This window comes from Lygodium microphyllum, chromosome 19 (assembly GCF_053477565.2).
Source record: "Lygodium microphyllum isolate KBCC chromosome 19, Lygodium_microphyllum_v1.1.10, whole genome shotgun sequence".
NCBI classification, from domain to species: domain Eukaryota; kingdom Viridiplantae; phylum Streptophyta; class Polypodiopsida; order Schizaeales; family Lygodiaceae; genus Lygodium; species Lygodium microphyllum.
Genome location: NC_141153.1, coordinates 44,471,629 through 44,543,717, shown reverse-complemented (window position 1 = coordinate 44,543,717; position 72,089 = coordinate 44,471,629). Strand labels below are relative to the sequence as shown.

The window sequence follows — 72,089 nt, the reverse complement described above, 5'->3', positions numbered from 1 at the left end:
CTCTAGAAATATCACCCTACATACTCAATGACTTGCTTAGGCTACTTATGCATTTTCTCCTCATGTAAGACAACATCATGGTTGCAGATGACCTTCCAATTCTACGGATCCCATAGGCAATAGCTCATCTCATCTACGTACCCATAACCAAGAAAGATATATTTTATAGACCTAGGATCCAACTTATTGCATTTGTCCTTGGGAACATGGCAAAAAGCCTCACAACCAAGACATGCAAAGCATATGATGAAGGTTTGCTAAACCATACCTCCTCTACAACCTAATAGTCAAGAGTAGTACATGGGGATCAATTAATAAAATGTATGGTAGTAGTAACTGCCTCTACCCAAAAGTACTATAGAAAACCTACCTAGCTAAGCATAATGCAAACTCTCTCTTAAATCATCTTGTTCATGCACTCAACCATTCCATTCTAGGGTGGATTATACGTGGTAGCCAACTAACACTTAATGCCCCCCTCATCACAAAACTACTCAAAGTCTTTAGATACATGCTCTTTCCCATTGTAAGGTCATAGGAATTTCAACCTATACCTAGACTAGTTCTCAACAAAAGTAAGTCAGGAAACCTACCTAGCTAAGCATAATGCAAACTCTCTCTTAAATCATCTTGTTAATGCACTCAACCATTCCATTCTAGGGTGGATTATACGTGGTAGCCAACTAACACTTAATGCCCCCCTCATCACAAAACTACTCAAAGTCTTTAGATACATGCTCTTTCCCATTGTAAGGTCATAGGCATTTCAACTTATACCTAGACTAGTTCTCAACAAAAGTAAGTCACCGTTGAAACATAGCCAAGACTTTTGACTTCTACTTTATGAAATATGCCTAAACATTATATGAGTAATCATCAATGAAAATAATGAAATACTTTGCACCACCTAATGACTTTCAGAGCATAGGTCCACAAACATCAAAATCAAATGAGAGCCAGAGGCTCACCGATGCGCATACTGCCACATTTCTTATGTGAACTACGTGTTTTCTTGCCATAGAGACAATGATCACAAGAATCAAAACATGTATAGTCAAGGGCAGAAGATACTACAAACAAGTAAGCATTTTCATTTCCTTTAATGGCATGTGTCCAAGGCGAGATGCTATAATGAGATATGTGGTACTACAACCACTGCAAAGTCATGGTCAATAGACCCATATATAAGTAAGGGATAAAGAGTGTCAAACTTGGCATCTCATGCCAACACAAGATTTTCACGAGTAATCTTCCATAAGGAATCACCAAAAGATACAAAGCAACTTACATCATCCAATTGTCCAACAAAGAGTAGGCTTTTGGTCAAAACCAAAACATGGGATACATTATGCAAGGTAAAGATAATGTTTAAAGCAAACTGCGTTTGCACATCTCCAACACCAACAATATCTAATGCCCAAGTCATTACCCAATTTAACATATCATGTCATGTGCAATAGGAGTGAAACCACTCTCGATGAGGGGTAACATGAAATGAAGCCCCTTAATCAATCAACCAACACTAAGCATAGGTGGACGAGGCATCAATCAATTGCGAAACATCAAGAGAGAAGAAGGTGCAAGTATGTAATCATTATCAGAATCTATCTACACTACATTAATCTCTTCAATCTTGATACTAAACTTGTTGGGGACAACATTGTGATCATCATTCTTTTCATGCACTTTTCCCCTTTCATTTTCCATGCGTTGTCATTACGCATTTTATGGCACTATGGCCGAATATGACTGTGCTTCCCACAATAATGACAAGTCAATTCAGACTTATGGCCAAGGGACTTATTGTGAGACTGATCACACAACTTAGAACAAGACTTCTAAGAGTCTCTCCCATGGCAGTCATTACGGCTCTTAGCATTACTGCCTCTGACTGTCAAAGCATGAGAGCTACAAGAAGCATCGACATTCTTTCTATTAACTTCTTCATTCAATAATGCACCCTCCACATCTTGCAATTTTAGCCCATCAATAGGCATATTTGCACACATAGTAGTACAGAATGTGTCCCATGATTCAGGCAATATAACCAACAAGAACAAGGATGGAAGATTCTCCTTAAATCCAATCCTTGCGAGTGAATACAAGTGGTTGAAAATAGAATGAAACTCATTTAAGTGGGTCGATATGGAAGTCTCCTCTATACCAAGGTCCATGAGTTGCTTCAACCAATACATCTAAGAAGCCAGGCTCTGCTTATCATAAACTTCACGAATCTTCTCCATAAGTGCCATGTAGTCTACCCTTCATAGACAACATTGTAAACAACCTACTTAGAGAGTGACAAAATGATTATAGATTTACATAACTCATGCAGTTCAACCCCTTTACACCCATGTGTCTCAATGGCTTAATCTGCAATTTTTGCATCAAAAAGTGTCATATATGTGCCTTCCAATAGCTATAATTGGCGCCATCCAATTTTTCCATATTAAAGATAGTACTATCATTTGATCCACCAACCATCAAATGAAAGCACATTACAAGAAGAAGAGCCACTGAAAATGACTACAAATCAGCCCCAAACCATAGACAAGTCAAAGTCTATATGAAGAAAACACTGAACTATAGGGTTTTTCACTAACTGCTAGTAATAAACTGCCAAGTCAAAGCATCTACCCTTATAAATTATGCATAAACATGCAATCACAACAGTATTGTAATAAATGCAGCAATAAATCTAAGACCAACTATGGGAAATCAAGAAAGAAGAGCCTAGCTCCCACTATTAAGTATATCCAGGAAAGAATGGGATATGTAAGATCAACTATTAGTGAAGATGCATACAACTAGTATCAAGATCTACCAAACTCAATGTGATGGAGAGAGATACATCCAATGGGCATAAACATCATGCATGTAGTAGGTCTCAAGAATAACTAAAGAGAATTGTTGAATGCAAACTGACTCAGCAAGAATAACGAAGCTTAATATAGTGTACAAGTGTGTGGGTACTGTCAGTGTAGGGAATGCACATGCAACATAGGCACATGCACGTTTACACCCAACACCTTAAACTATGCACGTATGAAAAATAGGGTTAAATAGGGGATGGATTTACAATGACTTTAATACAAATTGTTGTGAACAATGACAAGAGGCAAAGCAAGAAGGCAAGCAATGATGACTTGTACACCTCTGTGAAAGAGGATTATACATGGGGTGGAACAAAGACTCTAATACCAACTATTGGAGGAGTAAGAGGAAACTTAAATCCCTACTATTCAAGATTATAAAATAATACAAGATAAGTATGCCACCCTAAATTTGACTAAGATAAGGTGGTAAAAGCCCACAGGAAATAACTTCTCAAGGAGGGAAAAAGTTAAAGTGGTCCATACTGTGCCCATAGATCGACACCATAAGGCATTCGGTCATATTCTTTAGAATTTGGGTTGTGTACTAGGCAAGAATTTCATAACCACAACAAATATCTAGATGGTTAACGTGGAAATTGTGTCAAAATTTTGACTACTAGAAATTTCCCACTTGGTCTCTTGGTGTGCATGTTCAAATCATCCAATCCATCATAATGGCATACATTCAGTTATTTATTTCACTCTAATGTGAAAAGAGACAAATATTGTTGCATTTATGTGTATGGCTATGGTCATATTATGGAGGACTAAAACTCACAATGAGTAGCTTAAATTGATGGCTTTTGCTAAATTATGTTCTCCCACTCATCACTTGGAACAAGACAAACATTGACAAATTTGTTTATGGCCATGGAGATATTAGAAGGAAAAACACTCACCAAAAGGGACTTAATTGATGGCTTTTGCTAATCAAGTTCTAGCAAGGTCCATGGTGATTGAATATCATGAGCATTCATTACTATGTGCTGGTAAGAAAAGATAATGCACTTTTATAATTTCTAAGATTACAACAATCTTGGTCTATCATGCTTACTGCAATGCAGTACACAAATATTGTTTACAATCTCTAATCATTCGATAGTCACTCATTGGGAAGTTGTTTTTAGTAACTTTGAGGGCAAAATACATAGCTCCCTTTTTCCACATAACTTATTGCAAATTGGAGAGAGATTCTTATACATCTCAAATGGCCTCCACAACAAAAACAAGAAATTAATTGCACTTGAAAAGTGCTCATTAGAGTAGAGTCTAATGCAACAATGGTTACGCAAGAGCCCAAGAGAGGTTATCACAAAAAAGGGCACCAATACCATACAATGTGTGCACAAAATCAAAGAGCTTTTGATGCTCTTTCTATAACTTCCTCTAGATAATTAATACAAGTTTGTTTATTGGAATTTGTAGCACGCTTTGATAACTAGCATGACTCATTGTCAACCATTTCACAAGCTAAAGCAATCGATCACCATATCATTCTCCTACTTGGATTCAAAAGCATGCCAATACTTAAAAGGCATATTGTCAAATCATTGACATGGTGGAGGAAAAGTCTTGGACTAGTAAACATAAACTCTCTCAAATTAGGAATGTTCTCTTGGAACTAAATGGTTAATGCATTGCGTGTGTAGTTTTCTAGCAATAGATGCCTAGCAAATTCCATTTGTGCATGTTACCAGACATCTGATTAAAAGAACGCTTCCATATACTCTCTAGGGTTTCCATGTTGCTTGAAGCTTGCTAAAAGAATTCTTAGACTATTTTAGCACTCAATTTTTCCCACTTTTAGAAAAAACTTATTGATGTTTGAAATGTTTTCCTTTGGCTTTGATGCCAGGAGGCATATTCCACGGTGGATTCCGTGAGGTTTTGCGGTGGATTCCGTAAAATTTTATTACCGGGGCTCATACACAAAGTGGATTCTTTGTGCGAAAATTCGATGGGGACGCCTATCCTTTTCGGGCGTTTTGTTAATTTTATGTGTACATGGGTGATTCCATAACGGGTGATTTCGCAAAATACATATTTAAATTAATAAACGTTTATGAGTTTAGAGTGCGCACTCGTAATAAATTAAGGTTAGGATTGATTTCTAACCAATTTATTTATATAGCTAAAGACTGCTAGGTATTCACTTTTGTCGGTTTAATTGTATTATTTTTCTAACAATTGTGAATGCTTCAGTTGATGTGTAGAGCGAGCAGCGGTGGCATTGGGAAGCATTGGAGGATAGCGTGTATTCAAATTATCATCAAGTTTTGATGGGCGCGTATCTTAGGCATGGCGCCTATATTTTGTCGCGCTTATTTATTAAAGCGCTTGATATTTATTTATTATTTTTGTATGTGCATGGACGCACGATTTAAATACTTATATTGGACATTGTATTTAGGTACCGCCTAACTTCTTGGGCACTCATTAGCTTTAATTCTTTATTGGCACAAAAGCAAAAGCATGCTATTTTGTAAATTAGGCTATTATTTGAGCTTGAAGATGAATAATATATTAAATACATGCTTTGTGGAGCGCTCACATAAGGCATGGGGGAAAATTGCACCCAATTGGTCTCTTATCCATGTTGTGCAAGCTTTTTTCATTGGTTTTTGTGTAAAAAGTAGAGTTCTTTTGTTCTTGGGGACCTTCTAACGCTCACTACGCACGCATACGGTGTCCGATCTGTGCATCACTGGTATCAGAGCAAGGCTAAGATCGAGAGCTTCTAATCGCTTACCATCTTGTGAGAAGGTGGAGCTCCTGGAACGATGGAGCTCTATAGTCAGTTTCGTCGCAAACGATCGATACCAACGTGTTCCTGGCAGTCAAGAATCCCCTTCTGCACCCTGTAATCGTGAGAGACCAGTCTCTGTAGGCGGAGGACCACGCGGATGCTTCCTTCATCAAGTCGTGATACAGATAAGAAAAACTTTTCTCCATAGCTTGAAAGCTTACAAAGCTTAAAGGGTTAAGTCATAAGCTTCAAAGAAGAAGCTTATTAAAAAGCTTATTTAACGAAATTGTAAAACGGCGGCAGCAGCATATACTGATCGACGTCAAATCGACCGTCAACATACTCTTGTCCAGGAAAATCACGCAGAGTCAATAAAGCTTTAAGCTTTAAGTTTTCCAAGTTCTCCAACTCAATAAAGTCACAAAAGTCATCTTCAACCATTACCATAGTGGCATTTCGTACTCAGAAGCACATTGCTCTCTGGAAGTCCCTGTTCACACTTGCAGTCTTGCTGAACCAGTTTCAACAAGAACAGAAGTTCACACGCAGACTATACGCAGTTTATACGCAACACTATTCTTTTGGAAGACAGTTGTGACAACGAATACCGCAATCGTAAAGAAGAGATACTACAAAAGCCAAACAAAATATACAAGTCTTGTAAACCCGCGGATGAGCTACGCTCATCCCGCTAATAAGATTTCGAGAGTGTGAGGTCTTTTGGAATTTTGCAAGAGGATCGATCAAAACATGGACGATCTTATGGGGCTGAAGGAGATTTATTGGTACTACTTCGGATACTTTGCCAGGTATGCCAAATCCCCATTCTTTATTAACAATGAAATGTTTTGTGCACGGTAAAGAAAAGACTATTTTACATGATGATGGGAGCACACATGACTTTATTTTTGTAAAGTTAGTCAAAGAATTGAATTTACAAACTGTTTCTACACATTATCGCATCAAGGCTACATTCCTAGGTATGAGATATAATGGAACACAAGAGGTGCATAATTTAGAAATTAAAATTGGTGATTATACTGAACGAATAAAGTTCTTAGTTATACCTTTGCAGTCTAGTGACATTATCTTAGGAATGCCTTGGCATCATCAATACAATCCTGACATAGATTATTCTACACATTCAATTAAAAATTATTTTCAAGGAAAACAAATCACATTGCATGGTATGCACGCTTCTAATAATTTGCTTACACATACTCAGACTAAACGTGCATTACGTAAAAGTGGCAAATCCTATTTAATATGGGTGAATGAAATTCAAGCTAAAGAAAAACAGATGCATCCTAGATATACACAATTTCTTGCCCAAGTTCAAGATTATTTTGCTACTGATTTACCACCTGGATTACCACCTTCACGTCTTGAAAATCATAAGATAAATTTAATTCCTAGAACACAACCACCATGTAAAGCACCATATAGACATAACCAAATTAAACAGAAAGAAATTCAAAATCAAATAGAGAAATTACTTAACAAAGGATTAATTAGACCTAGTAGTTCTCAATTTAGTGCACATGTCTTATTAGTGAAAAAGAAAAATAATACTTATCGCATGTGCATTGATTATCGTACCCTAAATAAAATTACTGTTAAGAATAGATATCTAATTCCTAGGGTAGATGATCTTATGGATAAACTACAAGGATCTGCTATATTCAGTAAGATAGATCTTAAATCTGGATATCATCAAGTAAGATTGGATAAATCTGATATATTCAAAACTGCATTTAGAACACAATTTGGACACTATGAATTTCTGGTCATGCCTTTCGGTTTAACTAATACACCAGCCACATTCAGTCACATGATGAATCGCATATTTTTGAAACATCAGCATTGTGTCATAGTTTTCTTTGATGACATATTAGTATTCAGTAAAAATGAGAATGAGCATTATGAACATTTGTCTTTAGTTTTTAAGTTGTTAAAAGACAATCAATTATATGCTAATCCCGAAAAGAGTGAATTCTTCCAAACAGAAATTGAATATCTAGGGCATATTATTTCATTAGAAGGAATTAAAGTCGACCCTAAAAATATAGAAGCAATTTTAAATTGGCCCATACCCAAAAATATGCATGAATTACGTTATTTTCTAGGTCTTGCTAGTTTTTACAGAAAGTTTGTGAGGAATTTCTCATTACTTGCATTATCTTTGACAAAACTTTTAAAGAAGGGTATTGTGTATAATTGGTCTAACAATCAACAAAAGTCCTTTGATTTGTTGAAACATGCTTTAACTCCTGCTCCTGTATTACAACTATTTGACTTCAATAGATCATTCTTTTTAGTAGTTACTGATGCTAGTGAATCTGGAATAGGAGCAGTCCTTATCCAAGATAATCATCCCATAGCCTACTCTAGTTGCAAACTTAAACCATCTGAACTTAAATATTCTATATATGACAAAGAATTGTTAGCTGTAGTACAAGCCTTACGTCAATGGAAACATTATTTAATGGGATCTGAACTTATGATTAAAACTGACCAACAAAGCATTAGACATCTTCTTAGTCAACCACAAATATCTGACCGACACATTAAATGGGCTACTTTTATTCAAAGTTTTCATCCCCTTATACAATATCAACTTGGAAAAGAGAATGTTGTAGCTAATGCTTTGAGTAGAAGACCGACAATTCACAATATTTCTGTGATATCATTCGATTCCCTTATCCCTATGAAAGATACTTATCATCAGGATCCTACTTTTCAAGCTCATTTAAATAAACTAGTTGCAAATAATTGGATTCCTATTGATTCATTGTCTTACAATAATGGATTTATGTTTTATGAAAAAAGATTATGTGACTGTTCCATTTCGATCATTTGTTTTGCATGAAATTCATTGTCCTCCATATCAAGGTCATAGAGGAATTATATCTACTTTGCGTACATTGATTGAAGATTTTTATTGGACACATATGAACATTGATGTATCTAACTTTGTATCTAAATGTTTAATTTATCAACGAGTTAAAAGACACCATGGTAAACAATATGGTTTACTAATGCCATTATCTATTCCATCACGACCATGGAAACAGATTTCAATGGATTTTATCACTGGTTTACCTAACACTAAGGCTAATCATGATATAATTTGGACTGTTGTAGACAGGTTTAGCAAACAAGCATATTTCATTCCATGCAAGAAAATTTTAACTGCATCTCAAGCTGCTCAATTGTTTTTAAAAACTGTTTTCACTAACCATGGTTTACCAAAAGTTATTATTTCTAATCGTGATTCTAGATTTTGTAATAATTTTTGGATTACTTTGTTTGTTAACTTAGGAACAAAGATTGATTTTTCATCTACATTTCATCCTAAAACAAACGGTCAAACAGAAGCTACTAACAGTACTATTTTAGATCTTTTGCGTGCTTATACCATTTCAAAACCACACACATAGGATACACATCTACATTTACTTCAATTTACATATAATAATACACCACATACAACTACAAAGAAAGCACCATTTGAAGTTATTTATGGATATCGATTGTCTACATCTGTTGCATCATTATCAAACAAAATTCAGACTGTTGATGATATTGCTAACATGCATGCTACTATTTTTTATGAAGTTAAAGATATGATTGCCAAAGCTCAGCAATCATATACAAAACAAGCAAACAAAAAAAGACAAGCTATGAATTTTAAAGTTGATGATTATGTTTGGTTACGAATTGAAAAACGACGATTACAAAGTGTAGATAAACACCCTGTTGAATTAGCACCTAGATTTTATGGACCATTCAAGATCATACACAAAATCAATGATAATGCATTTAAACTAGAACTACCACAACATTGAAAAATCCACAACACCTTCCATATTAATTTATTACGATCTTTTAGAGGCCAACTACCTGTACACCCTGTCTATGAAAACCCTCCTTTGCTAGATAATGAAACTAAAATACTTGAGCCTGAAACTATTGTAAATACTGACTTTATGACCACTAGAACTGGCCGTAGATATTCTAGATATTTGGTCAAGTTTAAAAATCATCTTGTTGAAGAGGCCCAATGGATGCACGCTAGAGACCTAAATGATTTCCCCACATTGCTAGCTCCACATTGAGCTAATAGCAATTGAGGTCAATTGCTATCCCACCCCGGGGGTATGATGCCAGGAGGCATATTCCACGGTGGATTCCGTGAGGTTTTGCGATGGATTCCGTTAAATTTTATTACCAGGGCTCATACACAAAGTGGATTCTTTGTGTGAAAAGTCGATGGGAATACCTATCATTTCGAACATTTTGTTAATTTTTTATGTACATAGGTGATTCCATAGCGGGTGATTCCGCAAAATACATATTTAAATTAATAAACGTTTATGAGTTTAGAGTGCGCACTCGTAATAAATTAAGGTTAGGATTGATTTCTAACCAATTTATTTATATAGCTAAAGACTGCTAGGTATTCACTTTTGTCGGTTTAATTGTATTATTTTTCTAACAATTATGAATGCTTCAGTTAATGTGTAGAGCGAGCAGCGATGACATTGAAAAGTATTGGAGGATAGCGTGTATTCAAATTATCATCAAGTTTTGATGGACACGTATCTTAGGTATGACACTTATATTTTGTCGCGCTTATTTATTAAAGCGCTTGATATTTATTAATTATTTTTGCATGCGCATGAACGCACGATTTAAATACTTGTATTGGACATTGTATTTGGGTACCACCTGACTTCTTGGACGCCCATTAGCTTTAGTTCTTTATTGGCACAAAAACAAACTCAAAAGCAAAAGCGTACTATTTTATAAATTGGGCTATTATTTAAGCTCAAAGATGAATAATATATTAAATACATGCTTTGTGGAGCGCTCACACAAGGCATGGGAAAAGATTACACCCAATTGATCTCTTGTTCATGTCGTGCAAGCTTTCTTCGTTGATTTTTGTGTAAAAAGTAGTTCTTTTGTTCTTGGGGACCTTCTGACGCTCACTACGCGCGTATACGACGTCCAATCTGTGCACCAGCCTTGATATCCTACTATGCTTTAAATGGGTACTACTTTAGGAAATGTGAATTGTATGAAGATTTGATAAGATATTTTAGAACGCCACAAATATTTATTATATTCACACTAAACATGATACCTCTTACACATTTGTATAATTCATATATATCATTTTGCCCAAAAAAGAATAGCGTGAAAGAGAGAGGCAAAATCAATAATGTGAATATATGAACATTAACATATTGTGCCCAACACTATGTCCACAATTGTTGGGAGATCAGGAGGATGAGTCCATTGAGACTGAGTTCATTGGGGTTTGAAATTGGGAAAGGGCTTCACAAGGTCCACGAGTCCCCTGCCTCAAAACACCTCCACATCTATCTACAAGACCTTGAATGGCCTCTAAAACGCTACCTTCTAACTTCCACCCAAATCCTCGCCACCTCTCTACCCACCTCCAAATCCCATAGCACCTCCAATACCCTAGTCACCCTACACTTTCAATCTTCTCAGCTTTGCAACCTCTCAAACCACCTCCACCTCCAAATGCCTCCTTATAACCTGCAAAGCACCTTCAATATCCAATAACATCTCCAATGGCATCTCTAACCCCCACACTGAATGTATACATGTGTAACATGAGATAATTCAGGTATACTGTGGAAAATTTTCTCTCCACGACTCACAATTTACTCCTAGCCTTTAGTCAATGCAGAATTCAGTCCTAGTTTTTTTATCCATTCGTTCAAATGCAACAGAAGACATGCCCTTTTGTTTGAGAGTAAATTGGTTACAATCATTGTGTCTAGAGCATTTCACACCATGATTTTCTTTTGCATTTACTGTAAAAGGGTTCCTTTGCATGTTACTGTATTCAGATGCAAAACTGGTGCTGCAATAGTAAATTGCACAGTTCAACATCTTTTGGTTCTATTAGTTATAATTCTTTCATTCTACATAGAAATATTTCAGTCACTGCCCTTTCATTCCCGGCTCGAATAATGTATCACTTTGTTATTACGAGTGTTACTTGTTAAACATCTGCACACCTTGCTCTCCTTGTGGGGCATGCAATCAAGGGGTTCTACAAAAGCATGTAACAATGTTCCCATCAAATACACGATCTGCAGCTTCGTTGTCTATACAAGCATGCTTTAGATCATGTATCCTTTGTTTTGTTATACCATAGAATCATTGCAGACAGTAGTATTAGCAGAACTTTTACACACCTTTAATCAGAGCTTTGAACTTTCGAAAAGCAGCAACAAAGCTTTGACAACTTCTCATACATTTTAAACCACAGTGAAGAGTTTACTGACCAAAATTGTAAGCCACCAGTTCAGATCCTTTACAGAAGAACAGAGGAATCTAAAAGTGGAATAATTACCATATAGCTTCTGAAATGTACCTAGCTTTGCTATATGTTACTTTGCATGATCACAGACCAAATGTGGACTGACACACTGCTCTTCCAAGTTTATTTCTTTACTTGGAAATCTAGACGAAAGCCTCTAGCTTCAAGCAACAGCCATTGCCTAGTACAACACTCAAAATATATGTGCTTTTCTCCAGTCAGGCAAACCACTTACAGCTGGTAAAAACTTAAGAGCTTGAATGAACCAACTGCAGAATCAGGACAGTTTCATCATTTTAGGTGTCATCTAATGCAGTTTTGGAAATGCTGGCTTCCAATTCATCCAGCTCATCTGGATCCAGCTCATCATCATCATCAAAAATCTCTTCCTCCTCTTCTGCTGTCAAAATCACCTTTTGCTGTGATGTACTAGGACCAGCTCCCACCTGCAAACCAAAAAGAATAAAAAAGAATCTCTCTCTCTCTCTCTCTCTCTCTCTCACACACACACACACACACACACAAAAACAAAAGGATATTGCATTAAAGAATAGAAATCACGAAGTGGTACAACTGGAGTGTAACAGGTGATCTCCAGGCAAGGAGCAACCCCCTCTCTGAGAACCACACGACCAGAAATGATTAAACTTACTTGCCACAGTAACAATCCTCCAGCATGGCCCACATGACCAGGTATACCCTCCCCCCCCCCCCCCCACAGATTTTGTATAGTTCACAGAGGCTTGCCCAATGAGGAGTGCCCTGAACTTGCAGAATGGAAGAGGAGAAAATTTTCAAAGAAAGTTAACAAAGTTTTGGGTACCTTGCCCACTTTGAAGCCACCAAAATGGAACGATGCATTTTTCATTTAATGTAAGTGTGGGGTCTGAAGCAATTGGAGTAGTTCTGCAAAAGGATGGAGGATACACAAGGCCAGTGTACAACTGGGAAGCAGCATTATTCTAAGTTGGAAAAGATAATGTTGGCAGTGATCCTTGGAGTCCAGATATTCAAGACTTATCTTCTTCCTCAGTCTTTTACTATTTGACAAATGCACCTCACCAGTGTTACCTTAAATAGGCAACCAAACATGCATATGACTAGGAGATTTGCCAACTAGATTCTCAAACTAGAGGTAGTTTGGGCCCATTGAAGATGGCCAACTTATCAAGGAGTTTGACGAAGAAGAGAAACAGTCCAAGAACCAGGAGAAGAGGACCGAAAAAGAACACTTTGTGGAAGAACTGGGGGGGGGGGGGGGGGGCGACTATATCTTCACATTGGATGGCCTATAATCAAGCAGACTATGCAGCTTTACTATTTGGTTTGAAGGTGTGGCGTAAGATTGTTCAAGGAGATGCTCTCTTAATCATATGATAGCTGAAGAGGATCTGGCAGATGAGGAATGCTCTACACTTCAAGGTTGGTTTTCAGAAATAAAAGAAGCTTTTCAAAGTTCTAATCAAGAGCAAATAAAGGATACTATCAGGAGGACGTGAGATTTTGAGATGCTTTAATCTTGTTGATAACATTCAATTAAGTTATAAATCAAATGTGCAAGGTTGTTTAAGCACATGTGATGCACATGGCAGTTATTTCATGGTAACATGCCAAGGACCTTGAGGATGCAGTGGGTGTCAAAGGTATAAGTTGTGATAAGTTATGCCAACCAGGCTTTGGTGGTCAGTTGGTATCAAATGTGACCCTAGAACAGTGGTTTGACCAATAAGTGTCACTGGTGACACTAGCAACTAGTATTAATTAATTAATTAATGCCAATCTAAGAATCAATCTCTTCAAGTTGCAAATGGCCTAGCCAATTAAATTATGGATGGGCACATTTAATTTTGGGTAGGGTCAGAAGGGCTGAATTTAATTTTCAGAATTATTTAATTTCAAAAATTAATTAAATAGCTGGATAATGCTGAAAAATGGATTTAGAAGGCTCTACCACTTGGCAAAAATGCCCATGAAAACTAAGAAAAGGTTTTTGAGGGGCTGGGTCTCAGCCGTTCAATTAGTTTTCAGCTTGGGGGGGAGAGAGAGAAAGCTACTGGTCCATTTGTTTTTAATCAGAGAATAGCAATTTGCTGTAGAAGACAACTGTGGGGGCCTCAACAGAGGACAACAGGGAGTAGCCTTCCAAGGGCTGGCAACAGCATTGTTGATCAAGTGACAACATTTTGGAGGTGCCTGCCAATAGGTGACTACATTAAATGCAAGTTCGAGCAAGCAGCAGGCAGAGTCTATGGTTTTCTCACAAAGAAAATCAGATTTCTCTCTCATCTTGGCTTTCTCTCACCTTCTCCAACCCATTCTCAGCATTTCTTAGCCATTTCGAGATCTCCGCCAAATTTGGTGGAAGCATACAGATCTCTATTGTAAACCCTAAATTTTTGTAAGAATTAGGGTTTGACAGCCACCTCAAGACCCGTGCCGACTGGTGAAGGCATTGTATACTGAATTCAGCACCTGAAATTTGTATAATTGACACGGAATTCAGATGCTAGCCGATTCATTATAATTTGGGGCAGCATTTGGCTAGTTGGAGGTTCCATTCATACAAGTCCTAGGTGAAAAATCAAGGGGCAATTGGCCCGAATTGATTGCTGATTGCTGTCATTACGTTCTTAATCAAGGAATTACCACCCTTTCCAAGAAGGAAGGCTAGTTTCACAGTTCCATTGCAGGGATATTAGCAATTCCCTTGACTTGGTGGGCTTGAGGCACTTGATTGAAGGTTAGAAGCTTTGCTCTGGTGCAGAAATTGTATTCGACTAAGCATTACTGCAAGAATGTCTCCAGATAGTGAGTGGGGGATCAAGTAGGGATGATGCCTCTCAATTTGAAAATTCACAATGTTAGGAAAAATGCAATGCCTAATCTTAGACAAGGCACACAACATGAACAACAAGCTAATAATGTTGGTTTAGACCAAAATGTGGGTCCTTCTAGGCCTTTAGAAGCTGACAACCAACAAGAGCAAGAAGAATTTGATCACCATTTTAAAGATCAGCTGATGACAAAAACTAAAGTGTTTATGCAATCGGCAAATTATCCTCAATTCATGTACTTTTTAAACCCCTTACAAGAGGGCAATATAGGCAAGAAGAGAAAAATCTTCTTTAAGGGCTTTGGGACAGTCAAATGCACCAAAGAAAGAGCCAATACAATAGCGTGATGTTCCAAACATGGATAGTCAGCATAAGCAAACGATGCAAGTGGGGCAATTGATGTATATGCAAGGCCAACTTGGAAGTGCCAATCCAATGCTTTTTGGTCAGCAAGGCATGCATGCAATGATGGGGCAACCACGATACTTTGGTGGTGCCACTAGTTTCCATACTATGGTGGGCTTGGGACCGCATATGAGGATCTATGGCATAACTCCTTATGGTATGCAACAACCATTGCGTGATGTGCAAGGCCTAGTATATCTTGGTATGGCTAATAATATACATAATCCTATGTGTAGCTAGCAAAAGTCTAAAAAGAGAAAGGCCAAGTGTGTGGCCACCATCGCGTACGGTGAGATGGAAAAGTGTTCCTAGAATATATAGTGGACGTCCTAGGAATGGATGCGTAAAGTGCAATATGTGAGTCACTAGCAGACCAATCAATCAATCCTTTGGGAGTAGTGAAGGAGATAGGTTGCTGAGACATATCCAATAGCCACTAAGGCAAATGAAGTAGACTGTGCAACAACGGGATGCATAGCCCCATTGGACTGGCCAGCCAGAATGGAGGCAGTTGCAGTAGTCTGTTGTGGTTTTCTAGGAGGAAGACCTTGGGCATTGGTATGACACTCCTTATCCACATGGCCCGACCTCTCACAATGTGTGCAAAATCTATTTTTCTTAGAAATTCACTACCAAAAGAGTCGTGTTTCTTTGTTTCCGTCGGAAGAAGTGGTGTCACCCTTGTTTTGTCTTGCCTTTACATCTTGTGAGTTCTTGCTACTATGTTGGTTTTCCCTCCCAAAGAAGATGCAACCAACCCTTGCCCCTTTGAATGGATGTGTATGGACTTAATCATTCAACCTCGCATAACGCAAGAACTGACACTCGAACTGGTAGAAGGTCGGTAATCTAAGTAGTGAGATAATATTTTGGATAAAATGGAAGTATTTGTCAAGCAACTTGTTCAAGAAGAACGTAACCTGATCATCATCTGACTTTGGAAAGCCAATAGTAGCAAACTCAACAAGAAACCGTCGATATTCGGCCAACTTGACTTTCAAATCATCCCCTTTATGGAAAACTCCTAAAGCTTAAAATTGAGATTGATACGTCAAGTGCAATCTCGAGCCGCATACCAATCAATGAGATAACTTCAATGCTCAGATGAAAGGGAAAAATGTTGTAATTGAGAGTGGAACTCCAGAAGCAACCCCTGCACTAACTCAAAATTGTATGTAGCATTGTGAGCTTCCCATTGACGGATATAATCAGGGTGAGCTAATCGAGGGTTCATGGCTTGGTACCAACGATAAGGTACTGAAGTCCCTCGGATTCGAGCACTTGTTACATGAAGTTCGACCAAGTGGTGAAATTCGATCCGTTAAAACGAGTCTTATCTGAAGGCATTCTTGGCCGTTGCAACAAGAGTGGTAGAACTTGGAGATGGAAAAGGTATGTAATGGGGGTAGGGTGAATAGGGAGGATGGGGAGATGGAATGGAGTACACTTGGAAAGTAATTCTAGAAAATGCCCTTGATGGATTTCATGTCTAGTTTGGTTCTCTATTCTCTACAGGTATATGCACAAAGGCATCACAACCAAAGACACATAAATGGTCATATGAAGCAGGTTTACCAGACCAAACCTCTTCAAGAATGCCATTTTCCAATGCACGATTGGGAGAGCAATTGCATACATGAACTGTTGTTTTAAGAGCCTCTCCCCAAAACTGCTACAAGAGATTAGTTGTGGACAGCACGCATCTGACTCTCTCACAAAGTATGCAATTAAATCTTTCAGCCACACCATTTGATGTAGGATTATAAGGGGCTGCATACTCACCCCCATTATCTATTCTTAGGGCTTTCAACTTAAGCTCTTTCTGTGTGGTAACAAAAGCATAAAACTTTTTAAAAGCATCCAACGCTTCCTTTTTGCTCTTAAGTACATACACCTATGAATTTCTACTAAAACCATCAATGAAAGTAACAAAGCAACATACACCCCCATATGAATTAACAAGCATAGTGCACACATAAGAGTGTACTAAGTCAAGAGCATTAGACTTCTTAACGACACCAAAGTAATAAGGAGACTTCACTTGTTTTCCATATAAGCAATCACTACAAAATTCCAGACTAGAGCCTTTTACATCAAATTTCCCTAAAGAGAAGAGAACCTAAAGGCCTTTCTGGCTCATATGACCAAGTCTTTTGTGCCAAAGCTCCATCTGTGAATGGACTTCAACCACAGCCAAGAACTTGCCAAGTAGTGCTTTACAATGTAAGTAATATAAAGTCCCCCTTTTACTGCCTTTAACAATCAACATAGAGCCCTTATAGACCTTCCAAGATCCACCACCAAAGATAGTAAAATACCCTTTTGCATCAAGTTGCCCAACTGATAATAGACTTTTCTTTATGCCAAGTACAAATTTGACATCCTGCAAAATCAGCTCCTCGCCATTTTCAAGAGCCAAGTGAATGGTGTCAATATCCTCTATCTCACATGCATAGTTATTACCCAAGTAAACCTTGCCTAGGCAACCTGCAGTGTATTCAAAAAATTGTTAGCAATCATGTTTGTCATGCCTTGTCATCTCCTGCCTGTGAGCCTCAGTCTGAGTCAGATGAGGACTTTAGGAGCTCTGACTTGTCTATCACTTGTTTTGACGGAGGAGGTAGCTCATTCTAGAGCACTCAGTTTATTGCATCTCAGTGCATTTTCTCCTCCAGTCGGGATTTTATGTGCATTTCCCGGGGCAGTTTCTGCATTCTTCAGCTTGCCTCACCTGCCGGACATTGTCCACCCTTTCCGGGATTTTTCTGAGCATTCCTGGCATTTTTACCAGCATTAAATGCTGGTCGGATCAGCATTAAATGCTGGTCGGACATATTTATGGCCTCAAATTTCAGGTCGGCCAGTTTTTGGGTTTTTTAGCTATTTATAGCCATTTCCCACTTGGCAGTCAGTTGTATTATCATCTTCCCTCCTCCTTTGGCAGGTGCACACTCCGACTCCGTCATCTTCCTCCGTCTTCGGTGCTGACATCATCATCAGCCTGATCTGGTGCCCTCACTGACGCTTCGGGCTGCGTGCAGGGGCTGATCAGTCCATTTCAGTGTATTCAGCATTCATTTCAGTCAGTGCAGATTTTCTTCCTTCATTTTCTGCTGTCTCTCTCTCCTCCTCTGTGTTCGTGTTCTTCTTCCGTTGCGCACTCTCACATGGTATCATCGCCTGACTGAGAGCACGGAGGACCTAACCTTGTGGAGAGATACCTCACCCCTCTTCTGCTGCTGTCGCCTCATCTCCAACTGCCCAGGCGGCCCCTCCAGGTGGCCATTCTTCTTGCGTTTGCTGCAGACGACTACTCCCAAGGCTGCCACGTCATCAAACGACCCCTCCTGCTTGCGTTTACCATCAGGCGGCCCCTCCTTCAGCTGGGCAACACATCATCAGGCTGCGTTTTCCTGATATGGTGGTCGTTTCCACTCTTGGCGGCTCATCTCCTGCTGGCAACCCACTCCCACGCTGCGTTTTGGTGCTGGCGGTTTCTGTTCTGGTGATCTTCATTAGATAACCTTGCGTTTTGCAGCTCCAAGTGTTTGTAGGCTATCACAGCCTGTGTTTTGGTGGTTGGTGACCAGACTGCTGGTCCTACTTCGGCTTCGGCAAAGTTTTCTTTGGTGTTTGGTGTTTTGCAGATTGGAAGATGTCTTCTCATCAGTTTACGGGCTTTGATGGCTCATATGACGAGCTTTTGTCTCGACACTCATCTGAACGGAGGCGTGATTTTTATCACGAGGACCGTCGTCCGGAGTCTATTCCTCTTTCCCGTCCCCCTTCTATTCATGTATCTCGGCGATCCCCTTCTAGTGGGCCGAAGATGCAGCCTTTGGTACCCCCTGTACAGGTACCCGTACTTCCTCAGCTGCCCAAAGAGGACCGGTTGGATGGCTCCAACTTTTCTCTATGGTCCTGCAAGGTGGAGTGTATCTTGGACTCCTTTGATCTTTGGAAGCTTGTTTCTGTTCCTATTCCCCGGCCTAAGGTGGATCCTGCAGATGGGACATCTATGGATCATGCAACCTTATGGGATCGGCTTAATTCTAGAGCCAGATCTTTCCTCTTTCTGAGTTTGCAGGATTCTGTCCTTGTTCATGTTCACAGGTTGAAGACTGCAGCAGACGTGTGGAGAAAGCTCGCGTCTCTCTATCAACAGAAGACGTTTGCCCACCGGATATCTCTCGAAAAGAAGTTGCGGATGCTCGTTATTGATGATAATCCTTCCATGAAGGACCACATCACCAAATTACAGGATATGAGGGATGAGCTTGCATCCCTCGGTCGGACGATATCTTCTGAAGACATGGCTATGATTCTTTTGACTTAGCTGCCATCGCCTCGGTTTGATGTCTTCTACACCAGCCTTCTTACATCGAGGACCCGTGAGAAGCTTCTATGGGAGGAGCTATCCCCGCTTGTCTTGGAGCATGCCGAGCGACTCAGAGAGGTCAGTGCTAGTGGATCCGACTCCACTAGAGCCTTTGTTGCAGGTTCGGGAGGACAGAAGAAGAAGAAGACAAAGTCAAAGGCTAAGAAGAAGGACAATTCTTCAGGCTCTGACTCAGATTCAGAGAGACCGAAGTGCCCACATTGTGGGAAAGGGACACATCCCGAGGAGAAATGCTGGAAGAAGTACCCTCACCTTCGTCCGGGAGCGAAGGGTGGATCTCCATCGGAGCCTTTTTCTACCTCTACACCAGCTGTTACCCATGAGTCAGTGTTCCTTCATATCCATGCTTTGGAGGAGGATCCTTCTTCCGTGGCTACAGTGTCTTCTGCGCAGCCTTGGTTAGTGGACAGTGGTGCTTCGAGTCATATGACTCCCCGAGGTGATTTGTTACAGGATCTCCGTCCATTAGAGGGTTCAGTCACTGTTGGTGACATTTTATCGGTGCCTATTAGTGGTGTTGGCACATTGCCTTTGTTTACCGACCGACCTTCGAGCTCCTTTTCACTGGCCCTACATGTTCCGGATTTGGGCCTTCCCCTCCTCTCAGTTTATGGCCTTACGAGGCTTGGCACACGAGTGATCTTCACCGAGCATGCCGTTGTTATTGAGGATTCTCTTACAGGAGCTGTCTTATCTACAGGTTGGCAGGAGCGCGGGCTTTACAGGCTCCATTCCCCTTCTTTGATGCACGGTCCTCCGAGGCAGTCTATTGCTACACCCGTTCCCGCTTGTGCACCTTCTATTCCACAGGTTTCTTCCCATCCCCCACCTTCTTCTCCGGTGGTTCCCTCGTACCTCCCATCCCTTTTAGAGAGGGACGATCTCGGTGATGCGGCTGTGGATTCCCTGGCCCCTAGTGTTTTAGAGGGGGATTCCCAGGATCGTGAGGAGCTCCTTCAGCAGCAGTCTACATCGACGGACTTCATTGACCTTGGCATTCCTCTTGCCACCCCAGGATCCGTTTCTCCCTTGGCCTTCAGCCACATCTAGGATCTGAGAGGGGGTGTTAGCAGTCATGTTTGTCATGCCTTGTCATCTCTTGCCTGTGAGCCTCAGTCTGAGTCAAATGAGGACTTTAGGAGCTCTGACTTGTCTATCACTTGTTTTGACGGAGGAGGTAGCTCATTCTAGAGCACTCAGTTTATTGCATGTCAGTGCATTTTCTCCTCCAGTCGGGATTTTATGTGCATTTCCCGGGGCAGTTTCTGCATTCTTCAACTTGCCTCACCTGCCGGACATTGTCCACCCTTTCCGGGATTTTTTTGAGCATTCCTGGCATTTTTACCAGCATTAAATGCTGGTCAGACATATTTATGGCCTCAAATTTCAGGTCGGCCAGTTTTTGGGTTTTTTGGCTATTTATAGCCATTTCCCACTTGGCAGTCAGTTGTATTATCATCTTCCCTCCTCCTTTGGCAGGTGCACACTCCGACTCCGTCATCTTCCTCCGTCTTCGGTGCTGCCATCATCATCAGCCTGATCTGGTGCCCTCACTGACGCTTCGGTCTGCGTGCAGGGGCTGATCAGTCCATTTCAGTGTATTCAGCATTCATTTCAGTCAGTGCAGATTTTCTTCCTTCATTTTCTACTGTCTCTCTCTCCTCCTCTGTGTTCGTGTTCTTCTTCTGTTGCGCACTCTCACAAAAATGACTCCAAAGAGGGGGTAACATAAAAAGAGGCCCGCTGTCCACTATCCATGATTGTGACAGCCCATCATGAGCTGAAAGTAAGACATCAATTACCTCCTTTTTGGTGATGTGCATATCACCTCTTGCTGCCATAATATCTGCATCATTACATGAGGCTACAACAAGTATCTCTTTAGTGTCAGAAAGCTCTTCAATCACTAGATGTGACATTTGCCTTTGCAACTTCTTTTGAGGAAGAGCCGTCATCATCTTTCGTATCATCCTTCTTTATCTTACCCTCCTATTTCTTTCTTTCTTGCTCTTTCTTTAAGTACCGGCAATCAGGCTTTCTATGCCCTTTACGCCCACACTAATAGAATGTGACATTCTGTTGTTTGCGCTTGCTTTTTCTTCTGCTTTTCCCTTTACTGGCTGCATTACCCCTCTTTTCAGACCTGCCTCTCACATGGTAAGATGAGCCACTGCTTTCACCACTAGACTTTCTTCTGATTTCTTCATTAAGGATTGAACCTCTTACACCATCAAAAGTCAAAGCAAAATTGTTGCCAAGTGACACAACCAAAGATTCCTAGCTATCAAGCAGAGTCATCAATAAGAAAATAACTTTCAATTTATCATCAAAAGCTGCCAAACCAGAGTCTTGCAACTGACTCAAAACCCGTGTGAAAGCACTCAAATGCTCAGATACTAGCTTAGACTCATCCAACTCCATGTCCACAAGTTTACGCATAAGATGCACTTGATTCACAGGAGTTGTATTTTCATAAGTGTCCTTAAGCTTTTTCCATATAGCATAACCTGTATCAAGACACTTGATGTCTGTAAGAACATCATCAGACACTGCCATCTTCATGTATGCAATGGCCTTCTTATTAAGTCTAGCCCAATCCACATCTGTCATAGTTGTAGGCTTAATCTCCAAGAGAGCATCTTCACAGTCCTTGAGAAACAAAATGCCTTGCATCCTATCCTTCCACAAGTCAAAGCCAGTGCCATCAAACCTCTTGATTTCAAAGAGCGATTTAGTGTCACTGCTTCTAGAAGCATTTGCAGCCATTTTTCAGCAATAAACCAGAAATTCCATGCTGCAATTTATGACAGCAAAAAATGAGTTGAATATTCAGCTGATTTCAGCCCAATTTTTCAGCAAATAATAGCAAGATTCAGTCCAAGTACATGTATAGCAGTAGAACGAATGACTTTCAGCAGTATGACTGCAATTTCAGCATACATTAAATGCATCAATCACTGCCACGTAACTCCCACTTCAGCAATATCACCAAAAAATACATCTGCAACAACCCCAGATCTGTAAATGATCACTAAGACTCCTGCAACATGAATAATCCGCAATACATCAATTCAATGGGAGTTGTCCAACATGTGTACTGCATAAATATGTGCCCATATCAACTTTTGATACACAAAACACCAAGAAATCTTTGCAATTTCTCCAAAAATCGTACAAGTGGGAGATAAAAATGCTCAAACCACTTTGCTTATGGCAACAAGATTGCTTCAGAAATATTCCCAAAATGCATTTCACACATCAACTTTGCCAAAATCCACATATTTCAGTAAAAGCCCCAAAATTTCATTGAACGATTTGCCCCGACTACATTAATGCACGTGTCCGAAAGCATAAAACAAGCAAAATTAGTAAATTTTCACAAAATTTTGCAAAAGCCCCAAATTTCTCGGGTCCAATTGTGCACCAATGTCAGCCAATCTCACTCAACATAACAAAATTTCACCCAAATTTTACGGGTTCAATGTTGAGAAATTTCACTCAAATGAGTAAAATTTCAATAAATTTGGCGAAATCCCCAATTCAAACGCGCACAATGTCTGCAATTTCCGACGCAAATGCCTCAATTTTGCATGAGCAGCACTCAATCTAAAAAGCCCCAAGTTTTTTGGGCATAAATATCCACAAATCTGAACTCTATGCTTATGCGCGTGAACCCCCGTCAGGCCAAGGGAAAATTCAATAAGAATTTTGAAGAAAAACGAATTTGTAACCTTAAGGAAAAATGACGTGACGAGGTCCGTTGACCTGCCTCCTGACTCGCGTCTATTCTAACTCACGCCTGTCCTTCGGCCCGTCACGCAAGTTGCACCCGTCTAACGGCCCGTTGATCTAGTTGCACGCTCATTGGCACCCGCTGGTCTTCTAGTCTTGTCACACACTCATTGGCGCTCGCCGGTCTTCTAGTCAACCTAGTCGCTTTTACTCCTCAACTCCGTCTGGTCGCCCGCTGGTGCAACTAATGCACGCATCCTGTGCTGGTCGAATGCACGTGACCTGTGCCTAGTCACCTTGCTTCTCAACTCCATCTGTTGCACACGGTCCTAGTCTGCCTCACGTGTCGAGTGATGTTTGTAGACTGATGTCAGTCCAATGAACTAACACTCTTGGGAAGTGTGAGCACTGTAACCTAGCTCTGATACCAATTTGAAGGGGAGAGAGTGCAATGGAGTGTGGGATCAAGGCGTGAGCTGCAAAGCAAAGCTGAGAGTTAAAGGGAGTGAACGTAGAGATAGGTGTACCATTTCGTGATGGTACACAACGAATAAAAGAATGTATTTATCTGTTAGGGTACAAGGTACAATAAGGGTGTGTTCACACCCGCAAGGCTATTTACACGAAGACGAAGGGACTTTACAACCCAACACCCACCATACATACGAGAGGTATGTATAGCGGATCCAAATGTGATCAAGGATGGATTGTGTATAAACATGGTAACTACCTATGGAATCCATGATGGAGAGATAGGAATACGGGGAGCAGTGGATGGAAATCTCGGCATAGGAGTAACCCAAGGAATGTGTGATGACAGTCCACAAGCAGAGGATGGATATCCCTACATTTAAGAGGTCGTATGAAGGGTTTGTGATGAGTGTCTGAGGGTAGTGAGGGGGATGCCTATCACAACCGTCTCAAACTGGGAGGATGGGATAAAGTGGGGATAAGTGGAAGGTACAGTGTTAAAGAGTGGCATTCTCTCTAACGATGCACCAAGAGCTAGAGTGAATGGAGGGTAGGTAGATGGTGGGAGGGAGAATGAGAAGGTGTTAGGAGCAAAGATGAAAGATCCAACCCCTAGTATGCTTTGAGCAAAAGTGAAATGTAATCCAAGATATTGGAATGAATATGTAAGTAGATCAGAATGTGGAGAAGATAGTGGTGGAATGGCAGGGAATTGAGAAGTATAGTTTACTTGCTCAAATGAAACAAATGAGAGATATACCTGATTAAGGGTATCTGCTTTGAGAGCCTCCTCTATTAAAGTTACATACTGAAAACCACCTAGCTTCTGCACACCAAAAGAAGAAACACAGAAGGTTTTAACTCGTACGACGCAAAAGAGTTATACAAACCTGACATAAGGCCTAGCTGAGATAAAGAAGATAGATCACCAAACGTGCCGAATCAGTCCCTCCAAGATTAAAGAGCTCACCAATCAGTCCAAACAAAGTAATAGCACTCGTTGGAGGAGTGTAAACCGAACTATACATGATGCGAAGGTGTCTTTACCTCTTTCTTGAGGCCATAATGCCTTCTCAAGGCCTCCAATGATAGAGAAGCCTAATAAGGCGTCATAGGATCCGAAGAAGGTGTCTAACACATTATGAGTAAGAATCAAGTCGCATGAGTCTCGCACAAAGACTAGCCTCCACAACCACCGCACGATACTCTTTAGAAGAGCACCGGCTCTAATACCATGTGAAGATATGCTAGGGTTTGCACCGAGAAAACACAACATGTACGACCAAGACTGAAACACAAAGACTCAAACAAAAGTAAAACGTAAACCCTAAACGCAATATGCAAAACGCAAAACTCAAACAGAAAGAGAAGAAGCTCTCAAGTGAATGAATGTTGTAAATGAATGTAAGAGTATACAGAATACCCAAGGGCAGAGCAATGCAATGTGGGAGAGTGACATCCACCGAAGACAAGTCTCAAGTGCGATGACCACCAATCAGAGTGTCGAAGTGCGAAAAATACCAAGCACTAGTCACTAGATCGTCAGGGAACTAAGGCAACAACAAGAGAGGTGTTTGCTGATGTAAATGGCCTACTGAATAGCAAAAACGCAAGTATTGCAGCAATCACTTGGTGGGACAGATGGCAACAACCTGTCGCTTGGCACCAAATGCTGAAAACACAGGTTGATCAAGTGATATGATAACGCAACAAATGGAGATCTTCAAACAGCAAGGAAATGGCTGAAAAAAGGCCACCTATAGTTGGATAGTGATAAGCTGCAGTCGATGATGGCTAGACAGCAGATGATAGGTGGCTAATGGCTGAAATTTGCATGGTAGAGTGAGAAACTTGCACAAAAGAATAAGGCTGTGAGAAACCTGCACAAAAGAATAAGGCTGAATGGTGGGCAACTTGTCTATTTATAGATGTTGAAGGGTGCCCCAAAAAATTAGGGTTTTTGGGGGACCACTAAAACTCTCTCAAACCGTGCACCAAATTTGCATTTTTCATTGATTAAGCGTGTTTTAGGATTTTCTAAAAATGCTAATCAGCTGTAAAGCGTGTTTTAGCTCAACACATGGTATGGGCAAACTCGTCTAGAAAAGAAGATAAAATCCCAAAACCAATAGAAAATATAGAAGGTTATGGTTGCATGAAAAGCTTGAAACTCTGATGGAGGAAAACCCTTCATAAAAATATATGTAAAATCATCTTCTAAGCAACCAACCCAATCACCATCAATGAATCCATGCATAATAAGTGAAGAAATAGCCTTGAAGAAAAAGCTTGAATTCTTGGTGTCTTTGATACCTATGAAGACACTCTTCATTACAAAAAAAGGTCGTTAATGATCATGTTTGATTGGGAAGATGAATATTGTGTCTATGATGCAAGGAGGCCTCCTCAATGGTGGAAAATTGGGAAGTCAAAGGCGGATAAAGTACACCAATAGATGACAGCAAATGGCTAATGTTTATAATGCTGCACTTTGTATAGCATTGATCTAAATAATAAGCAAATCATCAAAATATGAAATTAAAATCAGCAAATCTGAAATATGTTGCCTTGAAGGCACGTGTGATAAGAGGATCACTTGAAAGAGCATGATCAACAAGGAATCAAGATTTCAGCACGCTATTGGTCATATGAATCAAGATAACAAAGTTCTAAAGTAAGAGTGCTAGTCAATACAATGGAAGAAGGTACCTGATGATCATAAACTACACATTGAGGGCCATCAAAGATAACTCAAAAGCCAAAAGTGGCAAAGGCTAAGATGGAAAGAAGATTCTTCTTAATGCTTGGCACATAAACGAACATCTTGTAATGGCATGGAAGTGCTTAAAACAATACTAACCTACACATGACCAATAACTTCAACTACATAAAAGGCATTGTTGGCACACATAATTGTGCCCCTCTTGGGTAAATGAGAAATAGATGAGAATAATTCTTGATAAGAAGTGATGTGCTTCGAAGCACCACTATTGAGATACCAAAGTAGAGGGTGCATGAATGAAAGAAGAACAATCATCGTGAATAGAAGAATTATATTGACATTGTATGAAAAAAGATAATCCTTGAATTGAGTATAGTTCACGGTCTCATGTGTGATAGATACCAAGCTCCTCTTATGTAACGTTCTTAAGACATTCAATGACGTCATGCCCCGTCTTCCAACAGCAATTGCACCTCTTTGTTTTGAAAGTAGGACCTTTTAGAGGGTCAATCAATGGACCAGCATGGGAGGAGGTCTTCAAGGTAGAATGTGTGGAAGTAGAATTATGAATAGTATGAGGGTTGGCTGGTTTTGGACCAGCACGCTTGTTTCGTGCTTGAGGCTTTCCCTTTCCACCATGGTGGGTGGAAAAAGCCTCTTTTGTCTCATTGACCAAAGTAGTATTGCGAAACACATGGCAACATGAAATTTTAATGCTTAGCTTAGTATTTGATCGAGCGTTAATCGAATGTGTAAATGTGAGGTGCACATGTGATGTACAAGCTAGTGTACCTGGTGTCAAATTTTGACCTAGAAGATTTTATTAGCCATTAATATCAATGGTGCCATTACGAACTAGGCATTAATTAATTGATCAATACCAATTCAAGGACTAATATATGTTCATTGACTACGTGGGACTCTTGTTGACGGTGGGCTGCAATCAATCAGCCATTCTCAACAAGGCAACGTTAAAATTCAGTCAATCTTGGTGATGAAACCTTGAAATTTCTCTCTCCAACTTCCTCTCCATTCTCTCAACCAATTCACATCTTCCCTCAAGATCTCAGTTAAATTAAGTCGCAAGAGAATGCAGATGAATGATTTTTACTACTAAACCCTAATTTACAACAAAGATTAGGGTTTGCCAACCACCCTAGGAAGAGTGCTCAAAAACTGGAGCCTAGTACTTGAAATTCAGCAACTCAAATTTAGGGATTTCAAAGAATTTCAAGAGATCAACCAGCCAACATTAAGTCTAGGCAAAAATTTGTCTTTCAAGGAGAAAATTGAAGGCGAATCCCAAGCAAAGCAAGGAGCAAATTGGTTTGAAAGCTTGTTGGTTGCTATGGACAGCAAGATGTATTGAAGATTGCAGAAAATCAATCTAGATTGAATCTCAATGTACTTCAACAAGATGTATTGAAGATTGAAGGTGTGCATTCTCCAAGATTAAGTGGTAACATTTGTACTTTTTCAGTTTACAAGAATTTTATTGCTTGTTGTAATTAGTGCTTAATCAAGTTATTTACCACCCTATCCGAGTTTCATGAAACCACTACTTCAATATTTAATAACTACTCTTGAAGATCTTTGATAAGCATCTATATAACCTCCTCCATCCATGAATGTGAAGATGACTCAACATCATGAGAGCCATATCACAATGCAAAGTTGAAAAGTGGTGTCAATGTTTGAGAAGCTAGCCTTTGCTCAATGCAAATTACAATAAGAACATGTCAAATCATGCAAGCACATATAGGATAATTGGTATCATCAAGCTTGTCGCCAGCACCACACTGCCAAGCATGCCCAATAAATCATTATTATTGATGGTCATTTTTTACAATCAACAATAAATAATTATGCCAAAGGGAAGAGAGAGAAAATGAATCCCAAAACAAAGAATTGTCGAACTATAGATAGAAATAATGCTAGGCACTTTGAGAAACTTGAATAATATGAAAATGTATATTTTCCTCTTGCTAATTGATTATTGAGGAGAGAGAAAAATATATTTAAAATAACAATTTTGAATAATAATATTTACCTGATAAAGAGGCGGATCAAGAATATGCTAAAATCAGTTATTTGAATAATAATATTACCCAATAAAGATGGGGATCAACAAAATGCTAAAATCAGTTATTAATGGCTGTTGATAATCTGAATATGTGAACAGCAACAAACAGTGAGAATCTTTGCACAAGATGCAATTTTTCCTTCAATGTTGAAGGAGATCAATATGAACTGTCCTAGAAAGGATATCTTGAATGCATGCCAACCAAAGAAGATGATTTGAGGCTAAAAACCCAAATTTTGGCAGCTCAAGGGTGAAGAAGTGTGAAGATAATGTTGGAAGGGGCAGTTTCGATGCCGAGGAAGTGAAATTAACCAAAAGCCTCAATTTTCTAAATAAGAAATTGGAAAAGTTAAAAAGAATTTTCGCCCAAATGTGATGAATTTGATCAAAATTTGCAAATGACCCAAAATTTTCTAGGAAATTAAAGATAAATTTGAAGAAATTTTGAGAAATTTTTACCCAAAAGATGCTTGATGGTGCAACAAACGTCGAATTAGGACTCAAATTAGATGAGTTCAGCCAGAATTGACAAAGCCCCAATGGCCCCAATTTTGGGGATGAAATTGAATTGAATGATATCTTTCAAGAATTCTTGGATGAATTTATTGTGATATATTTGGATGATATCTTGATCTTTTCCAAGAACCAAGAGTAGCGTGAGCATTATATCAAAATAATCTTAAATAAATTGTGGGAATTATGCTTGTATGCAAAGCTTAAAAAGTATTCTTTCCATCAAACTAAGGTTGAGCTTTTGGGGTATGTCATTTTTTAGAAGGGGATTTCTATGGACTCTAAGAAGGTAAAAACTAATCTAAAATGGGAGACTCATTCATTTATGTGAGATGTTAATGCTTTTTGGGATTTGCAAATTTTTATCAAATCTTTATTAAGGATTACTTTGATATTGTTTCCCCTCTAACCAACCTAACTGGAAAGGACAAGTTTGCATGGGATCACAAAGCTTGAACAAGCTTTTCAAAGATTAAAGCAAGCCTTTACCTCAACACCATATTCCTAAGTTGCCCCCACCATTGCGTGCGTAGCTAGAAGCAACTAATCTCACTTTCCCTGGAGGCCCTCTAGTCTAGCAGATTGTGGAGCCTTTCTCCAGTTTAGATATTGATAATACTTACCACAATCCTACCACACCTCCCATCTACATCTCTATTGACGGTTGCAAGCACACTCTAGCCTATATTCTCTCTTCCATTGCACATTCCCACATCTTTAGTGTGCCTACCCAACGCAAATCACCCACAAGCACTTTTCATTGAAGTTGAGGTATGTATGTTTTATGGTCTTATGTGGTATCTTTTGCATGTCTTTTCAAGTTGGCATTAATCTCTACACGACCTACCAATTTAATCAAAGCAAAGACTTAGATAGTTCGGCATTTCTTATCTCGGTTGTACTTCCTTGACAGGGCTTCACCCTCTCAACCAATATGGATCCCTTCTCCCACGACCAAGTTCTTGCCTTCCATTTTCAACTAATTTCACATGTTTTCAGCTAGACATGCATCTTACTCTTCTTCTTTGGGTGCTTCTTCTTTCTCCCGTCAACATCAATATCTTGGGGGGAGAGGGAATGCTTACTTCTCCTTTCACTATCCAATAGTGAGAGGAGACAATAGTCTTCACTTGGTGCTTACAGAATGTTGCTCATTCCCACCTTTGTATCATCATCTATTTGCATCTTGATAATCATCATTGTAAAAGGACGCTTGGGTAAGTGAACAATTTCCCATGAGGACACATATCCAAGTGACTATTACATAGCATTTTGCTTCAACATGACATCTTGCATTGTCCTTTGCATCACCCATGCATTCGCATTTTGTTCTTATAAACATGCATCTATGCATATCTATCCTCTTTTTGGTCAAAGAGTGGTAAACTTGGATCCACCATATTTGTGGCAATTCACATGGCAATCTCTATGCCAACATCCCATACATGCCCTTCATACTTTCTTCATCACCAATACCCATAGGTGGTTGGGATCGCTTTCTATTTTGTGATGTTGGATCGTCCCTTACTTTTCCCCTTGGAACGCAAATACTTGAAAGGAATTTTAAAAACACACAACAAGAAAAAAGTTCCAAGCGGTTTCATCACCTTTGCAAGTCCTCGTAGGCCTCTAGGCAATCGATGGACATCATTTGTCCAATATCAGTTGAACTTTGGGGTGGGACACCTCGCGTTATGGGCAGAGCTATGCTTTCCAATCCCTCCTGGGTAACCAATTTTAGGCCTAAGAGGGATATCGAGCTAAAATCGCATTCCAAACTAATCAGCTCTTTACTATAGCCCCAAAATATGATTGTTACCAAACTTTTCTAGAGAATGTCTACGTCCCATAACCCAACCCCTATTTTGAAAGGTCTATAAATACAAGGCTATCTTCTACTCGGGCCATCTTATACATTGTAGGTTTTCCTCCAATCGGTATCTCGCTACCATTGTCTACACCTCTCCATGGCAAATACCTCAGTTTGTAGTGGTGACCAGCCTTCCATCAACTCCTACCAATTAGTATTCAATCTCCTAACATTAGATTTGCTGATGGCAACAATTTCCAGTCTACCCACACTATTTCCAACCATCTCTATCAGTCAAGGAGTCTCAAGATCATTGCATTTGCTGACGTGGGCTCATCTAGAGCCTGCACTTGCCATCTACGACAGTTGCTTTCTCTTGTAGGGGCAGTTGACAGCCGTGTTTGATAGCCAATGATGTCGCCATCATTCTTCTTGAAACCAGCCTTCCTCCTCGAATAGGGTAGTAACAATAATTACATCAAGTAATTAATTCGCATAAATTGAAAATGCACACTTTACCACTTTAATCTTGGACATTGGATACTAGTTTAGCCCCAAAATTGGCGCCCCTTGCAGTATTTTTTTAATTTTTATTGCAAATGGATGCAATACAACCAAGATTCTCTGTGGCCTTTACACTACTCCTTGAAAGACAAATTCAGCCCCAAATCTGATATTGGTTGACTAACTCTTGAATCTCCTTAAAATTCCTCAATTTCAATTGCTGGGATTCAAGTCCTAGGTCCTCAATTTTGAGTACACATCCCAAGGTGTTTGTCAAACCCTAATTTCTATTGTAAATTAAGGTTTACAACAAAGAATATCTCCACCTTTGATGACTCAAACTACTGAAAAATATTAAGAGGAGTTGGTGGAGAATGAGAAAGAATGCTAAAGAGAGAGAAATTTCACATTTTTAGTATGAGAAAGGATGAAATATCACTTGCACTTGAAGGGCTCCAAATTGTTATTACCTGCTGTAGAACTAATCCCAGGTGACTGCAAATCACATCAATAGCATCTTCTTACTCTCTAACAACCTACTTCTCTCTCAGAATGGCTAGAATCGACTTCCAACAGTCCCCCAAGAAACATTTTTCCCACTTGCATGGGCAAGTTCTATCAAGTGGAAGCCTTCTAATCCCATTTTCAAGCATTATTCAACATCTTAAATTAATTTTTAAAATATTATTCTAAAAAGTATTTCAATAATTATTATAGTATCCATAAAGATATTTCCACCAGTCAATAATTAAATTAGCTAGACCAATATCCCTTCCAAGTATCCCTAAGCAATTATTGACCTAGATTGGCATTAATTAATTGATTAATGCCTAGTCTCTAATGGCATCACTAACATTAGTGACCAATAAATTGGTCTAGGCTTAAATCTAACATCGGGCACCACCTAGTACATGTCATGCATAACTTATTACAACATTCGCCTTTGGTATTAACTAAAATTTCCCGGTCTTGGGTTCCACACTATGAAGTAATGAACTTGCACCTCACATGTGCAAATCACATTAGCACATTTGATTAACTTTTAATCAAATACTAAGCAAGGCAATAAAATTTCATGTCCTCGTGACACTCCTGATCTTCCTCAACCTACTGCCAACTATTCCAAGTTGCCATTACAGAGATGGGTATCCAATATTGCAAGTTCCAAGCTTTTGTGAAAATAACTACGCCCTTTAGTTATCCAAAGGGAATACGAAACTTTGCCTTGTAGTTAACAAAGTACCCTTAGTACAATTAAAAATGGGAAAAAAAATGGTGTGAAATAAAATTAAAAGCAAGGAGTAATATTCTTCTCCAATGACAATTGAGATGTCCATCACTCATCTGGAACCCAAGATAAAAAATGTGCCTACTCGAGACCAAACACCCCAAAAATAAGTAATGGCCCACAAGCACAACCTGTGATCTTCAATCTCGCCACAATTAACATCTGCATCTTCATCAAAATCTACAACTACAAAGATGCCCAAGTCAAATACCTCGAAATCCAAAGATAGGAAGCCACAAGTAAAGCTTACAAGTTGCAACACGAGACCAACAAATCAACATTGAAAGTTAAAAAAGGCCACCAAAAAGCAAGGTTGCACTTCGACAACTAAGGATACCATCATGCAAATAACCACCACTCCAAACTATAGGGAACCCACAAAAACAATATAGGCATGCTTCAAAAAACCTAACCCTTCTATTGATTTAAAATCTAATTATGGGTTCATAAAGGTCACAGAAATGGCAAATATCACAAGGCACCCCCCCTCCGCAATTCAAAATCAATTAGATATTGTAGTAGTATGATGGCTAGAGCTTACCAACTCATTGACATCGAGCAATTGATGAGACCACGGTAAAGGTAGCTAGTGCCATGCCAATCTCTTGAAAAGAAAGAAGCCATCTTTGAAAAACACTCGGAAAGGATAGAAGAACTTCTCAAGACCTTATATAAGGAAATTGCACAAAAAATTAAGACAATACCATTGTACTACAAAAGAAAATATGATTTCACAATAGAAAATATGTCTTACCAAGGACGTGTCCATGCACATTGCTGCCTAGTCTATCCTTGGTTTAGACTTAGTTGAGCATGGAAATCCTAGTTCTACTTCACAGGGGAAGCAAGGATAGATCATCCCTAATAGCAATCTAATGTCCACCTAAGAAGAGTCACTTCATAACTAATCAAAGGGAGAGTGTAACTCAATCCCTCTACCAGTATGGTAAAATCTTAGCTCTAGCCCTCTAAAACAGTATTAATCTTGGTAACTATCCTACAAAAATTGAAGGCTCACATACTAAACAACTCTATCTAGTGTTAGGAAAGCTACACGAGTTGTTGGATCCACCTAGCCATAGGCAATTGGTCGTCGAGACCAAGGCCTCCCACTTTCCTCAATGGGATTTATTTTAGTTATTCAATTAGCAGAGCATGCCACTGCACTATTGGAACATATAAAAACACCTTCCTTTTATTATCTCATTAAATAGGGTTCATTAGCATACATAGCCCTTAGCACATGACAAACACTTGAGAAAAAAGTATTTTATTTGATAAAATATATGCAAAACCATCATTTTGCAGTGGTACAAAATCCATCTCTTTAAGATGAGACCTTCCAATCTCATAATGTTGGGTTATATGTGATCACACTCCTACAAACAACAAGAAATTCACTAGCTTAGAGTCTTGCTAAGCTTCCCTAAGCCTTTGGAGCTATCCTACATAACACGTTGGACCTAGTCTAGGAAGGGTTTCATATTATGACCAAAGCTGAGAGAAAGAGAGCCTAGAAAATCATGGGGTATGACCCCACATACATAGAATCGATCTCAGCCCATCGAATAGCAAAGAAATTCAAACATGACCTCTTGCACCATCATGGCAAGTAGAGAGTGAATGAAGAATGAAGAAGAGATCTCAAATGAAGAAACCGATACTTATGGAACAATCATAGTGCTCCAAGAGTGAAAAGCTGTCCGACAGCCATTGTCTCTAGGAGCAAGATGAGGGATGCTGAAAGAAAGTGTTGTCCTCCAGAATGGATCTCAAACATAACAAGCCACCAACATTCAATGCTAGATGCAAGCATGATCACCAAAATGCAGCACACCTTTGGATGAGGGAAGGTTGAAACTGCTAAGGCAACAACCTGGATGCAGTCGATCAGCAGCAAGAGGTTCAGGACAGCAAAATCAGATGTTTGGCTGCTATAAGGGAGGTGCCCAGCTGGAGCAGCAATCGCCATGCTGAAACACAGTAACAGAGACCATCACAGGAGGCTGCATGATGTTGCCTAACTGATGATGATGTCACAAGTAGCAACAGCAGGTTGCCAAGTAGGAGAGGATGTCACTTAGGTGTGAGAGCTGGCACTATAAGCCCTGGGCAGCAGGGCAATGAGAGAAGGCAGTGGTGAGGGCAACAAGGGCTGATAACAAAATGCAAAGGGGGGCGTGAAATGTCAAAACAGGGATGGAAATAATAATCAATCACTAGTGCCCTCTTATAGAAGTTTTGAGCAGTTGCCCTTTGAAAACTTTCAAATTCTGTATTCAATTTAGTTTGATTTGAAATTGGTTTGTGGCTGTACAAAATCTGAATAAACTACATGTAAGTAAATATAGAATTTACTTTTTTTTTCATACATTTCTACGTATTCAATATGCATGAGTGCTATGAACTGTCTATGGATAATGTCTGGATATAGCTTCTTCTTCTTTTTTGGAGGGGACATTGTTGGTTGTTGTGGGTATTGGGAAAACATGAAGGGGGATATGTGCTCATGATCTATAAGCATCCACACATACGTCAACCACCTTGATTTTTTGTTGGCATATACAAGAGAGAGAATTACAAATGTACACATTCACACACACACACACACTCTGCAATTTTTCTGATATCTGGAGGTACCCATGTATGTAGACATATTCTCCCCCTGTCAGAATGTTTCTCTCTACCCCTAGCTCCTCCAACTTATGCCTCTCCATCCCCCTTCTGCTCTGCTCTCTCTCCCTGTGCACATGCCCATACCATGCTCCACGTGGATACATCATGTGCCTCTGCGCTTTAAAAATATTAGAGAAAAATGTATAACATACGTCCTCATCTGGCATAGATTAATCAAGTGAATCTCCATTCTGCATACCCCACCCCTCCCCCCTCCTATTTCACCCCTCTCTCTGCCTGTGCACACGTCTGTGCCATGCTGCATTAATGCATCTATCTTAAAAGAACATTAGAGAAAAAAATGTGGAACATACATCCTCATTCGGCCTAGATTGATCAGGTGCATCTCCATACTGCTGGTCTCTCTCATACTCATCATAAGCCTCAGCATCATCCACAAACAAACTCGCATCGGATGCAAAAAGCTCCCGTCCACTGCTCAATTATACAGAGCAAACATCATAAACTGTAGAGAAGTTCTTACTGTCATAAATACCAGAGCATATCAATGGACAACTGGAAAGGGACTGAAAAGAAGTGCATCAAAGAATAGTGAAGAGAAGACTGACTGACCTCATACGATCATTCTTAGCTCTTTCCGCCCTTCTTGCAGCCAATTCTGCCTCCTTCTGTTCAACCTTTTTCTTTCTCCACTCTGCAAAAAGTTCTGTTGTAATAGGTGTTGAAGTTTTCACTTTAGATCTCTGCAAAACAAGAAGTGATTCAGAAAAAACTGCAAGACAACTGCTTGTCATCTGTTCATAGATCGGTTGCATACTAGGTGCTAGAGTTACCTGCTTACCTCATTCTCTATTTCTTCTTCGATTGTAATTTTTTCTGTTTCTTCTTCAAGTAGTGCCTTCATCTGAGATTTCAGGACATACCCAGGTGGCAAAGCATGTCGATAGTGGCAGTCTTTTCCTCCATTTGGACAAACCCAAAACCATCCATACTGTTTCTTCTCAACAGCCTCAAGAAAATACTTGCATACCTGTACAAATGTAGCCAAAATTAGGATTGCTTGTAATATTCACCAAAAAGAAATGCAAAAACTTGTAGGCAACATGTATAATAATCTCCAAATCTCCCTCACGACCAATCATGTTCTAACGAAGCATACACACCATATTCCACCTTGCCCTCCCTCCCCTCTGTCAAGATTGTGGGAGAGAAGGAAGGAGTCTCACTTGTAGCTTTCTCACTTACACAATGGGGGAATACACACAAAGGTGGAGGCTGAAAACAGTTTTCCTCTTCTCTGTTGTGTAAGTCAAAAGAACTCAAGTACAAAAGAAATAGAAGAACCCTATATGTGGGCCTCAAACCAAACTCAACTAACTAAGGTGGCATACTCAGCCACGAACTAGAGTAGATAAGGATAGCTGTCATCTAGCTATTATTCATGGGCGATGTACCAACCGCATCTGTAGCTAACAAGTCGGTGACATAAATGCACAACGGTCACCCTGGCATATCACGAGTGGAGCTCGATATCTCAACACTCCCCCTCGAGCTCAATCCCAATTCCCACACACCAAGCAGATCTCTGAACTTGCGTAGCTTCTCTGCGCCCAATGTCTTCGTGAATATGCCAGCTACCTGATCCTCAGTGCTGACATAAACTAGATCAATAAGACCTAGTAAAACCCTCTCTCGCACATAGTGATAATGCACCTCGATGTGCTTTGTTCTAGCATGATAGACTGGGTTATTTGCCAAGTGTATACTGCTCATGTTGTCACAATAAATGACAACTGGCCCATCTGTAGGCTGATGCATATCATAAAGTAGCTTATGCAACCAAGCTACCTCACATGCAACCATTGCTGCACCCCTGTACTCAGCCTCTATGCTCGACAAGGCAACTGTAGGCTGTTTCTTGCTGCTCCAAGTGACTGCAACACTCCCAAAAGAGAACACATATCCACTGGTAGATCGTCTATCAGAAATACTACCAGCCCAATCAGCATCAGTGTATCCATGCAACTGTATCTGAACCCCAGTCTCATAAAATAGTCCATACTGCAATGTGGACTTCACATACCTGAGTATGCGTCTAGCCGCATCTAAATGCGGTTTCCTTGGAGCTTGCATAAACTGACTTACCAATCCAACAGCATAGCTCAAATCTGGCCTGGTAATAGTCATATAAATCAAACTTCCTACTATGCGTCTGCACATAGTAGGGTCTTCGAGAAGCTCATCTCCATCTGCGCTCAGCTTCACATTCTGCTCCAAAGGAACTGAAATAGGCTTACAGCCTGTTATCCCATATTTGGACAGCATGTCCAATCCATACTGCCTCTGCAAGAGCCGTATCCAACTTTGTGATCTAATCACCTCAATGCCCAAGAAATAACGCAGCTCTCCCAAATCCTTCATCTCAAACTTCTGCTTCAATAGCATTTTCACATGAAGAATATCTTCATCACTATCACCTGTGATAATCAAATTATCAACATAAATGACAAGTAGCATAATACATTTCTCTGTTTTTCTCACATAAAGTGAGAAATCTGCCTTGGAAATCTGAAAGCCAATAGTGATAAGATACTGTCCTATCTTGTCAGACCATGCTCTAGATGCTTGCTTCAAGCCATACAAGGCTTTCTTCAACCTGCAAACAAACTCAGGATAAACAGCATGCACATAACCTAGTGGTTGCTCCATATCGATCTCTTCTTGCAAATCACCATGCAAGAACGCATTCTTTACATCCATCTGATGTAAAAACCATCCCTTTGATGTAGCCATAGCAATGACTGCTCTTACGGTTGCCATCCTTGCAACCGGACTAAATGTTTCTTCATAATCAATGTTATATGTTTGTGCATACCCCTTGACTACTAATCTTGCATTGTATCTGTTCGCAGAACCATCTGCATTGTGTTTCACCTTATAAACCCACTTACAACCAATTGCATTCTTATCTTTAGGCAAAGGTACCAATTCCCATGTAGCATTTGCTTCCAAGGCATCCATTTCTTCATCCATGGCTTTCTCCCATTTTTCTTTTCCCATGGCTTGCTCAAAAAAAGTGGGTTTTGGTTCCTGTATCACTTAGACTATATCGGCATAGTGAATAGTTGTAAATCCATCATATTTCAGCCTATCCACAAGATACCTAGCTCTGGTAGACCTGCGCAAAGTAGACTCACTTCGAAGTGCTCTCAAAACATCCCTGGTCTTCCTTACTCCAGGTGTAACAATAGAAGGAATACCCAACTCATCATCAATGCTCTGTTCTGAGCCATTGGATTCACCATCCACATAAGAGTGACCTGCATTCACATCAAACATGGGCTGATCTACCTTCTCTTTTCCTTTTCGTGATACCTGCATACCACTATCTGCATTGCTTTGAGAAGGATCTCCTGATCTCAATCTGCCTATCCATGGCGAAGAATGTGAACTACTGCTAGAGGACACTCCAGGTCCACTAATATCTTGTGACTGCTACTGAATTCTGTGCAGCATTACCATTTTGTGCATCTACATTATCAATCACATTTACTGGTTTATACCAGCTACTCATCTCATCAAAAACATCATCTCTGCTCACTGTAAACTTACGAGTAGAAGGGTTATAGCATCTATACCCTTTCTGCTACAGAGAGTAACCAATAAAGATGCACTTCTCAGCTTTTGGATCCAACTTGGATCTCAACTCATCTGGCACATGAACATAGGCAATGCAACCAAAAAATTTCAAATGAGAAATATCTGGTTTTCTACCAGTATACCTCTCCTCTGGAGTCATGTCATATATTGTTGCAGTGGGAGTCATGTTCATTATGTAGACTGCTGTAGCAACTGCCTCAGCCCAGTAAAAATCTGACAGGTCTTTTTCATTGAGCATGGCACGAGATACCTCTCCAATATGCCTGTTTTTTCTTTCTGTAATTCCATTTTGCTGTGGGGTATGATTACATGAATATTGCTGCTTTATGCCATGCTCCTGCAAGAACCTTGCAAACTCATTTGAGAGGTACTCTCCCGCTCCATCTGACCTTAGACATTTATTTGCAGGCCTGTTTCTTTTTCAACCATAGCTTTAAGAGTTTTGAAATGCTCAAAAACTTCACTTTTCTTTTTCATAAAATACACCCAAACTTTTCTGCTATAGTCATCAATAAAAGTGACAAAATAATGACAACCTCCAATAGATGCAGCTTTAGTAGTCCACACATCAGAGTGGATTAATTCCAATGGCTTCTTACTCTCTTGAACATATCTAGGAAATGGTTTCCTTGCTTGTTTTCCAAATTGACAAGCTTCACATACCTTATGCATTTCTGCAACCTTGAATTTAATATCCTGCAACAATATTTCGGGCTTGCATTGATTTAAGTCGCTGTACATTAACATGACCAATGCGTTTATGCCAGATATCAATATCTGCAACTACACCGGTCCCATGTGCAAACATTGCTGCACTCAATTCAGGCATGTCTGCATCCAATGTAAACATTATGTCCTTCTTCTTTCCTTTTGCTATCAAGCGACCTTTATTTTTCATATCCTCAACAAAGCATCCATGAGGATTAAATCTGACCTGCAAGCCCTGCTCAACCATTTGACCAACAGAAACCAGGTTCTTGGTGATATTCGGGATATGAAATACATCCGACAGTTATTTCTTTTTCCCATCCTGCATAGACAAAGGAATTTTTCTAATCTGCACAATAAGATGTGCAGTATCATCACCAGTCTCCACAAATCCTAGTTTTTCCATTTTCCTTGCATCCTGCATCCATTATGCATAACCTATCATGTAGTTTGATGCATCTGAGTCAACATACCATACATCGTTGCTTTCTTCTGCACTTGTCACAGAATTGATCATGTGCTGCACTATAAACAAATGCTCATTTCTGTCATCACCCTGTCTACTAAAAGATACATAATTCCCTTGTTGCAATTTTCCATTCATGATGTCATTCTGCTTTTTATAGCAATCTTTAGCCATATGACCCATTTTACCACAGTAGTAGCATTCAACATTGCTGTTTGCATTTTGCCCTCTTTGCCATCCACCACGACCTCTTTGGCTCCCCTGCCTTTAGAGTTACCACGTCCTCCTCCATAGGACTGGTTTTCTTGAGTTTGCTGTATATTCTGATTTCTACCACGGCCTCCAGATCTGCCTCCTCTACCTCTGCCTCTACCTCTTCCAGCATTTGAGTAGAAGACAGATTCTTTTTAAGTTCCTCCTGAAGAAGATGCACCACTATTTCTCTGCTCCTCAGAAATTAGAAGAGCAATCAACTCCTCAAAATCAGAAAATCTTTCACGGACGGAAATGGATGTTCGGAACTGTGCATAATCATTTCCTAGACCATTTAAGGTCACAGAAACTAAATCATCTTCCACTGGCGACCCAATGGAAGCAAGTGCATCTGCAATCTTCTTCACCTTCATGTGGTAGTCATTGATGCTCATACTTTCTCTTTGCACATTGTGTAACTCTTGCTTGAGCTGCATTTTCCTGGCTTACGCATTTGTGCTATACATTTTTAACAAAGTATCCCATGCCTCCTTTGGCGTACTTGCATCCTGAATATACACAATCAGAGTCTGAAATACTGATAGACAGCCAGTACATAACTTTTCTGGCTCTCTCATGCCATCCTTTAAATGCCTGCATTTGTTGTTGATTGGGAACATCAGGAAGAACTAGTTCTTCATTTCCTGCAACGAATTCCCAATATCTTTTTCCCATAAGGAAATTCCTCATTCTAAACTTCCATGCTTGGAAGTTGTTTTTGTCAAGCTTTTCAGTGACAATCTGTGAAAGAGAATCAGACGCCATTACAGAACACTGCAAAAAATTCTGTCATTGCAAAAAACACAGCTTCAGCCTCACAAGGGTAAATCTACAAAACTGACGAAAGTGGTATTTGACCACACAGTCACTTCCTAGTGACGATTTTGTATCAACAGGCAACAAGGATGATTCTGTAACTCCCAATGTCTCTGCGCACAGGCATACGATACAATTTCTACGGTAACTTTTCACCGACCTGTAGAATAGTGGTCGCACAGCAAAAAGCAAGGCATTTTCCTGAGTGCGTGCGGAAAACTTCCGCCTCCAAAACAGGCCCTGAAATGGCCTCAAATCACAAAAACAGGGCAACCAAGGGCTAAAGCCCTTACCCGCAGCATATACTGCCCTCTTGCTACACCGTGAAGAGCGTCTCAATCTGAGACAATGCACTCTTGCACTTTCCGGTTGTGCTACCTGCAAAGACTTGCTCCCAAACTCGAAAAATGAAAGCAACACTGGTCCTCTTACTAGAACGCCGCGAACTTGGTTTGCTTTATTGAGCTCCTTACCACGAACCAGGCTCTGATACCATGTCAAGATTATGGGAGAGAAGGAAGGAGTCTCACTTGTAGCTTTCTCACTTACACAATGGGGCAATACACACAAAGGTGGAGGCTGAAAATAGTTTTCCTCTTCTCTGTTGTGTAAGCCAAAAAAACTCAAGTACAAAAGAAATAAAAGAACCCTATATGTGGGTCTCAAACCAAACTCAACTAACTAAGGTGGCATACTAACTGAGCCACGAACTAAAGTAGATAAGGATAGCTGTCATCTAGCTATTATTCATGGACGGTGTACCAACCGCATCTGTAGCTAACAAGTCGGTGACATAAATGCACAACGGTCACCCTGGCATATCACGAGTGGAGCTCGATATCTCAACACCCTCATTCTCTGATTCTCATAAATCTCTCCCCCTCCCTCTTCCCCTAAGAATACTTGCATTCAGGCTTCACATGACCCATGCTTTCATTCTGCAATATTCAAGAGATTGAGAGGCTCCAAAGCATGTCTATCTTCTTGAATAATACAAGAAATCATTCAGTTCCGTAGATACCGTAGAAACATAGAATGTGGTACAAGGATGGGAATGGGGATAGAAGACGGCCAAATAGTGAACAGGTAAGGGATAGGGATGGGATGGCATAGATAAATAATGCAACTTTTGCCTCTTAAGCTCATATTATTGAAGTAAGTACTGGACCAAAATCAGCAAAAGTGAAATATAGATGTGAGAGCATATTTCAAATTTGAAAGTATCACTTTGATCTCATTTACAAAATATAACTTACTAGTCTAGCACTTAGACGTGTGTGCACACTATATGCTTTACACATCCCAAGACTTAAGGACATAAGTGCATCTTGTAGAAACAAATTTGGAACAGATACAGGAGACTTGCACAAATATCAAAAATTAGGCTGTAGCCCAAATTTAAAATCATATAAAGGATTAACACTAGAAAAGCCAAAACATTGTGAATGTTGGAGCAGCTCCAACTTGCAATTAGAATCGGAGTGTCTTGAAATGCTAGTCAAGGACCAATCTCCAAGTCAGGATTATATTCCTCTTCTTGCTTCACCTACTGCTGCATAAATGTATCAAGCTTTACGGTCACTCTTATAAAGTATGTGTAAGTTACATTGGCAAAAACAAGATTATTTGCCTCTTCCATCAAAGGCAATCCCTCTTTTTTGAGGCAATGTGATTGTAGAAGCTTCACAATTGCTCTAAATAAGAACTCACAACCTAACTAAAAATGTCAAACCGTCAAAATCAAAATCCTCCCACAAAAAGCAATCTCAACCTTAAATTGATATGCTTGAGCATCCACACAGCCAACTGGGCCACCAAACAGTCTGAATCCAACAAGCTAACTCTTTAATTCTACATCTTGTGGCTTGTTGGGGCATCCTCCTAACCTTTGCCTTGAAATTTAGGGTGCAATATCTAAGTTGCTACCTACACAAGTGAACTATAGGAGTTCCACATCGACACACAAAGATCATCAATTTCCTCGTATTTGTCTTGATCCAATAACACTAGGAGCTTCATCATGTCAAGGGCCTAATGCACATTTCCAATACATGATTGCATGCTACAATGCCATGAATGGACCTTGCTTTTGTGCCACTCCATCCCTAAGCAACACATGGCACATCATTTCTTTCTCTCTCAACGCCACACTTCTCCTCATCGAGCTAGGTGGTGTACAAGTGTACATCCTTGGACATTTGGATGGGCACTAATAACATTGGTCACAATGGTCATAAAGTGACCTAGTACAAATGCACTAGGGGCACTTTAGGGTTAGGGCAGTCAACCCCTATTTATAGGACTCAAGGCCCTATTGTGCACACCCTTGTGTGATCACCACTCTTGGACTCTTGGCCCATAGATTGATGCATCCATACACTAGAAGAAGGGGGGCTGGTGGTATGGGACACGAACTCTTGGAACATGGTCGTGATCCAGTTTGCTGCCAACTCCCAAGCTTGAGGGGTAAGCATGTTTGGCTCTAATGCTAGAAGACGAGTCTAATATCCATTCCATTTATGTTATTTGTCGTGGTTACAACTTGATCCAACAACACTAGGAGCTTCTATCATCGTGTCAAGGGCCTAATGCACCTTCCCAAAACATGATTGCATACTACAATGCCATGAATGGACCTTGCTTTTGTGCCACTTCATCCCTAAGCAACACATGGCACACCATTTCTTTATCTCTCAACACCACACTTCTCCTTGTCAAGCTAAGTGGTGTACAAGTGTGCATCCTTGGACATTTGGATGGGCACTAATAACATTGGTCACAATGGTCATAAACTGGCCTAGTACCAATGCACTAGGGGCACTTTAGGGTTAGGGCAGTCGACCCCTATTTATAGGACTCAAGGCCCTATTGTGCACAACATTGTGTGATCACCACTCTTGGACTCTTGGCCCATAGGCCAATGCATCCATCCACTCGGAGAAGGTGGGCTGGTGGTATGGGACACAAACTCTTGGAGTGTGGTCATGATCCAGTTTGCTCCTAGCTCCCAAGCTTGAGAGGTAAACATGTTTGACTCTATTGCTAGGAGACGAGTCTAATATCCATTCCATTTATGTTATTTGTCATGATTACCACTTGTGCAATCTCTCATGTGGAAGTTGGATCCGACAAGGATGTTTCATTGGTATCAAAGGGTCAACTTGCTTGAGACAAGATTTGATGACATACACAAAACCATTGTTTGCTCACAGGATCATGATGGTCCATGCATGACAACTACACTTTCATCTCCTATAGGATGTTAAGGGCATACATTGTGGGTGGTGGGTATGACAAGGTATATTTATTGTCCGCTACTCATGTTTAGGATGGTTTTGAGGGTGGTGCTTAAATGAAGAAATAGCACATCTCAATGTACTTTGTCTTCATATGAAAGACCAGATCGTGGGCCAACTGAATGACACTCATCAAATCTAAATGTAGTGTAGGAGTCATAGTCATATCAAGATCTGTAACTAGATGGCCTACTAACCATAGGGCCTCCTTGCAAGCCATAATCACTACAGTATATCAATCTTAGTAGTAGACAAGGCTATGCGTTTCAACACCCAAGATAATACCTCTAGCAAAGGTAAGGACATATCCAGAGGTGGACTTTCTATTGTATGCATGTACTATATAATCTAAGTCCGTGTAACCCACAACTCCTATATCCTGGCTACCATAGCAAATGCATATATCTACAGTGCCTTTAAGATATCTCATGATATCCTTCACGGCATCCCAATGTTGCTTGTGAAATGTTGCTATATAACTTCCATACCTCCCATTGTAAATACTATGTCAAGTCAAATTACTATCATGGCATACATCAAATTGCCCACTAGAGATACATATGAGACCTTAGGTATCTTGACTCTCTCATCATCTAACTAGGGATAATCTTCTTGATTAACCTTCATATGAGAAGGTAGTGGATAGCCAATAGGCTTACTATCCTACATATGGAATCACTCAAGTACTCTGTGAATGTACTCCTTCTAGGACAAGTAGAAAAGTCATTTAGAGTGATTGCACATAATGCACATACCAAGTATGTGTGAGGCTTGCCCCATATTCTTCATCTCAAAGCTCTTTAGGTGTCATGGTTCCATTGTTTAGATCCAACAACTCTCAAATAGGTAGACCCAAGGCACTTGATTGCAATTTGAGATAGCAAGCAATTCAAAGAAATTGTTCTCAACTATGGTAAAATTCAGCAAACATGTCATCTTCCAATAGTGAAGAATGCACTTTGGTAATGCATCATCAAAAGCCAATGAAAATAATGTGATGCCTACTCTTGGTGTGGGCACTTAGCATGAGAAACATGCTGTAAATGCTAGTTTTGCTAATGAAGTTGGTACTTCAACACATAAAGATGCTGAAAATGAGTAAGAGGAAGAGGATTGAGATGTGTAGGAATCTTGGAAAGGCAAGCACTATGCCTTTTGGACAGCAAGATATGCATCCAAATGTAAGACATCCAATATACTTTGATGGTAGACCTATGTTTCATGCTATAGATGGTCATGGTACTGCTTCATTTGACATGTATGGTCCAAATGTTTTTGATATGTAGCCAATAATGTATGGAATGTATGGGCAAATGTATCTTGGGATTGGCCGGTGGAATGCAAATCCCATGTATACTCACACTGGAATGGTCCCCAATATGCAAACGGACATGTTTGGCAATGCATCTGGTGCTCCTAGTATGTTTTGTACACAAGGGATTGAGACTAGTAGTTATATCCTTGGACATCCGGATGGGCACCAATAGCATTGGTCACAGTGCTTATAAAGTGACTTAGTACAAATGCACTAAGGACAATTTGGGATTAGGGTAACCAAGTCCTACTTATATGACTCAAGACCCTCTTGTGTACATTGTTGTGCGATCACCGCTTTTGGACTTTTGGCCCATTGGCCAACACATGTATACCAAGATGGTGTGGGTTGGCAATATAGAACACCAACCCTTGGGATGTAGTTGTGACCCACAGTGTTGCTAGATGGTGACATGGCAAATCACCCTCAATGTTGCACTTTCCCTTGTCAGAGCAAAAAATGGATCGGACTCTTTCAAGTTCAGTAGAGTATTTCATTCATGGATTTAGAGCAACTGTATTTTAAGATATAAGAGTTATCACCTTGCATAAAGCCAACAGAAAGAAGCAACAATACAAATCTCCTCAAAAGTTAGCATCCTAATGACAACCTCTTTGTCACATGCGGCACCATTATAGAACCACGAAAAACCCAACCCCATGAAAAAAATTCAAAAGTAATGAGGTACAGATAAGTAAGGCTTCATACAATTTCAGTGGGCTTGTTTTGGCTGTACTCCTTGTTCTTGGATTCAACAACCTTTTCTAGAGTTTCCTGGTCCCAATCCTCCATTGTTGCTAGAAATTTGAAAGAAAGACTCACAAGGTTAATACGATACAAAATGTTTATGGTTCAAATCTCAATAGCATGCATCCTTACCATCCCTTTGATCACTGTATAGATCTATCTTTTCTCCCTTTCTCTCCACATTCAAATCATGGGAATATTTGCACTTAAAGCCCTTTGCACATTGTCCTCGCCTGAAAAACTCACAAACAACAGATTTGGGATCCACCCCTGCATAAAAATTTATGGGGAATGAGAGAGTTAGTGGCAAACATGTGATCAGCAGTTTTGAGGCCATAACTAAAGCAGCTGCACACTCCCTTCATCTATCAACGTGTACCCACAACACATCCAATGACGATGCTGCAGTTTACAACATGAAATAATGCTCAAAGCATGTTTAGAATACAAACAGTCACTGAAATGCAGATTGTAGTGAGATTTACAACCATACCAACAGGCACCTTGGGTTGGCTGATGGCCACTTTGAAAAGATCATTTAGCTCTTTCTCTCTTTGAAGTTCTTCCTCTTTCTTTTTCTGCAAAGTCACGACAATTCATCAACAGATGCATGTTAAAGGATCAGGCAACAGACATAGAATATTGCAGCAGTGCACATCTTGTCGGCACTCCGAAGTGGAATCCAAAGTTACCACAAACCAGATTCATCAAAGTCAATTCCTTGTTGCAGAAAAGGATGTAAGTGCAGTGCAACACAAGTCACCTCTCACAGAACAGATTCTGACATCAAGCAGTCAATGGCACGGTGTTCAACCAAATTGTAGCATCATGCATACAACAGGCAGACTGTACATGATCTAGCCAATGCAATGATTGTGCAAATCAGAGTCTCAAAAGGACGAGTCAACCAGTAGCCAACTCCTGTGCAAACTGAGAAATTGCTATTCAAATACTGCCACACCCACATCCAAGAAGTTTTAAACACATCCTCGCTATAATTCCTCCCACATTGTGAATTATGAAACATCATGAGCTTCTGTGAGGGAGGGGTCGCATACATAGCTAGGTACAGGTGGGGGCAGGGCATTGCCAGCCTTTTTTTTTGGGGGCGGGGGGGGGGGGGGGGGGGGGGGGGGGGTCGCGCCAGCAGTCTCCCTGTCCCCAGGGGCACCTGGCTAGGTATGTGGTGCCTCCTGAACCTGAATAGAAGCTCGTGATGTTGAACACTAAAAGGAAAGGCAAGGAAGAAAGAGCCCTTTTTGCCGCATGGAAAAATGTCAAAAACTTCTTGTGACAGGAGGCTCCGATAGAAAACTCTAGCACTGAACAGACACACACAATTACTAGGCTAGATGTGATTGATCTTGAGATTGGCATACGCCTGCAAGGCTGAATGTCATTAGCCTTAGGATTAACCAAACCTAAGAGTATGAAGAAGCCAAAGACATGAAAAACTCTATCACTGCACAGGCATGCATGATTACTAGGCTAAATGCGATTGACCTTGGGATTGGCATGCCTGACAAGCTGTATGTCATGAACCTTAGGATTAACCAAACCTAAGATTATGCAGGAATCAAAGAACATCGGAGCCTAACCTTAGCGGCAGCCTTAGGGTCCTCGTCCTGTTTTTTGGGGCGGGGCTGGACAGACTGCTGGAGGCTCTGGACATACTTCTGCACGTTTTTGCTCTTGTTCTTGTTCTTGAGGCCGAAGGTCTTGTCTTCGACGAGCTTCTGCTTCTTGGCCTGGTCTGCTTTCTGCTTCTCCTTGGAGGCTTTGTTGGGATTGGGCTTCGGGGGCATGATGATGAACGACTCCCAAGCTGGTGAGTGAACCCCGGATCACGACGCAATGCTCTCTCTCTCTCTCTCTCTCTCTCTCTCAAGTTCCGCTATGTCAAATCTCCCCAAAATCCCAAATGGGGTCGGGGGTCCTAGGCCTACTACACCATGGCTTTGTATTATTAGTGCCCCTCGCCCAAGCGGTGTTCACGAAAAACCAAAGTTTCATGTAAAATATATTGTAACAATAACAATTCTTTAATTAAAATTTTTCAAATTTATAGAAAGTATTTTGACATTTATTAAAAATTTGAAGTATTTAAATGACAAATATTTGCAAATGGTTCCCAAAATCCCTCTGAATTTTTGAGTTACAGGTTTTTGTATTTACTATACTGAAAGTGTTTTTTGTGAACATTTGCATCCACGTATCTTCTGTGGGCACACTCTACTACGCAAACAATGATCACATATCTCAGTTTGCAGTGCACAGAAAAAAAAACATTTAGAAATCTTAGTTGAAATTGGATATGCTCTTAATTTTGAAAGTTGAAATTCGGGCACTTTTATTATATGTCGTATTGTTTAGTGCAAGCTTTTGTTAGCATTGCCTATGAGGATCTCTCCTCCTCCTCCTCCTCCATGGCAATGCTTCAATGCAATGGGCCTACTGTACACTTTTTTAAATCTAAATTGCCTAAGTAGATTACCATTCCAACATTAAGGGATGGTTATGTTTGTGCACTACTTGGGCATACCATTGTATAACCAAATAAATTTCCATTTATCAAGCTCACTCTTATCTACTCCTCAAAAGACTTGGCTATAGAAAGATACCATCAAGCATTACTAGGGCAAGGGAAGATCAACAAGCTAAAGCACAAAATCAAAAGGGATTCACAAGGAAGAAATCATGGGTATCAAAATTAATTGCCTACCGATAATCGTGGACATCAAAGTTGATTGCCTATTTCAACCTCACTAATTTTGTGATCCTCATTGAAATTGTCCAAACAAACCAACTTTGTACTCCTCAAGAGATCTTGGCTATAAAAAAGATGGCATAACTAAAGCCCAATAAGATAAAGCACCTAAAAGAGACTGTAAACATCATTACCACATCAAGAGCTAAGATCTCCAAGCTGTAGTGACCCTTGTAAGCAAAGATAAAGAACCTACATGTACAAAAAAACAATACATGAGTATAAGATGCCTTCTCTACCCATCCATAGTCTCATATAGACTCGAGCTTGTTTTTCTCAACTCCCACTCTATTTTAATAGGTGTCTACCCAACCTATCAATGGCCCTAACCATTCAATCTTCTAAGGCTCCCCTAATCCTAACTTTAGATGCCCCTTCCAAGTATTTGCCATGTTACCCACCATAGCAAACTCCCTTCCCTTCCCACCATAAGTTCATATCTACATGTCAATCACATCTTGCTTATGTACAAAATATTTCAAATGCATGGGAGTTCTCCCCTCTTAAAGAATTTTCATCCTCAAGGCATACTTAGAATCATATGTTTGAACCTTGAGTGATTATAAACATGTTGATTTTTCAATGTCACTAAGCATTTAAAAGGCCATAGAAATGCTTAGCTATGAAAATACCTTTGTCACATAATTTCAACCCAATGTTTTTTATACTTTTTCTCTAGACTGCTCCATTTTGTTGTAAAGTATGAGATATTGCACAAGATATCTCCTTAAATGAATGAAATCCTTAAGCATGTTCTGCCCCTTGTAAAACTATTATAGCCAACAATATATGTCACAAAGTATTACAAATACCCATCGACAAAAAGTGTGCCACAAGACCACAAACATTATTATTAACAAGCTCGTTGTCTTAACTAAGCCATCCTTATAAACATAGCACTTATACTTTACGAAGAATATAAGCCCTTACAAGCCTTCAATGTCACAAAGATGGCATTATATTGTTTAATAAAAATAGTAAGAGACCATACATAAAGCATCTAAAACATGGGAACTACAACTTAGCATCGTTTGTAGTGTATTGTAGTAACAACATATGCATTATGCTCAACTCCATTGTAGACATCTATTGTAATGTCTCGTATGCGAGAGGGGACCAAAGCCCTAACATTAAAAGTACATTACTAAGAGGAAGATTTTTCATATTAAGGGTTAAAGGCCACCTATGCCTAGCCATCTACATTTACTTGTACATTATATCCACACACATGTATACTATAGGTGGTGGATGCCCATCATTGTCACTTTATTTGTTTTTCTTCCACCCAGTGGAAAGGTGCCTATGTCTACCGCCCTGTATTTACTACACACATCATGATCACACACCTATACACTGCAAGTGGTGGGTGCCCATTACTGTCACTTTATTCTTTATTCTTTCAACGACTATTGAATAAGGGAAGGCCAATCATATATTGTGACCATTGGAGTTCTCACATATGGTGTCTCTCTCTCTCTTACTCTCTTAATCCATTAATCATAGCTCTTACTTTGCTCTTGCTTCTGCTTGTGTGCTTTCACTCTGGCTCTATCTTTCATATGGTATCAAAGCAGGCATTCAAAGAGCTTCTTCATCCTTTGCTTCGGCTCAGATTCAAAGCTTTAGCTCAAGGTTTCATGTCAACCATTGTTTCTTTCTCCCGATGTATGCATTGAGTCTTTCCTTCTCCCAGCTTAGTCTAGCTTGCTCCCTGCTTATTGAGGAGCTTTTCAGGGCTTAGTTGAGTCTTCTTGAGTGCTTATTGGGCTAAGAAGTAACCATTTTATCCATTTTGAGTGTATATAAAGCATGTTACAAAACTTGTGGATAATTGTGGTAACTTGATAACACTTTATATTTTGGCCATAACTTTTGCACACAATATCGGATTCAGATGTTTTGTATCTAGAGATAAAGATTGCAATGAGAGCCACAGATCAAAGCATAGAGTGAACTTTGTATATTTTCTAGTTCTCTATTTTATATAGAATAAAAAAATTCTGGTATAGACAGCAAACAATAAATTCCATATTGCATGTTTGATGCTTTAGAGATACTATTTTGGTGCATGGATGGTATGATTATGCTTTGGGATGCTATTTGGATTATTTAGAGCTTGATTAGCTCAGTTTTGCAAAGGTTTATTACTATTGTAACAGTTTTGAACAACACACATATAATAGTGAGTTTCATGCTTTCAATACCTATTATGTCTATATGGTATTTCAAGTATGTTGCATATCTATGGTGATGTCTAACATTGATGTATGAACTCGGATTTGGTTACGATATGCTTTGTCACTTGGATTTTAGCTACATTTGATATAATTGAGCTTTGGTCAGTTGCTTTGAGCTTCCATGCTTACTCACTTACAAGTATTGAAGCTTCATAAGACATTTATACTCCCAGATGTATTTGTGATGCACTTGGTCTTCCCAGATGCTTTGATGTATATGTATTGAGCTTTGTCTGCTCACTTTTGCATTCCGGTTTTGCTTCCCATGGGAGATGCTTGTACTTACTTGTTAGAGCTTGGTTCTTTGAGATAGTGGGACTCTTGGTTCATGTATATGCTCTCCTGTATGCTATTGGATGCAATTACTCCCACTTATGGGCTGATTTGATTCTGTATGATTTGGATGCCGGCACTTATCTTCGGTTGACAATTTATCAATGATGTATATGCTTATGGAATTATGGTTTATTGACACTTTGAGTTTGTAATTGTCTTTAGTACTGATGGGCTATGCTTAATCATTGCTAGTTGCATTCTTTGTATCTTGATTGCTACTTGGATATCCTTGTTAGTGGGAGCTTGCTTTCTTGGCTATTTGCCATAGTTGGATTGGCATATACTAATGTCTTTATTTCAACATTGATGAAGTTATAGTTTTCATTATTGTCTTGGAGAGCAGACATTGTACTTTGGTAGTCTATTGCATAAGTTGGTGGACAACTTATATTTTAGTATTCCCTCTTGTTTTGCCCTTTTTTTTGCTAAGTCTTGGGGACTGATTCGTACTCATTTATATCATCCCATTCTCTTAGATTTTTCATTGGTATATTGTCATTATGCCTCGTTCCTTGAATGATAGTACTATTTTCAATATTAAAAAGCTTGATGGCATAATTTTCACCTATTGAAAGACACATATATGACAAGTATTGGTTCAAAAGAAGCATGTTAGGCTATTGAGAACCAAGAGTGTAAAGCTTGAAGGCATGGATCAATATGATTAGGATGAGTTGGATGAGCTATGTAAATCCCCCATTATATTGTCATTATCTAAACAAGTTTACTTTAATGTTGTTGTACTTGAAGATAATGCTTGACAATTATGGAAAAAGATATGGAATCTTTATGACAAGCAAAGTCATGCTTCACATATGTATTGGTTGAAATGGATCATGGAACTTTGCATGAAGGCAATGACTAGTGTGTTCATACATTTGAACAAATTTCATTCTATTTTCAGACAATTGACTTCATAGTGCATTGAGTTCAAGGATAATGTCCCTCCCTTGTTTTTGCTTGCGATACTTCTTAAGTCATGGGATGCTTTCTATACTGCCATGTGTGCTAATATGTCTAAGGATGGTTTGAAACTCCAAGATGTTGGGAGTGCCTTACTCATCATACATGAGATAAATAGAGAGAATGTGGATGCATCCTATACTTCTCATGCATTGACTGTTAGAGGTAGACATGATGGTAAGAGCAATAATGACTGCCGTGGTAGAGACTCATAGAGGTATTAATCTCACGAGCTATCTTGCTCTAATTCTTATGGTTTTAAGGCCTCTCTTACATGTCATTACTATGGGAAGTACATTCATATTAGCCCACATTGCTAGAAGATGTGGGATGATAAGTATAAGGAGAAAGGCAAAGGCAAAGTGCATGATAAGTCTAACAATTGCAACATTGTTCCTAGTAAGTCCTGCATGAAATTTGAGGAGATAAATGCCTTGGAGCCCGAGTCTAATATGATGATTACATCTTAGCAGCTTCTTCTCTTGATTCTAATCAATTAGTTGATGCCTCGTTCACTTTTTCTCGGTATTGGGTGCTTGCTTCGAGGACTTCTTTCCATATTACCCCGCATAGAGACTGGTTTCATTCCTTTTGTAATATGATAAATTCTACGAGACTAGGAAATGACTTGGCATTGGATATTATTGACGTTAGATTGCAGTTTGCTTGAGGCAACACTTTTGTTTTGCATAATGTACACCATGTTCTGACTTTGACCAAAAGCCTATTCTCTCTTGGAGAATCGGATGATGCATGATATTATGTATCTTTTGGTGATTCCACATGAAAGATTATCCATGGGAATCTTGACTTTACTCAAGGTGCCAAGGTTGGCAGCCTCTATCAGTTGCTTGTATTTGGGTCTATTGACCATGTTTTGGCTATGATGGACATACCATGTGTATTTTTATGGCACCATCACCTTGGGTACATGTTCTTAAAAGAAGTGAAAATGCTTTTTTATTTGTAGTATATTCCACCCCTTAACTTCAAAAGTTTTGATTCACGTGACTATCGTCTTTATGGCAGGCTAACCGTGTGTAGTTCTCATAAGAAGTTTGGCATTACATGCACGTGTAAACCTGTGGCTCTTATGCATTGTGATGTATCTGCTCCCATGCCATGTCAATCATTGGGCGGCATAAAGTACTTTGCCACATTCATTGATGATGTTTTGCATAAGATCTAGGCATATCTTATTAAGTAGAAATTGGATGTCTTATCTACCTTTCAAAATTGGCTTACTCTTGTTGAGAATGAGTTTGGGTATAGGCTAAAATGCTTAAGGTCTGACAATGGGGATGAGCATGTTTTTAAAGCGTTTGAGAAGTTTTGTAATGAGAGAGGTACTAAGTGATAGTTGATTGCCCCATATAATCCATCCTAAAATGGTGTTGCACAACTCATGAATAGAACCATTCAAGAAAGAGTCCACATTAGGCTTAGCTAGGTAGGCTTACCATAATACTACTATTGGTTGCCAAGTTGCATAGGAGGTATGGTTTGGAAAACCTCTCTCATATGCGCATCTTAGAGTCTTTTGATGTGAGGCTTTCTACCATGTACCCAAGGACAAATGTAATAAGTAAGATCCTAAGTCAATGAAATGCATATTTCTTAGTTATATAGATGTAGGTGAAATGGTCTATCACCTATGCGATCCGTAGGTTATAGATGTAGGTGAAATGCTCCATCACCTATGGGATTCGTAGGTTCGGAAGGTTATCCATAGCCATGATATTGTTTTCCATGAGGAGAAGATGCATAAGTAGCCTGAACAAGTAGTTGAGGTACGCAAGGTGATATTTTAGGAGGAGCCTCTTGTTATTGGATAACTAACTAGATAGCTTGCACTCAATTGATATTCCAATGGCCCATGATCATGATGTTAGATCAAATGTATAAGCCCCACAATTTATTTTCAAATGGTATACTAGAGATAGACATCAACCTAATTGATTTGCACCTACCGTGATCTATGTTATGGTAACAGATTCTGGCGAACCTCTTACTTTTTATGAGGAGCCCATGCATAGAAGTGATAGTCACTCTCGGGAGAGGGCCATGCAATCTAAGTTTGATTCACTATAGAAAAACCATACATGGGATTTGGTTCCTTGCCTAATGGGAAACATACATTGCTATGCAAGTGGATGTACAAGTTGAAGATTACCCCTAGATGTCTAAGCTAGCATATAAGGCCAAATTAATTGCTAAGTATTTTAAGCAAAAGCATGGTTTTGACTTTGATAAGGTCTTTTCTCTTGCAGTCAAGATAACTACCCTACGCTTGATATTGGCCTTGGTTGCTTAGTTAGATATGGATCTCTATTACATATTCTTGGAATGTGCATCACACACAATTGCTCTAAGGGGCTCCTTTACTTGTCATAGAAGGAGTACATATAGAATATCCTTGAGGGCTTCTATATGCAAGATATTAAGCCCATTGGTTGTCTTTTACCTTCCCACGTGAAGATCATTCATGATTGTCCCCAGTCATATGAACAAAAGGTTGAGATGGCTTATGCATCCACATTGGATAGTTTGATATATGTCATGATTGCCACTCACTTTGACATAGAATTTGCAATGGAGAGTTGTGGCACGATGTATGGCTACACTTGGCCAATGACATTGGAACGTCACGGAGGGTATCATGAGGTACCTGAAAGGCACTGCAAATATGTGCATTTGCTATGGTGGCCGTGATACTACAATCACAGTGGGTTACATTGACTCTGACTATGCAAGACATATAGTAGGAAGTCCAATTTGGGTATGTCTTCACCTTTGTTGGAGGTGCTAAAGTCTAAAGTGTAAAAATACATGGCCTTATCTACTATTGAGGCAAAGTATATTGCATTCACCAAGGCTTGCAATATACAACGAGGTCCTATTGTTAGGCTATCTAGTGGGTAGACATTGGTATTCCTATTATTTCTACATTGCATTCGCATTTTATGAGTGCTATTTAGTTAGCTAAGAATCTAGTCTTCCATACAAAGATAAAGCACATTGAGGTGTGCCATTACTTCATAAGGAAGGTGATAGAGAACAAGTGTATTGAGCTTGTCAATATCTCAATACATGAGAATCCTATAGATTTGCTCACTAAAAGTTACTTTAGTGGAAGGTTTTGCCTTCTTTAGGAAGATGATGAGCATAGGATGAGATGATGCCTATTTCTCATCCTGTTGTACTTTGTCACTTTTCTTGTTCTCTTCTCACTCGAGGCACATTCATTTTTTAGTGGAAGATTGTTGGGGATAAAGCTGTATATGCCTATGCCGCTCTATATTTACTACACACATCATGACCGGACACATGTGCACTGCAAGTGGTAGGTACCCATCATTATCACTTTATTCTTTTAGTGACTATTGAATAAGAGAAGGCCAATCACACATTGTGACTGTTTCACTTTCCACATCCACATATGCTCTCTCTCTTGCTCCATTTGCTATAGCTCTTTCTTTGCTCTTGCTTCCACTTATGTGCTTTCACTTGGGCTCTACATTTGAAGTGGCAATAAAATAAGGGAAGACAAGTCACACATTGTGACTATTAGAGTTCCCACACATCGATCTCTCTCTTCTTGCTTGAACCTCCATAGCTCTTGCATATCTTCTTACTTTCACTTATGCTCCACCTTTTAATTGGTAATAGAGCAGGAATTTGAGAAGCTTCAACATCACTTGCTTCAATATGAGAAGAACGACTTGACTTAAAGCTTTCATGGTAGTCCACCCTTCATTCTTTCAAGGTATGCATTGTCTTAGCTTGGTCTAGGCTTATGAAGGCTTATTCTAGGGCTTTCAAGAGATTGTTTGGGCATTGCTTGAGGCCCTACCATGGTTAGTAGCTACTTTAGAGGCCTTATAGGTTACTAGCATAATTTACATTGCCAATACATCCCTTGTTCTAGTTGAAAATAACCTCTAGTGGCTATTGTCTTGCTCCTTGCACATGACACTATACTTGGCATTCATCTTGGCATTTCTTGGCTTGCTCTTGAGTACTCTTTGGAAAGATCTTGCTCAGCCATTGACTATGGAAATAGAAAGATATGATGTATACCCTGTGGAATAGTATACATTGAGTTTTCCATTCCTTATGTAATGCTTTTAGGATGCTATCTTGATGCCTAAATGTTATGGTGATGCTTTGAGGTGCTATTTGGATTAGATAGTTCTTGTTTAGCTCAATTTTAGTAGGGTTTATTGCTGTAATACAGTTTGGACAACAAGCATACAACAATGGAGCTTTATGCTTTGAATGCTTACAAGACATTTGGGGATTCTACATGCCTACATGGATGCTAGGCATTAATGTATGTGCCCGAATATGCTTATGATGTGCTCTGTGCTTCATGTTTGAGCTCATTTGGATGTATTTGGACATTGGACATTTGCTTCAATGATTCTTCACTTGTGAGTTGAAGACATATTGGATGTATATGTTCCCAAGTGTATTCATGATGTACTTGGGCTTTTTGAATGCTATGACGCTTACATCTTGACCATTGCTTGTGATCACTATACATTTCAAATTTGCTTCCACTAGGAGACACTTGTACCTTCTTTGCAGAGCTTAGTTCTTTACAAATAGTGGGAGTCTCCTGCTTATGTACATGCTCAATTGATATATGCATACACTTTTCTTGCAAACACTAACACTTGTGGATTTGTTTGCTTTTAAGCACTTGGATACCTTGCACTTATCATTATTAGTGATTTGTCATCGGTGGATATATGCTTTATATGCATTGGTTTTATGCATGCATGTATTTAACACCCTGTATGTTTTGATAGTTCTTGGCACTTATCATTATTAGTGATTTGTCATTGGTGGATATATGCTTCATATGCATTGGTTGTATGCATGCATGTATTTAACACCCTGCATGCATTGCTATCCAAATAGTCCTAATAGTCGGAGCTTACTTCGTTGGGCATTTGCTTAGATATGTATGCACTTGCTTTAGTTTTTATGGAGAACAATGTTGAAAATTGTTTATGAGCAGTTTCTTTGAGTGCAAACACCTTGTTTGAGCACTCTAGTGCCTACTCTTTATGGATAGCTATATACTTTTTTGTTTCCCATCTCTTGCCTTCACTTTTAGCTCAGTTTTGGGCTATTTTGCTATGATTGCAATTGCCCATACTCTTGTATTTGCAGTCATTTATTAACATAATGGCAAGTGCTTCTAATGCATCAAATGGTAGTGCTATTTTCAACATTAAGAAGTTGGATCGTAACAACTTCTAATATTAGAACATGCAATATAATAGGTGTTGGTGCAAAAGTAGCAAGTTAGGCCATTTAAAGGTAAGGGTATAATCCCATAACATTGGAATAGAGGTGATTGGGACGAGCTAGATGGGTTATGAAAGTCCACTATTGTACTATCTTTGTTTAAGTGAGTGTGTACTTGACTGATGGTAGTGCATATGATTTATGGTAGGAGATATATGACCTTTATGTAAAGTAAAGTTGTGTATCTCAGTTGTATTAATTGAAGAAACTTGCGGACCTTTGCAGCAGAAGGGCACTCCTATGTCTACTCTTTTGAACGAGTTCCACTTTATTTTCAATCAACTTATCCCTTAGGGCATTTGATTTGAGGACAACATAAAATCTTTGTTCTTGCTTGTCACACTACTAGAGTCATGGGATACAATTCAAACTACTATAAGTGCTAATCCTCCTAAGGACAGTTTTAAATGTAGTGATGTAGAGAGTGCTTTACTTACAGAAGTGGTAAATAGGAAGAATATTGATGTGGCCCACACTTCTCCTGCACTTACAGTGAGAGGCTAAACTGGTGGAAATGGAAATAATAACTATGGTAGAGGCTCAGAGCCCCTGGGCAATCACGTAGCAAGTCAAAGATAGAGTTCGAGTAAAAGCATACAAGTAAAAGCAAGAGCAAAGCAAGAGTTATAGCAGATAGAGAAAAAGAGCAATAGAGAGAGACATCGTATGTAGAAACTCAAACAATCACAATGTGTGACTGGCCTTCCCTTATTCGATAGTCACTAAAAGAATAAAGAATAAAGAATAAAGTGATAATGATAGATGCCCACCACCTATAGTGTACAAGCGTGCGGTCATGGTGTGTGAAGTAAATACAAGGTGACATAGACACAAGTGCCTTTAGCCCAAGTACATATAGGGTAGCATAGGCGTAGGTACCTTTACCCCCAATAACTTTCCACTTAAAAACAAATGTGCCTCTATTGAGGAGAGGACAAGAAAAAGTGACAAAGTACAAATGTACATAAAGTATAACAGAATGAGGAATAGATGTCATCTCATCCTATACCTATTATCTTCTTAAGAAAGATAAAACATTCCACCAAGAGACTTTTAATGAGTAGACTTGCATGATTCTCATCAATCAAGATCTTGACATGCTCAATAGATGTGTTCTCTACCACCTCCTTCATGAAGTGCTAGCACATCTCAATGTGCTTTGTCTTCGCATGAAAGAACTAATTCTTGACCAACTAAATAGTATTCATAGAATTCAAATGTAGTATAGGAATAATAGTAATACCGAGGTCTATGGCCTACCATAGGGTCTCCTTGTTGCAAGCCTCGACGGTGGTTGCAACATACTATACCTTAATAGTAGATAAGGCCATGCATTTCTACACCTTGAACATCCAATAAACAACACCTCTAGTACAGTGAAGACATACCCAGAGGTGGACTTTCTAATATTTGCATTTTATGTATAGTCAAAACTATAATCCATGACCATAGTGTCTTGACCACCATAGCAAATGAACATATCAACAGTGCCTTTTAGGTACAACATGATACCTTTCATGGCATCCCAATGTCACCGGCTAGGTATAGCCATATAGCATGCCACAAGTCCCACTAAAAATGCTATGTCTAGACAAGTGGCTATCATGGCATACATTAACCTGCCCACAACAGATGCACAAGGGATCTTGGCCATCTTAGCCTTTTGCTCATCTAACTGGGGATAATCTACTTGACTAACCTTTACATGGGAAGGTAAGGGATTGCTAATAGGCTTAACATCCTGCATACGGAAGTGCTCAAGGACCTTCTGTACATAGTCCTTTTGTGACAAGTAAAGGAGCCCCTTAGAGAGATCATGTGTGATCCACATCCTAAGAATATATGAGGCTTGTCCCATGTCCTTCATCTCAATGCTCTTATTGAGTTGACTTTTCAAGGCTTCTAGCTCATCATGAGCTCTCCTAGCAATCAACATATTATCCACATAAAGTACTAAGATAATAAGGATGCCATGACAAGCCTTTTTTGCATAGAGACATAGATCCATATCACTACGTGTATACCTCTATGAATATATGAAAGCATTGAACTTATGGAACCATTCCCTAGGTACTTGATTAGGCCATAAAGGCTCTTTCTCAATTTCCACACTAGGTTCCCTACCTTTTTCCTCAAAGCCCTTAGACGCTTGCATATAAATCTCATCATGTAGGTCCTGATGTAAGAAAGATATCTTTACATCCCTCTAATAAAAGTCTAGATCTAATTGCATAACCAAAGCTAATATTAAGCAAAGGGTAGTCATCTTAATCACACAAGAGAAGACCTCATCAAAGTCAACACCATGCTCCTACTTAAGACCCTTTGTAACTAATTTGGCCTTATATATGATGCTGTCCATAGATACTCTTCAACTTGTACATCCACTTGTATGGCAAGGCATACTTTCCACCAGGCAAACAAACCAAATCCCATGTATGATTTTTCTACAATGAGTCATACTTTGACTGCATGGTCCTCTCTCATGAGTGACTATCACCTCTATGCATGGCCTTATCACAAGTAAAAGATTCACTAGCATATGTCACCATAACATAATCCATCAAGGGTGCAAATTGATCTATCTTTGGTAGATCATCGCAAAAACAGGATGTGGGACATATACATCCTATCCAACATCATGATTATTGACCACTCAAACATAAGCTCTACAGGGTGTCTAGCTAGCTATATAGTAACAAGAGGCTCCTTGTGAAATATCACTCTGTATACCTCAACTACCTACTCAGACTACTTATGTAACTTCTCCTCATGGAAAACATTATGGCTATGGGTAATCTTTCTAGCTTGTGAATCCCATAGGTAATAGCCCATCTCATCTGTATCCCCATAACCAAGAAATATGCATTTCATTTATTTAGGATCCAGCTTGTTACATTTGTCCTTGGGAACATGGCAAAAAGCCTCACATTCGAAGATACGCAAATGAGGACCATATCTTCTCTACAACATGTTAACCAATAGTAGTGCATGGGGATTTATTTATCAAGTGTATGGAAATAGTGATTGCCTCAATCCAAAAATGCTCTAATAAGCTTCCCTAGCTAAGCGTACTATGAAATCTCTCTTGAATCATCCTATTCATGCGCTCTGCAACACCATTTTGAGGTGGGGTGTAAGGGGTGGTCAACTCATGCTTAAGAGCTCACTCATTGCAAAACTACTCAAATGTTTAAGAGACATATTCATGCCCATTATCTAACCATAAGTATTTCAATCTATACCTAGTGTAGTTCTCAAGAAGAGTAAGCCAACATTGAAAGGTAGCTAATACATATGATTTCTACTTTATGGTATATGCATAGACCTTATGCGAATAATCATCATTAAAAGCCACAAAGTAATTCGCACCACCTAGGGATTCACAAGGCATGGGACTATATATACTAAAATGGTCACATGAACTAGAACACTTATATATACTAAAATGGTCACCTTCAGACTTTTTATGAGAAATGTGTGTCTTCTTGCCATAAAGATAATGGTCACATGAACTAGAACACTTATAGTCAAGGGGCAAAAGATACCGCAAACAAGAAAGCATTTTCATTCCTTTTAAGAACATGTGACCAAGGGGACGATGCTATAAAGATACATGTGATATGTCACTCACAACCAAAACATGGTTAATAGATCCAGATACAAGCAAGGGATAGAGGTTGCCAACCTTGGCACCTCAAGTAAAGACAAGATTCTAATGTATAATCTTCCACATGGAATCACCAAAAGATACATGATACTATGCATCATCCAATTGTCCAATAGAGGGTAGGCTTTTGGTCAAGGCTAAAACATGGCATACATCATACAAAACAAAAGTATTGCTTAAAGCAAATTGTATTCTAACATCACCAAAGCCAATAATATCCAATGCCAAGTCATTTCCGAGTCTCACAAAACCTGTCATGCTACGATAGGAATAAAATAGGATAACATTAAAAAAAGTCCCCAAATCAAGCAGCCAACATTGGGAAAAAGTGAATGATACATTAACCAACTGAGTAGCATCAAGAGAAGAATCTACCAAGATGACTCGAGCTCCAAGCCATTTATCTCCTCGATTTTCACGTTGGACCTATTAGGAACACCGAGACTTATCCTATAATTTTCCATTGCCTTTCTCCTTGCACTTATCATCACACATCTTATAGTATTGTGGCCTAATATGACCTTGCTTCCCATAATAATGACATATAAGAGAGGCCTTAGTACCATAGTATTTACTGTGAGACTACTTGTGAGATTGAGACCGGTGTGAGTCTCTACCATGATAGTCATTACTGCTCTTACCATCATATCTATCCCTAATGGTCATTGCATGAGAAATACAGGTTGTATCCACATTCTTTCTATTGATCTTCTTTATGAGTAAGGCACCTTCAATATTGTGGAGTTTCAAATCATCATTAGGCATATTAGTACACATGGTAGTATGGAAAGTGTCCTCTGACTCAAGAAGTGTCACAAGTAAGAATAAGGGAGGACGATTATCCTTAAACTCAATGGCTTGTGAAGTCAATTGGTCAAAAATTGAGTGAAACTCATTCAAATGCACACACACAATAGTCCATTCCTTTGTACAAAGGTTCATGAGCTATTTCAACCAATACATTTGTGAAGCAGGACTTTGCTTATCATAATGATAACATATTTTCTCCCATATCTATCAAGCATCATCTTTAGGTGACACAACATTGAAATAAACATGTTTTGACAATGACAATATTATAGTGGATTAAGATAGCTCATCCAACTCATCACAAGTATCTTGATCAATGCCTTTCGGCTTTATACTCTTGGTTTTCAAAGGCATAGTCTAGTTGTTTTGAACCAATACCATACATATATTGTCTTCAAATAGGTGAAGTTTTTTTAATATTAAAAATAGCACTATCATTCGAAGAACCAACCATAATGACATTATACCAATGCAAAATCCAAGAGAGTGGCTTGCTGTAAATGATTGAAAATTAGCCCCAAAAACTCAACCAAAACATGAGGAAATGCCAAAGTATGGAGTTGTGCACCAAGTACAAGCAATAGATTACCAAAGTAAAAAGTCTGCTCTCTAAGACAATGCTGAAAATTGTAATTATAGTAATGCTAAAATGAGGACAATAGTACATGTCTATGGGCAAATTGCCAAGAAAGCAAGGTCCCATTGCCAGGGACATGTAAGTAGCAACTGGGATATAAAGAATGTAATGAGCACAAACCAAGCATAGACTGTCGGTACCAAAGACTATCACAAACTCAAATTAGTAGTAAGTCATACATTCCATAAGCATATACATCACTGACATACTATTGATAGAGGTAAGTATTGATGTCCAAAGCATACATAATCAAATCAATCTCCACAAGTGGAGGTAATTGGGTCTAATAGCATGTAAGAGAGCATATACATGAACCAAGAGTCCCACTGTCTCAAAGAACCAAGCTCTGCCAAGTAAGTACAAGTGTCTCCCACTAGAAGTGAATCCAAAATATAAAATGAGCATGCAAAGCTCAAGACATATACATCAAAGCATCTAGGAAGCCCAAGCATATCACAAATACTTCTGGGAGCATAGGTGTCAAATAAAGCTTTAATACCCATAAGTGAGCAAGCATAAAAGATAAAATAAACTGTGACCAGAGCCCAAGTACATCAAATGTAGCTTAAATCCAAGTATCAAAGCATGTCATAACCATATCCAATCTCATATATCAATGCTGGACATCATTGTAGACATATAGCATACCTGAAATACCATGTAAACACAATAGGCATCCAAAGTATGAAGCTCATTGTTGTATGCTTGCTATCCAAATTGTTATGACAACAATTAACCTCTACAAATCTAAGCTAATCAAGCTCTAAATAATCCAAATAGTATCTCAAAAGCATAACCATACCATCCGAGTGCCAAAATAGCATCCTTGAGGCATCAGACACACATTATGGAACTTATTGTTTACTGTCCAAACCAAAGTTATTTTATTCTATGTGAAACAAAGAATAGAAAAATATACAAAATAAACTGTGTGAGTGCTTAGATTTATAGCTCTCATTGCACTCTTCATTTCTAGCAATACCTATGCAAAAGTTATGGCCAAAATACGACAGTGCTATCAAGTTGCCATAGTTGCCCACGACTTATAGAGCATGCTCTGTATCCACTCAAAGTGGATAGAATGGCTGCTCTTCAACTCAATAGTACTCAACAAGGCTAAGCTTAGCCCTAGAAAACTCCTTGATAAATAGGGAGCAAGTTGGAAAATCTAGAAGAAGGGAAGACTCAATGCATACCTTGGGTGAAAGAAATAATGGTTGCCTTGAAACCTTGAGCTAAAACTTTGAATTTGTGATGAAGCAAAGAACAAAGAAGCTCCTTGAATGGTTGGCTCTGATACCAATTGAAATGTAGAGCCCAAGTGGAAGCATACAAGTAGAAGCAAGAGCAAAGAAAGAGCTATGGGTGGATGAAGCAAGAGAGCAAGAGAGAGACACTGTATATGGGAACTCCAGTAGTCACAATGTGTGTCCGACCTTCCTTTATTAAATCGTCACTAAAAGAATAAAGAATAAAGTGACAGTGATTAGGCACCTGCTACTTGTAGTGTACAAGTGTGTGGTTATGGTATGTAAAGTAAATATAGGTGGCATAGACACAAATGCCTTTATCCCAAGTAAATACAAGGTGGTATAGGCACATGTGCCTTTACTCCCAATGGTAAGTCCCACATAGTAAGTTCTCTTTGACGTGTTATTATTGTGGGCAGTAGGGTCATGTTAGGCCGTAGTGCCATAAAATACACTATGATTGGTGCAATTAGAAAGGTAGGGGAAAAATGTGAGAAAATGTAAACTCTACTAAGATTGTACCCAAATCCAGTATGAAGATAGAGGAGATCAATGCCTCGGAGTACAGTTTCAATGATTACATACTTATTGCTTCATCACTTGATGCTACTCAATTCAATGATGCTTCTTATTATTACTTTTAGTGTTTAGGCTTCATTCAATGTTACCCCTATTGTCATTAGTTCCATAGCTACTATATCGATTCTATTAGAATAGGATATGACATTGCATTGGATGTACTTTGCATATGTAATGTTAGATTGCAATTTGATACTAGTGCTCCTTTTGTGCTTCACGATGTATGCCATGTTTTAGATTTGATTAATAGCCTTATTTTAGCCAGACAATTGGATGATGACAAATACCATGTATCTTTTGGTGATTTTGCATGAAAGATCAATTGTAGTAGTCTTGTTTTTGCTAGAGGTGCAAAGGTTGGTAGCCTCTATCCTTTGCTTGTCTCTAGGTCTATGGACCATGTTTTAATTGTGACCAATCTTTCACATGTATCTATCTGGCATCTCCACCTTGGGCATATGCCTTTGAAAGGAATGAAAGTACTTACTCACTGCAATATCTTTCACCTTTTGACATTCATAGATCAATGTAGCGATTCCATATGTAGGACGGTAAGCCTACTGGCTATTGTTACCTTCTCATGTGAAGGTTAGTCAAGTATATTGTCCCGAGTCAGATGATGAGAGGGTTGAGATGGTCAAGGTCGCACATGCATCCACAGTGGATTATTTAATGTATGCTTTGATAGCCACTTAACCTAACATAGCATTTGCAATAGGAGTTGTGGCACGTTATACCATTACACTTGGTAGGCAACATTAAGACCCTATGAAGGATATCATGAGATACATTGAAGGCACTACAAATATGTGCATTTACTATGGTAGCTAGGATACAAGAAATGTGGGTTACATGGACTTAGACTATGTAGAACATGCAAACACTATGAAGTCCACCTCTAGGTATGTCTTGACCTTTGTTGGAGGTGCTATCTCTTGGATTTCCAGAGTGCAAAAATGCTTGGCCTTGTCTACTACCAAGGTTGAGTATATTGCAACCACTAAGGTTTGCAAGGAGGCTCTATTTTAGGCCATTTGGTTGGAGATCTTGGTATGACATTAACTCCTATATTGCATTCAGATTCAATGAGTGCCATTTAGGTGCCAGTCTTCCATGTGAAGACAAAGCACATTGTATTATTTAATTAAAGAGCTGTTAGAGGACAAGTCAATTGAGATTGTCAAGATCCCTATAGATACGAATATTTGTAGATCATCTTTTTATACTTGTATGTACACTTTATACTTTGTCCATTTTTTTCTTATTTTCTCTACACTCAAGCACATTCACTTTTAAGTGGGAGATTGTTGGGAGCTAAAGGTCGCATGTGCCTAGCTACCTACATTTACTTGTACATTGTACTTACCCACACACCTATACACTATAGGAGGCAAGCACCCATCATTGTCACATAATTATTTATTCTTTCACTCGCAATAGAATAAGGGAAGGAAAGTCACACATTGTGACTATTGGAGTTCCCACACATTGTTCTCTCTCTTCTTGCTTGAACTTCATAGCTCTTACATCTCTTCTTGCTTCTGCTTGTGCTCCCACTTACACTCTACCTTTCAATTCAATGAGCACAATCGTTCTTTTTTTGTTTTGCCATTGTGTTGTCAACTGGATGATGGATCCTTTGTGTCCATTGAGATGATCATGAAAACTATACATCTACTCAAATGGCTCCACAACTAGACATGATCACAAGCTCCATTTGACAATGACTCCAAGGGGAGAAGAGAGAATCCACAATGAGCTTGAAAAAGAAGAAAGGTTATATAATAGCCTTGCATAAAGGCTGTTAATATTTACAATCCATTGTTTTGATGAGCTATAATCAATCATCAGCACACTTTGCTAATCAATCATCTACATGCTGAGAGAGAGAGAGAGAGAGAGAGAGAGAGAGAGAGAGAGAGAGAGAGAGAGAGAGAGAGAGAGAGAGAGAGAGAGAGAGAGAGAGAAGCATAGAAAGGAGAGAAGGCAGAGGGGGATGACGTATGTCCCAAGGAGGCAATCAATCTAAGATAAGCGATAATAAACACCAATTTGTGATTCTCTCTCCATTAATCCATTATGGATAACCTCTCCACATCCCATCTCTTAACCCTTGCAACCATATTGATAATCATCCCATCAACTATCCTCTTCAACCTTACTTACCATCTTCAATCCACTCAAAAGCACCTGTGGCCTCAATTCTCTATTAGCCAAAGAAAAATTATTTTGAAGAACCACCCTTCTTCTTAAGTCAAGAATTTCCCTTGCCAAGCTTTTTCCTATACCTTCATCTTGTTCTTTCCCCTTCACAAGTCTTGAGCTCAAGAACATTCAAGGCCTATCAAGACCAATGATGGCTCAAGGAGAAGTGGGATGATTGATGCCTTAAAAGAGTTTGTGCACTCATGATGGCTTCAAAATGAAGGAACGTCGGAGTTGGACAAGAGGCGACACACGTGAGTGACTTCCATATCACAATGACTTGAGCTTAGGTGCCCTCCCTTATGTTTCAAAAGTACTTTTGCTATGATGGATACCAAGTACGTTTAATTTTTAAAGGCTAAGCATATCATGTAATGCAACTACTAGAGTTCGAGTGTGCTTATGATGTTTCAAGACTTTAGTAGCTAGACATTAAACTAGTCACATAGGCACATCACTTGATGGACTATTGAAAGTACGCGATCAAGGATTCATTAGATAGGCATGTCACATGTGGTATTAGAGTGAAAAGTGAATTTCAGTAATGAAACCTAGATAGAACCATTTGCAACCCTATATAAGTTATGATTAATTCTCTTGTGAAAATGGTATATCACTTATCAGTGATGATGGGTTTTTCTAGAATGATGAAGCCTAGTAGTAGCAATTCATAGTGTTTTGAGCTATGTTCACTTCTGCCATGAAGAGATCAATTTATATGGACCTTGAAGTGCATCTACAATCCTTATTCATTGTACTAGGAACAATGTTGGACATAAAGTAGTGCATATTGTTTCACTCATGCCGATTGTCTTGCCTACATTCGAAACAACCTCAAACAAATCAAATGGATGGAAAATCTCAAGGTTGTTACAATATTCATTTTCATGGAATCTAGATTAAATCCTACCCTCCACATAGGTGGATAGAGGATTTGACAAAACCATTACATCTATGAAGAAGTCACTTAGGTTAGTTTGGCGGAGCATACCACTATTCCAGGCTGCTCTCACCATAACAAATATTGTAAAGAAGGGTTTCTTGACCTTCCTTTTAAGTATAAAACCCTAGACATTTTGGCTAAGCCTCAAGTTTGTAGAGCCATCGATATATATGAATTTCATGAATAAAGCCTTGCAAATAGAAAAATGCTTATTATGATGTATCACCCTTTGCCTATTGCAATTATGAATAAAAAGGCGCCTTTATTTTTCATTTCATTTACACAAGGATGATGTTTCTTTGAGTCTTATGTTGTGAATGTGCAAAAGTTTATACAAAACCTTAGATGAATTATATAAAATTAACTACATTCATTGTAATGTAGGGCATTGCACCTACCCCTATTGCTACTAAGATCAAAGAGAAGAAAACTATCCTTAAACAAGTTAAGCCACCTAAATTTGATAGCAAAGGAAGAGATATAGAAATGGATATCAAGGTATGGATTGAGACGATGGAGGATTATATTCAACCAATGCTTCAAATAATGCCATGATAGAGCCAAGCTCGAGTTGACAAAGGAAGCTTAGCCTATGATGTAAGAACAATTAAAGGAAATTGTGCCCCGAAGTTATCTTCCATCATCTCATCACAATATGAAAATGAATGAGTCATTTGCTCTACAATAGATGGGGAGGACAAGTCTTGTGTTGAAATTTGAAAGGAAATCAAGTAAGTACACAAGATGAAGCTAGTAAGCCAAATGTTCAATTGGCTAAAGCCTCATACATTGCGTAAGGTCTAAGGGAAAAATTGTCTATCTACTAGATTAAGATCAACAATATTAACCAAGGTAACGAATCATAAAAAGAACTTTATTGGATTAAGGAGTATGCAAACGTCTTCCTCACAGAGTTGGTTGAACATCCTCCCAATACCATGAAATCAAGCTTGTACTAGGAGCCAGATTCGTAGCAGTAAAAATACATTATCGAATGTCAATTCCTAAGGCCATTGAGATAAAAGAACACCTCGTATAGTTGTTATATCAAGGCTATATTCATCCTAGTAATTCACCATGGGAAGCTCCGGTCTTATTTCGAAAGAAAAATGACAGTAATCTCCGTCTTTGCATCAATTAACATGGGTTGAATTAGGCGATAGTCAAAAAATAAATACTTAATTCCCAAAATCTATTAAATTCCTAATATGTTGTAAGGGGAAAAAAAGTTCTCAAGAATTGATTTAAGTGAAGGGAGTGAGCCCAGAGTGGAAGCATGTGACCAGAAGTAAGAGCTATGGTGGAGAGAGAGAGAGAGAGAGAGAGAGAGAGAGAGAGAGAGAGAGAGAGAGAGAGAGAGAGAGAGACGTGGGAACTCCAATAGTCAAAATCTGTGACCGAGCTTCTCTTATTCAAATGTCACTGAAAGAATAAATAATGAAGTGATAGTGATAGGCGTTTGCCACCTGCAATGTAATAGGATGCGGGTATTGTTAATGTAGCTAATATATATGCGGGTAAGCACAGGTGCCCTTAGCCCCAACAACCTCCCACTTAAATGTGAATGGGCCCCTACTAAAGGAGAGAATGACAAAAAACTGACAAAGTACAAATGTACATAAGTATAACAAGATGAGGAAAGATTTTATCTCATCCAATACCCATTAACTTCCTACGGAAGGCAAAACACTCTATTGAGAGAGACTTTTTGCGAGCAGATCTACAAGATTTTAGTCATTTGAGTCTTGACAAGGTCAAGAGACCTATCCTGAATGACCTCTTTGATGAAGCAATAGCGTACCTCAATGTGTTTTGTCTTTGCATGGAAGATTGGATTCTTAGCTAAATGGATAGCACTCATAGAATTCGAATGTAGTATAGGAACCACATTAGTCATACCAATTGCCATTAGACAACCTCCTTGCAAGCCTCACTGTAGCTACAATATCCTCGGCCTGAATAATACAGAAGGCTGTGCATTTTTGCATCCTGGACATCCAATAAATAGCACTTTCAACAAAGGTGAAGACATAGCCAGAGGTGGACTTTCTACTATCTGTTTGTTTTGTATAATTAGAGTCAGTGTACCCTAAGACTCTTGCATCCTGGCCACCATAAGATATGCACATAATTGGTGTGTCCTTCAAGTATCTCATGATACCGTTCATGGCATCCTAATGCCGTTTGCTAGGTGTAGCCATATAGCATGCTGCAACATCCATTGCGAATGCTATGTCAGGATGGGTGGCTATCATGGCATACATCAAACTGCCCATGATGGATGAATAAGGGATCTTGACCATCTTGGTCTTCTTCTCATCTAACTATAGACAATTGGCTTGACTAACCTTCGCATGAGAAGGTAGAGGACAACCAATAGGCTTACCATCTTGCATATGAAACTGCTTAGGGACTTTCTAGATATACTCCTTTTGTGACAGATAAAGGAGCCCCTTAGAGCGATCGCACATGATGCACATCCCAAGAATATGCAAGGCCTATCCCATGTCCTTCATCTCGAATCTCTTCTTGACTTGAGTTTTTAAGGCATCCAACTCATCATAAGCGCTCTTCTAGTAATAAGTATGTTATCCACATAGAGTACTAAAATCATAAGGCTACCATCACGACCTTGTTTCTATATAAATATGAATTCATATCATTACTGCTATATCCCTATGAATGCATAAAAGCATCCAAATTGTGGTACCATTCCCTAGATACATGCTTAAGGCCATAAAGGCTCTTTTGCAACTTTCACAGTTGGTGTTCCTTGCCTTTTTCTTCAAAGCACTTAAGCTGTGCATATAGATTTCATCATGCAAGTTCCCATGTAAAAAATCCATCTTTATATCCATCTAATAAAGGTCTAGATCTAGTAGAGCAACCAATGCTAGTGCCCATCGTAGGATCGTCATTTTGGCCACAGGAGAAAAGACTTCATCTAAGTCAACACATGTTCCTTGGAAACCCTTCGTTTTATCAATCTCGCCTTATAAGTAGGCTTGGGGTGTTTAGGGAAACTTTTTCAACTTGTATACCCACTTACATGGCAATGCCTTCTTGCCACCAGGAAAAGGAACCAAATTCCATGTATGGTTAACTCTGATTGTATAGCCTTGTCCCATGAGTGACTATTAGCTTTGTGTATGGCCTCATCATAAGAGAGAGGCTCACCTGTATCTGTCACCATAACATAATCCATGGAGAGCATAAAGTGCTCAAGAGCTCTAGTAGAGTATCCCAAAATAGGTTGATCTTGGGCCATGGGAGCATTAACTACTGCATGTTGTCTAGCTGGCTATACGAGAGCAGGAGGCTCCTCTTGAAAGATCACACTGTGTACCTCAACCACTTGCTTAGGCTGCTTATGTATATTTTTCTCATGGAAAATGACATCATGGCTGTCAATAACCTAGTGAGCCTACGGATCCCATAGGCAATAGCCCATCTCACTTGCATCCCCATAACCAAGAAAGATGCATTTCATGGACTTAAGATCCAGCTTATTGTGCATGTGCTTGGAAACATGGTAGAATGCCTCAAAACCAAAGATACACAAATGGACATATGATGGAGTTTTCCCAGTCCATACCTCCTCTACAACCTGGTAATCAATAGCAATGTAAGGGGACCTATTAATCAAGTGCATGCCAGTAGTAATTGCCTCAACCAAAGAGTGTTATGGTAAGCCATCGTGGCTAAGCATACTACAGATTCTCTCCTACA

General features: G+C 39.3%; 1 protein-coding gene across 1 annotated transcript; it reads right to left on the bottom strand.

The window, feature by feature from the left end:
- Nucleotides 1-11,918: 11,918 nt before the first annotated feature.
- On the bottom strand, nt 11,919-48,571 carry LOC148019808 (Zinc finger C-x8-C-x5-C-x3-H type family protein). The gene is made up of 8 exons (XM_087699984.1): nt 48,243-48,571; nt 47,138-47,222; nt 46,777-46,914; nt 46,606-46,694; nt 36,226-36,414; nt 35,997-36,127; nt 35,738-35,858; nt 11,919-12,432 (listed from the first exon to the last, which is right to left on the bottom strand). Exons 1-8 carry the CDS (start codon nt 48,447-48,449, stop codon nt 12,283-12,285), a joined length of 1,110 nt encoding a protein of 369 aa, XP_087556110.1. The 5' UTR covers nt 48,450-48,571; the 3' UTR covers nt 11,919-12,282.
- Nucleotides 48,572-72,089: the final 23,518 nt, after the last annotated feature.

Excerpts from the sequence above, each read along its gene's own strand:
- LOC148019808 (XM_087699984.1), bottom strand. The coding sequence starts at position 48,449 with ATGCCCCCGAAGCCCAATCCCAACAAAGCCTCCAAGGAGAAGCAGAAA. Across the intron at positions 46,915-47,137 it reads CCAACCCAAGGTGCCTGTTG|GGGTGGATCCCAAATCTGTT; the intron begins GTATGGTTGTAA and ends ATTTTTATGCAG. Across the intron at positions 12,433-35,737 it reads AATCTAGGCCGAATGAGGAT|GTGGGAGCTGGTCCTAGTAC; the intron begins GTATGTTCCACA and ends TTTGGTTTGCAG.